This window comes from Prosopis cineraria, unplaced genomic scaffold (assembly GCF_029017545.1).
Source record: "Prosopis cineraria cultivar Desert tree isolate PC_DT_omini unplaced genomic scaffold, ASM2901754v1 PC47, whole genome shotgun sequence".
Classification (NCBI taxonomy): domain Eukaryota; kingdom Viridiplantae; phylum Streptophyta; class Magnoliopsida; order Fabales; family Fabaceae; genus Prosopis; species Prosopis cineraria.
The window spans coordinates 24,394-96,482 of NW_026555377.1; the positions used below are offsets into that span (position 1 = coordinate 24,394).

Consider the following 72,089-nt stretch of genomic DNA (forward strand, 5'->3'; position numbering starts at 1 on the left):
CTTACTATTTTTCTCGCTAATTCTCTTATTTTAGAAAGGAATTGACAGTCCCTTGCTAATTTCCTCGCTAATTTTAAGTCAAGTTATGAAATTAACATTTCTCATTAATTTCTTGCTAACTCGGTATTTTAGAGAGGAATAGATGATCCCTTGCTAAATTTTTTCACTAATTTGCATTTTTTAGTAGTGTCTTGGCCCAATTATTGACACCTAATTAACCTAATTAATTGATTAAATCTCTAATTCATTAATCAAATCCTTAATTAAATTTTGGGATATTACAACAGTAGTCAAGCATGCGACATCTTGGTTATTTTAAAAGAGGGAAATTGTGGTACGAAAGTAAAATGGAAGCTTGGTCAAGTTGTCTTCCCTATTCAGTGAGTTTAGGTTAGTTTAGTCACAAAAACTTGGCCTCGTTGTTTTGTTAGCTCACGAGTTTAGTTATTTGTATTGAGGATGTTTGGATGGAATTGTGAATCATGCATGTTGTGACCTATGTTATATATATATATATATATATTATTGTATGCCATGATCATGTGTTATATTTTGTGCTCCCACTTTGCATAATCATTTATGTCTTGGCTAGCTAGTAGGTTGACATATTGCATTATTTGCATACTCCCTCCATTAAAAAATATAAGACATTTTTTGAGGGGTTGAATGTTAGAAAATGTAAGGTATTTTTAATAATTCAAGGTGTAATCATTTTTAGTCTTATTGATCTAATCATTGTCTTGAACTGATTTCAGTAGCTTACTCCTTGAGGATAAAATGACTTAGATGTTCACACTAATACACCTTAGTTTCTTTTAAAAGCTTGAGATGATTAGGGCTTTTCATAAGTAGTGTATTTTATTTGGTTACTGAGACTTTGTCTCATTTTGTGGTTACAATTTTAAATGTGACAAAGTTGGTACGAGCAAGGGAGAAGCTAGTCAAGGCAAAGAGTAGACAAGCCTTGCTTCTTTTTAATTGCCCTTAAACCTTTGGCTAATTATATTGTGTAATTGAATATATGTATATATTACCAACTAGGAAACATATGATTATTTTGGTTGTACTTGCATGATTTATACAAACTAATATGATTATAATTTGGCTTGAGTTGTGTATCTCATGATGAGGTTGTGTTGTGTGGCTAAATTACTCTTGCAAGTGTATGATTATTGTTATTAAACAAAAAAAAACATGAGATATTGTCATTTGAATGTTTTGGATGACCAACCATGTCCTAGCTTCATTAACGATCTGCTCGATTTTTTTCTTTGCCTCTTTAACTCAATCAAGAACATCTCCTATTTTGGATTGCAAATTCTATTTTTCTATTTTAAGTTTTTTGACTTTCTTGTTAAAGTAAAAAGAATAAGAAGCTTCAAGTATTATCACATTATAACATCTTAAAATTTTAATTAAGAGTATTAAACAAAGATGGAATTAATTAGGAGTAATGTGAAGCAAGATTTAGGGTTTAAATGAAAATTTTAAGGAAAAATTAGGTCACTGTCTATAACCATCTATGATTGTAATCCAACAAGTGGTTACCACTCGTGGACGAGCATCCTTGGAAGAGAAGTGTGCTATCTGTTCTCCATGGTTGAGCTTTTTAGTGGAGACAACCATCCACGGTTATGGACAGAGGAGTAAATTTGGATTAGTGACTTCAACGGCAACTGGACATGATTACAATATGCACAATCATCTGCGGTCAAAACATCAGATATGTGTTATAAAATGCCAAAAATAGAAAGATAGAGAGAATAGGAGAAAGGGCATTGGGAGAAGGGGAAAACTTTGCTAGGGCAAGAGTTTTCTAGCAATTTGAAAAGTTTTAGAGCTAGGAATCACAAGAGGTAAGTTCTTATTCCCTTCCTCCCTCATTCTAGCAAGATTTTGAGTTTTTATGAAGATTTTGATTGAATCTTAGTATTTTTTATCATTGGGAGGTTGTGGCTGAAATTGATGGATAAAATGAAGTTGTTGGAAGTTTCTCTTTATTTCTAAAATAGAGAGTGCTGATTATTTGAGCATTAGAACTGATTTTGAATGATTTTGCCTAAACTCTAATTTCAAAATGCTTAAATATGAGATTTGAATGTAGGGGAATAAGAATCTCAAAATTTTAGTTAATCTCATTATATGCTAGCATCATCATTATCATCACCTCCTTTCATCTCTTTCAACCCTACTCAATTCGAGTCTCATTATATGCCACCCTCACTACCATCCCTTTTCAACTCACCCACTCCTACTCAATTTGGATCGTTCATATCTTTACTTGATGATCTTGCACTATTTTTGGCTGAATACAACATTTATATTTTTAAACATGGTGGACTATTAAATAAAGTAAATGCTACCCTCCGACAATTGATTTCTTTATTTGAATTACCTTAATTTGATTTAAATATGTCAACTACATAGATGGATGAAACACTTGAATCTCAAGAAGAGGGGAACATACAATAACAACTACACCCACCACAATGTATGAGAAGGAGAACAAAATGTGGTATTAAAAGTTATTATTTGTAAGGTAAATTAATTTTCACTTTTCATTCATATAACTTAATCATTTGTTATTAATTTTTATAAACCTAATATCTATTTATTATTAATAATTTTTAATTTAATACAACCTTATAATAATTCCTTAATCATATTAGTAACTTTATGTAATTATTAACACTTTTCTCTCCAATTATTTACTCATCATTTTTTATTCAAATGATTATTAAATCATTAGACAAATCATTAATTTCATTTATTAGGGGTAGATGATGGGCTAGAGTTGAAGTTTAGAAATCGTTTGGTGTCATTAATTTTGTAAATTGTTTAATGCAAGGAGGATTTTATGTGTGTATTTTGGGAAATAATTCCCACGGTATAGCATTTTGGTGTTTTTTTATTGTTGTTATCTTTGTTTTTAAAAAAACCCAATATTGTTTATATTACATGGAATTTGGAGAATATAGCTTTTAGCTTGCTATGAATTTTATAATATATATTGATGATAATTTTTATACAGTTATAATATTTAAAAGATTGGAAAACATAGCTATTAGTCTATATAATTTTATCATACTTTGGCATAGGTCTCTATAATTTTTTTCATTATTCCAGGTTCTTCTAGTTTACTTCGTCTATAACATTAGTCCCTTTATTTTTCAGGATACCTAAAAAGGCCAAGAAATGTCACTAGCAATGTTAAATATATTAACATATAACTAATGCCATTAATTTGTGCTGAGGTAAAATTATAATTTAGCATATCAACAACATTGTCTGTCCCATCCTATTTCATGTTTCAATAACTCAATTTGTTGAATCATAAATCCATCTCAATACAAAGTTTAACTGCATTAATTACATGTTAGTATATTTAACATTGCCAGTGTCTCCTCATAATTCTTTTAGACATATTCAAAAATAAAGGATAAATATTGTAGACAAGATAAGTTAAAGGGACATGAAACAATGAAAAAAAAAAATTACAAGAACCTACGCAAAAACATGTTAAAACTACATATATTAATATTTATACTTTCCCTTAAAATTCCATATGATACTTTTAGGAAAAAATATAATCGACAAAATAAGTTTGAGATACATTAATAATAATTCAAGTCTTGGTCTCCTTCATTTAACGATTCTTTTAAAACGTGACACGGCGGCACGGCTGTGCCTGTACTCAGTTGTTAGGTGCTGTGGGATCACATCATTTATAGTCTCTTCAATGAAAATGTTTCAACTCAAATAAACACGATACTTGTACATGAATTAAATGAGAAAAATAGGAAATGGAAAAAAGTGACTGTAGATAATATATCCTCCCTCTAAGTCCTTATGGCATACATTTTCTAAAAAGATTTTTTTTATCCATAATAGTAGATAGATAGTTATTTATTATCATTTTTTAATTTTATTGTCGTTCTAAATTTAATTTTAGGACCTGTGTATCTCTCTTCCTGTTTTTAATAAGGATAAGGTTAGAATTTTTTTTTCATTTTAAAATATACTTAATGAGTTAATTGTCATTCATTGTTTTTAATAGAGTAATTAAAAGTAACTTATAATAAAGATCATGTATAACTCTGTTAACTTTGTTTTAAAAAAAAAAGAAAAAAAAGAGGCAACAGAAACTTCTAAAGTATATAATGTGTGCCATTGCCAATGATATTTTGCAATTATCAATAGGAAGAGGGGAAAACATACGATATGATGCCATGATGTTTGCCTTGAATTGATGGAAGAACGTGATTGCTTAAATGGAGTAAATTTTGATTGGAAATAATAAAATAAGATGATGGGTGCTGGCCATCTCATAGTTTTCTCAAGTCAATTATTTTCATGAAATTGTGTCAAGTAAAGTAAACTCATGATATATAGTATGGATTATTTGCTTGAATTTTAACAATGCAAGCAGTTTCGTAGCTATTTTCTACTCTATAAAATTATTTATTCATGAAGCCAAGGGCTTATTGTAGGCGATGATGACGATTGAACTCCTGTCTCTAGCGTTGCTATGCATTCGAGAATCAATCATCTAATCATCTTACAATGATTGGTGCAAGCTTTAACAAAAAAAAAAAAATATATGGAGAATTTAATTCTAGGATCATAATAGACACATATTTTCCAATCGCACCCAAATATTTTTGAAATAGCATTGAAGGTTTTGAGGAGCCACATGAAATTAAGTTTCATAGTGAAATAACATTATTATCCCTAATATTTAAATAAAAGTAAATAACATTTAAGAGAAGTCATATTTGCAGGTAACATTATGGATTTAACAAGCAACATTAGACAATTTACAAGTAATATTATGTTGTACAAAGGATGTTGGTTGCACAAATAATATTTAAGAATAACAAGTTAAATTATAGTTTTTACAAATAATATTAGTAAAATGATAAGGCAAGTTGCGATTTTTATAAGTAATGTTGTTATAATAATAAGTCAAGTTATGATTTTTATAAGTAATATTATTAGAATAACAAGTCAAGTTATAATTTTTATAGATAATATTACGAGAATAATAAGAAGTTATGTTTCTTTTATTAATGTTGTTTACCACCCATAACTTAACTTGTTATTATGCTAATATTACTTTTAAATTATAAGTTGACTTGTGATCTCAATAATGTTAATTATAATTAAAAGGTATTTTAATCATTTAATTAAAAATATTTATTTCATTTCAATGCTCCAGGCCTATAATAAAATTTCATGATTTTTTAAAATTTAATTGAAATTACATCACATTCAAGGACTTTTAATAAATTCTTCCACAAAGATAAAACCAATTCATGAAGTATAGCTGTGAGCTTTGCGACACGAAGCCCATGGAACCCGTCCAAAGAACCTTTTTTAAGAAGAATGAAATCGTGCAATAAGTCAAGGAATATAGCTAAGATAATGGTAGAGAACAAAACGCTACATAAAGTAATCACTTCTTTTATAAATCACAAATTCTCTCAACCACTTGAAGAAGAGCATGCCAGCTTCACAATATGATGAAAAGTAAATTTCATTCAACTCTCTATTTTCAAAGTACAAAAGTGCTTAAATGGTAGACAACTGGAAGACTAAAATAAAACCATAAACTTAATTCCTATCATAAGTGGTGCCATTTTATATTAAAGAGGCCATTAAATGTTGATCACAAGTCAAAGACATTGACCATCATACGGTCTTATTTAATGATAATTAAAAGACCAAAATATCTCTAAATCACATTATAAAGTTGTTTTATAAGGTCATATGATATGCGCATGATTTTTACTGAGTTCTTCAAATTGAACTTCATTTGACCCATAATCCTTTTCTAATGCTAAGGCCCCATTCACTCCTTCCATGTGGATATTGAAATGCACTTCAGTTAGCCACTCTTAAATTCAAAAATATTTGGGAAAGTCATTGTTGAATCTCATACAGAAGATTTAATTACTCGAAGGTCCCTCGAAATAAATAAATAATTCTTAAGTCCTAAGGATTTTGGTGTAAATAATTTTTATTGTCTAATTATCAGATTGTCCATTTCTTTGGGTGGGGAGCTTGACCGAGCTTCGTCGAGAAGCCAGGTGGGAGTGAGCGACGGGACTAGCAGCGAGCGTGGATACAGAACACTGATTTCATCGATGGAGATGGCAGCAAGAGGCTCACAATTGAAGTAGACAAGGAAGGCATCAGAGATTGATGACCTGAGGTGATTGATCGCTGAATGAGGTGAGTGATTGATGGGTTTAAGTGGAGATCATGGGTTTAGAAGAAATGTCTAGATTATTAAAGTTCAATTTTAAAGTCTCATTTTGATAGAGGAGGATAATGTTGAGGCAAATCTCTCCAAACAATGAAGACATGCTTTAAAATTGATGAGCTTCAAATTGCTTTAAAAGAAAAATAAAAATCAAAACTCTAACCTGCAACTTTAATTTTGCTGGAGGCAAATCGAAGATGCTTCATATGCTGCTTTGACGTTGATTTTTAGTTTTGTGCCTCTTGCTTGTGCCAAAAATTTTGATTTTGCTATTCATTTTTTATGTTTTATTGTTCTGGGTTAACTGAATTTGTGATGCGCCGGGAAGAAGAAGACGGGGAGGATGGTGAATTCCCCCCCCCCTCCTGTGCAGACCAGAGGCGGTTTCTCTTTTTAAATAGGCTTCTTTTTTTTTTCCCCAATTCACAAGAAATCTTATTTGCAGTTAATTCACTACAAACAAAAAATATCCGTTAAAAATAAAAAATAATTTATATAATTCATTTTTAACAGCTACATTTGTCATCATTAAAAGTATATTTATAAAAAATAATTTATATAATTTACTTTTGGCAGCAATATTTGTAAAATTATAATTTAATTTTTTTTAAAAATTATGAATTGTTTTAAAAATTTGAAATTAAGTAAAATTATTCAAAATATATTTATGAAATTAAATTTCTTATTTTATGTATAGAATTAGAAATAAATTATATATAGGATCATGAAACAAAAAAATAATAGTCAAGATGTGCTAAGTTTAGTTATTAAATTATTTCTAATTTTATATTATTCATAATCATTTTTTAGACATATATGGCTCATATTTTTTTTAAGAATTATATTATTAAACTAGTATTTTAATATGATAAATTAAAATCTTGATGGGTTATTACTTTTAATTATAATTGGTTAAGTTATACATAAATTATTACTTATAATCAAATACATAAATAGCATTAGAATGTTAAAGTTGTACAAATATTGTGAGATACAAATGATATTGTAGACTACTTAGCATATTGCATACTTGATGCTTAGCTTGATAGACATATGATGTTTACTTATTCTATTGAGCTCTAATGGCTTTTGGACAAGAATTCTATGTATTTCCTCCTAGTATATTTAGGTTTCATTGATATAAAGAAGAATTTAGCAATAACATTTTTTATAACTAATTATTACTAAACATAATATGAATAACTATTCAAATCCACCTTGCTATGAGGTTGAGAATAATTAGATGTAAACTAGATTGATCACATAGGAGATTCTTGTAATTATCATATATTGTAAAAGTTATTAGTATTCATTTTCAAAATTATTCAAAATGACTATTAACAAAATTTATGGGTTAAAATTAATTTGTTATTAAAATAATTTTTTAAGATATTGAAAAATTATCATAAAATATTTTTTATAAAAGAGGGAGAAACATTTAGCTATTTGAGAGAAGAGAAAAATTTAATCATTTACCTTATCAATTTTTGACAAAAATGAAGAAGAAAAAAGTAAATGATATTTAACATAAAATAATATAATACATATTCATAAATAAATTATGTACTTAATAATTTTCATTCAAAAAATAAAAATATAATTTAAAAATTGATTACAATGTATATAAGAATATTATTTAATATTTAATTTTCTTATTTTAAGTTCATTTTCCTAACAAAAATAATATTTACTAGTGAAAAATAATATTTTATTAAAATTATAATTTAAATATTCATATAAATCATTTTGTAATTTTAATAATTAAAAATAAAATAAAATATATGTATATCTTTTTAATAATATATTATTTGATATATGTGTTTGCAGTTATATAATATATATTTAATTTTATATATAATAACTCTAGGTGTATTTCAGTTCAACTGATAAAGAAGGGAGGTTGAAGGCTTGAAGGTGGGAAAGATCAAGGGTTCAAACCTTAGTTTTGTCATATTTTGCAACAAATATTTGATGTGGCATGTGGTGGTGACGTGGCGTATGAGGTAGCTTGAGAAGGCACATACGTGGCAAGTGAAGTGGCATAAGATGGTGGCGTATCACATGAGGTAGCTTGAGGAAGTGCACACATGGCATGACATGGCTAGGTGATGTGGCATCATCTGTCTAATACGTAGCCTATGATGTGACATAAGATGGCAAGTGATGTAGTATCATCTATCGCATATATAGTAGGTGACATGGTGCACACATGGTAGAGTGATGTAACAGAAAATAAATTATTATTTTTTTAAAAAAAGTTTTGGCAGCGACATTTGTTATAGCAATGACCTTTTAGCAATAAAAAACTGCAGGTAAAAACTTTTAACGATGACTTTTAAATTTTTGGTGATGACTTTATTTTTTTGTAAGTTCCTAAGCACGTCACAATTATTGATACAATTGGTGACATTTTGGAGTTTATAGAATGGCTAGGGGTATTCTACTGTGAATTTCCCAACTTTCTCTTGCCATAGGGCCATCTTGCCCTAGATCAACCCCTTAAATTTTGTTGTTTAAAATCTTCCATTGAGTTAATGACTTTGTGGTCTAATGGCATGTAAGCTTTTTTATAAGTTGATTTCTATATCAATCAATACAACTTATCAATATACGCAAACGTATTAAACTGGCACTTAGATCTTTTTTCTTTGTTGAAAAAACAAAGGATGGTATCTCCAAATTTTATTAATGAACCCTGATTATTACATGCCAAAAACTAGAACCAAAACAACAAAAGAAAAACACAGAAACTGATTAGTGTTTTTAGAGTTATTTTTCTAAACAAAATAAAAGTAAAATCTGTTTGGTTATATTAATTTAAAAATAATTTTAAAATTAAAAAAATAGACTGATAGTGATAGTTGTAAGAGATTAATGGTAGTGATTTATAATAAAAATTGATCAAACTTACTATATTTTTTAATAATGAAATGTGATGTGTTTTGAAAACAAGAAAAATAAAATAAAAATAACTTTAAATTTTTTCCATTTTTTGTTTTTAAAAGAAAAAAATGAAAACAATGTTGAAATTAACTAAATTCAACATATTTATTCAAATGAGTTTTTTTTATTTTTTATTTTTAAAAATAGAAAACAGCTTTTAAATATAAAAACCAAAGAGGTCCTAAGCGTCTTTACGCTCACCTCTAATAATTTTGATGTGAATCTTGAAATGGGATTAGAGAAGTGCCAGGGAAAAAAAAAAGTCCAACTCAAATCAGACGACTAGGAATATTGGAAAGGTGATTAAAATAAGAAAGTAAAGAGAGAAAGAAAATTTGCAAATAGAAATAGGAAAGTCTTATCGGTTAACACCCAAGTTTAAAGATTTAGAAAATTATTGTGACATGCAATAGAAACTCTTCAAAATTATAAAATTTGCAACAAGATTAGGAAATTTATGGAAAGAGGAAACTCTTTATAAATAGGAAAGTAGTAATTAATTACTTGCAACAAGATTCCTTTTTTTTTTAATTATAGAATTGCATGTTGCCATGTAAAAGCTGAATTATAAGCCGAAGCCTTAGCTTTAAGGTATGCTGTAATCACTCGATATTTTATTAACAATCATGAATTAAATGCCCAATGATATGTTTTTAATATTTAATATTAACTTGATTACTTGATGATAAAAGTTGCATGTTGTTGGAAAGAAAAGATAAATAAATTGAACTATATGATATAGTCATAGAGATCTTCTATTTGTCCTTGTTTGTATTTCTTATTTATATTTTTTATTAAAAATAATCTTATTTAATATATAATTAAATGTTAAATGTGAGGACTTCTCAATGTCACCCGGCATATATATAATTATAAACACCAAAATAGTATTTCTAGTTTTTTAGAAAAACTTGCAAATTTCCATTATATAGAAAGACAATCTGGAACAATGACTACGTCGAAGCACATAGGATCGGATCGGATATGATTTCACGCGTAGTATATAATACACAACTAGCTAAGAGACCCACCAATCACGCAATCACACTGTTGACTGGGCCATAAATGAATCAAACAGTGATAGCAACAGCGAAAACAAAAGCAAGAGTAATCCAGAAGGGTGATGATATATATATATATATATATATATATAATTGCCTATTTGATCAGTAAGACCCGTCAGAGAACGAAACAGAACTCTAATCATGGAGAAAAAAACCAATTTAGCGCTCCACATCATTCAATATCTGTTGAATAAAATTATGCCAATGTAACACTAATTTAATTAAATAAAAATTTATGTGATTTTGTTTTTAAAAGCTTTATTTTTGGATTTTTTTGTCTTTTCTCTTTCCATCCTCATCAAAAGAAATTTATATTTATAACCATCTCACATGCTATGTTTTTATTAGATCATGAATGATGTGGCATATGGTGAATTTTTTTTTTCCTAAGCATGCATAATATTAAGGAATTGGCTTTCTATTGAGGAAAGCCCTCAAATCTATCCAGATTTAGCATTTTTTTATATTAAATTCATTAAAATAAAAAATTTATATAAATTATATAAAAATTTAATAAATATATTTACCAACCTATATAGTTCAAATTTAATATAAATAATCTTGCAAATTTTTATTTTAATAAATTTAAAATAAAAATAAAAAAAATATTAAATTTAGATTATCTCCATTAAATCTGAACACTCCAAATCTCCTCGCTCCTAACATTAAGAGCAACTAATTAAATAGACAGAGTGAGAAACTGAAGCTAAGTTCCAAATTTACAAGTTGAAAGGCGAAATTGGAGTTTTTCTTTTCACCGAACAAATATTAATATTATTTAAGATAGAAATCAGGCAAAGGAATTAGAAAATGCTCAGACCTTGATGTAAAGTCTGCTCTATTCATTCATATCTATATATGGTGCAAAAAGGCTAAAAGAAATATTTATAAATGGAGGTGGGGGTATATGAGGAATCTTAGGATGTGCTTTGGTACAGCTGCTTTTACATCCTAAATGTAGTTTTTAGCTTTTGAAATGTGTAATGTTATTTAAAATGTTTTTTTTCAAATGGGATGTACTTTCAAAAAGCACTTCCAAATGGTTTTGAAACAGGAAAAATCAAAAGCTCCTCAGCGTTTGAAACATGATTTGTGGCATGGCTGGTACCTAATATTTAAATTGACCATGATACCCTCATATTTTTTATTTCTTCTTGTGCAACCGAGGCCGACTCTCTTCTGTCATTCTGTGGCTCCTTTCATCTTGCTCGTCCGTTGCTCCTCCATCGCTCGTCTATCGCTTCTCCATTGGTCAGCCGTCTCTTCTCCTTTTCTTCTCCAACTTGTCCTTCCTTCCTTCTCAAGCTCACTTCTATACCCTAACACACGCCATTATGGAAGTTCACGTTGATACTAATACCACCGTCACAGTCACCAAGGTCTCATCAGTGGATGATGGCATCGTCTTCTTCGTTGTAGATGACGTTTTTGCGTGGTTGTTGTTGGGCGATGATGGGTCCAATGGTGAGCTGCTGAATCTATTGGAGGACGTGAAAGATATGGTGGTGGAACCGACGAGTACAATGGGCAGAGTGAGGTTCATTGACAACCCATATTCTTTGAGTACAATGGGTAGAGTGAGATTCATTGACGACCCATACTCTTTGCTTTTGGTTTTTCAATCCTCCTTGTCGTACATCACCATAAACGGCAACAAGGAGAGTTGCGGGTCATCGTTCTCTAATTCGGGCACGTTTATGATGGCCAGCGTTGACACCAACGAGTTGAGGAGGAAGCTTGTGGGTTCGGTGGAAGAGCTGGGCAGGGAGAGAAGCGAGCTTATTTCACTTTTTTCTATATTATTTTCACTTTTTTCCGGTCCATGCATGTGAAATATTGAATATATTTTTTATTTTTATTATTTAACATTTTAAATTTTATGTTATTTTAAATTTGTTTCACATTTTTTAAACATTTTTAATATATATTTGTATAATAAAAATTATAAATTATCATAAATTAATGTCCTTTTTAATTATTGTATATTAAAAAGTACATTTCAAAAGCACACATTTTTATTAATTTAAACAACTTTCAATTTACCAAACTGATTTTTGAAAAAATGTATCCAAACATAAATTTCATTACAACAATTGACTTTTATCAAACTGATTTTTGCTAAATGAACTTTCATCAAACTGACTTTTGACAAATTGATAACCAAACACATGCTCAACTCACTTCAATGTACATAAAATTAAATTGCCAACATCACCTCCGCCTCTAGCCTTGGGAATGTTAAAACATTGGAAATCAACAATGAAATGCGACAACAGTTTGTCTGATCATGTGTTGGTTAGACGTCCTTCTTTCTCCTATAAACCGGGAAAGTGCTTGTTGTTGTTGTCACGTTCGCAACATTCCATGACTTGCCATGTTTTCCCATTCAGCAGACAAGAAAACGAAACGATTTTACCAGTTGTCACCTTCAAAGCATTGCATAAAGGCTAGAGGCTATGAATGGTGAAAATAGATGGGAGGCCAGTCTTGGTTGCAGGGAAAGAAATAGAGAAATCTTTATCAACTTTGCTCTTTCTTGATGAAGCTATTGAGCGATGATGATGATGAGAACGACCACGGAAAGAGTCTGCTAGAAAGATGTGTGCGTGTCCTTCAGCTTTCCTCTTCTGTGCTATTTGTTATTTATTGAACGTCATTTGAATATACACTCTAGACTTCACAGTTATATGTCAACTTCAATATACATTACTATAGCTGACTTGATTACCCATTGCTGTACTGTATTTTGTCTGAAATAGAACACCTGACCTTATTTTGCTGTTCTTGGCTGCTCGCTCTTGCTTAATTAAGCTTGAAGCAGTGTATTTATGCATGTGAGCTTGCGTATTCTAAAACCACGTGAATTATCACATGGGATGATATTAAATATCGGTATTTGGATGTGTTTGGATTAAAATTTTTTTAACTAAAGTTAGAATGAACTAAAGTTAGGATAGATGTTTGTGATTGTAATATGATTTATGTTTGAATATATTTTTTTAAGTGAGTTGGACAAGCTGAAATTTATATGCATAATATAATTCAAAAGCCAATTTAAATGTGTAATGACAATAAAAATATATATGAATTTTATGATAGATATTTTTGTGAATAATTTAATATGTTTTCAAAATATTAAACTTTAAATTACAATTTTATTTTTAAAAGGTAGAATTAAAAAGTATAAAATAAATTGATAAATTAAGAAATATTAAATTTATAAATGTGTTGCACTGATTTTATAAAATAAATTACACTGCTAATAAGTTATAAAAATCATGATTTATGATTAGTTTTTTTTACTATGCATTAATATTATTACATTCATTTTATTCGGGAAATAATAAAAACAAGTGATTTAAGTTTGGTCCCTACGAGACCCTAGGGTTAATAATTGGCCCAAAAAAAAAATTAAAAGTTAGGATTAGATTAATTTATGATATCCCATTTAATTTCTAATATTTCCTTATCCACTGGTTGGGTTACATTAGAAGAACTCTGAAGTTTGGACTCATAAATTTTACTCACATCTCACTACATTTTTATTAGATGAGTTAGTCTCTAGTGTTATTGATTTGTTGTCCAACATTTTTCTACTATTCCAAAAATTTCTCCTATTATCTTTTTTTGCATGTCATACTTTATTACATTAACTTATATTGGGGGTAATATTTAGTATATTTTTAGAAATTAGGCACGATATGAAATGTAAAGAGTAAAGCATGTTATGGTTTATTATTATTAGTAATATATTTTGCACATTTTTTATAATTGAATATTTTGTAATTTCTCATTTCATTCTACTGTTTAAAAGTTACGATTTTTAAATTTATCAATTTATTTTTTTATTTTTAACTCTGACTTTTTAATATAAAAATGTAATTTGATGTTTAATATTTTTCCTAAAAATATCAAATTAACCATACAAATATATAACACAAAATTCATGTCTTTTTTATCATTATACATTTAAATTAGCTTTTGAATTGCATCATTTAAATAAATTTTAGTTTTTTCAACTAATTTTTTTAAATATTTAAATATAAATTATGTTACGATCATATATTTATATTTTAAATTTAATTTGCAAACCTTAACCCTTGTTAATTTAATGGTCTTATGATGATATGATCCATCACTTAAGATATAAAAAATGGTTACCTGAGATTTGATAATGGAGACAGGAAGAGAACCGATAGACAATAATTTTTTACCTTATTGTAACGGTTGTGGACTATTGCCATTAAAAAGATAATGTAGTGTCACTTTTTTTACTTGAAGTTTAAAAACACACGTATTTCCAAATTCCAGCATGTTTTTTTAGTGCGCTTCTGTGCCTTGTCATTAATGAGAGTGACATTGAAATTTAAAAGGGAAAATTGGGACGAAAGACCGTGAGGCAAATTGCTAAGAAAGGCCTGAGGTCCTTCAAGGACATTAAAATTATAACTTCAGTTCACTTGATCTTAACTCATTTAAAGGATCTTGAAACTTTTCTCTAGATAAATTTAGGATTAATGAGCAAACAAGACCTCAAATTATTGCTTGAAAATCGCTCTGAATCCTGAACTCTTAAAATATATAAAATAAATTCTAAACTTTTAAATTTCTAGCAGAATAAACCTTGACCGTTAACTTTATAACACTATTACTGTTTACGTGAGTATTGTAACAATCAGGGTTAAACTACAGTACCTTCATAAATAGTAACGATGTTAAAAAATGTTAACGGTCAGGGTTTATTTTGTTAGAAATTTAAAAATTTAAAGTTTATTTTATATATTTTAAAAGTTCATGATTTAGGATAATTTTTGAGTAATAGATTGAAGTCTTATTTACTCAGTAATCCTAAATTTATTTGCTAGTCCTTCTGACCAATTTCCTCAATCTAAAAAGATTTTTTTTAATTAAAAGTCAAATAGTTTAGGAACAAAAAAGAAAACAAAAAATAGCAACGTAAAAAGCAACGCCAAATATAAAAGCATATCCTTCGATAGGCATGTGTCTACTTGCCATTGGTAGTCTAAGAAAGTAATTTTGTGAATTGTCTGAAAGTTGCTCAGCAGCGCATTAATGTCCTCCTCAGAATAGAGACCACATCCTTCGAAAATAAGGATTGGATTAAAAATTTCGGCCAACAAGCCAGAATGATAGAACCACCTTGTAAATGCTCCCCCTTGAGCTGGGTTGATTTCATCCAGAAGAGAGTAGAGCGGTGGCAATAAAGTTCATCTTGCATCGTTTGATCCCAAATCTTATTTGTCTCTCATTAAATGTCCTTTTAAGTCTAACCAAGCAGGGGAGCCAGAATTTAAACATAAGGAAGCCAAAATTAAAAAATATATATTGCAATGTTTTTATAAATTTTAGGAGGACCAAAAATATATAACACTTATATAATATAAAAAAAATTCTTAAAAATTGGAGGGCCTCAGCCCCTACTGATCCCCCTCTTTGCCATTGTAACTAAGGTTGGGTCTTTCAATTAAAAGCATTGATTGTGTGTTAGGAGTTAATAACAAAAGTCATTACAAGTTGGTATTAGATTCTTGAATTCCAAGAACTGGAGCTTGTGTGCATATTTTTTATTGTTGCATGAGTATTGATGTTGGCAAAATATATTCATTACACATGTTTTTATTTTCTTTTCTTTTAATTAACTAACCTAACTATGAATTAATGATGGAGGTCACTACAATGATAGAGTACTTATCCTTCATCCACCATAGCTTCTTGACAGCATGGTAGGGATTGTTCAGAGAAAGTCAGCATCAATTTCACGTCTTTTCCTAACTAAACAGTCAGCAATACCATTAAAAAAAAAAAATAGACACAACTAATAGAAGCATTACATCTATGGAATAAAAATCTCCGAGCCCTTTGAATGATATCCAAAAAAGGTGGCCCAAGATTTGATATCTAGTCAGGAGGTCGATAGCATAGGAACAGTCAGTATAAAATAAACCTCAAACATCTCTAATGCCATGACTCCAATAGATTTCTAAACCATTGGTGATTCCACATTTTCCAGCAATTACAGCAAGATGGCTAGGCAATTTTTACAATAACCGAAAATCCACTAGCCTTCTTCACCTCTAATTACTTTTCCATAGCCTCTCTGCCTCTCAGTGGTTGCAATATTTGCAAAGACAATTGCTGAAAAAAAAATGATATGACAAATAAGTTGTAGAATTTAATCACAAGTTCAGTAGAAGTGTATAAATCCATCAATAACATTTGATGGACAAAATATAAAGTTAAATTGAAACTATGATCCCGTTTGGCAACCCAATTTTTCACATGTAGGAAGTAGAGCTAATAATTTCAACAAAGCCAATAGGTTAGCTCAAATAAGTTTGAGAAAATTCAAGGCAAGCTTAAAAACAAAATTCAAGCCCAATATCTGAATATATTTGACTTGCTTGAATTACTTGCTCTATTTGGAAGTCACTTTGCACTTTGTAGACACCTAAAATTATTTGTGTAACAATTGACAACCCAAAATGACTTTATTAAAAGCACATTCAAATGAGGCCAAAAGTGAATTTGGCCAACTTTGGTATAAAGAGCTTTTGAGATGTATGTGCGTGTTTGGTTTTTCATTAGCTAAAAGTTAATTTGTCAAAAGCTTATCTGATAAGAGTCAATTTAATAAAAATTAATAGTTGTAATGAAAATTATATTTAAGTATATTTTTTCAAAAGTCAGATTAATAAATTAAAAATTGTTTAAATTATGACAATGAAATGTACTTTTGAATGTATAATTATCAAATAGAATATTGATTTATGATGATTTATAATTTTTATTATACAAAATTACAAATATAATATATTTGAGATGTTTAAAAGTGTGAATGAGACTTAAAGCTTACACCTTTCATGTAATCTCAAGAAAAATTATGATCTTATCCAATCATCCATATATAAATTAATATTGTTTTGTATTTTAACAGTTAACCCAAAGTTTATAATAACGAATACTATTTATTAATGTTAATTATTAGTTATAAACCATTCATTTTAAAATTATGTAAAATAAATGAATCAAATTTTTATAATTATAAAGTGCCTTTGAACTTGAATAAAATATCAAATATTAAATTTTATATTATTTAAAATTTTTTATAACATATATTTTTCAAACATTTTTAATAAGAAACATTTTTATAACAAAAATTACAAATCATAAAAATTAATGTCTTTTTTAATAATTGTATATTTAAAATCACATTTTGTTATATATAATTTAAACAATTTTTAATTTATCAAACTGATTTTTAAAAAATATATCTAAATATAAATTTTATTACAATAAATGAATTTTACTAACTTAATTTTTGCCAAATGATCTTACACTAAACTGTATTTTGGTAATTTTTAAAAATTTTTGAGGCCATTTTCTTTTATTTTCTAGTGAACTAATGGTCAAAATTAATTTTTATTAATAATAAGGATAAAATTACACTGTTTTCAAAAGTTGAAGGGGAATATTCCACCAAAAATAAGTATAGGATCCTAAACATTTTTGAACTTATAGTTGAGAGATCAATTTGCTCTTTTATTTTAAGATTAGATCTGGTAATTCGAGCCAAGTTTGACAGGCAACCCAAATAAATTTGAAAAAATTTAGGGATAAACTTAATAAAATGATGGTTCTTAATGTTCAAGCATATTCAGGCCAACCAAAATAGGTCCTAAAAAATTTGGAAATAGTTGAATAAAAAATTATATTTTTTAAATATAATAAATATTAATTTATTTTTAATTTTTAGATCATTTTATACCAAAATACCATATATGGAGTATACTACTATAAATATTTTTCAAAAAAATAAAAACATTTATGTTATCATATTTTTATTATTTTTAATCCATAAAATATATTAAACTAAAAATTAAAGTATATTTTAATATTGATTTTGTATTTTAAGACTCACATATTTTTTTAAAAAAAAAATTTGAGTCCTATATACCATTTAAATATCAAAAAATATATTTTATATTTTTATAAAATAAAGATAATTAATTTTAAAATAAAAATTAAATTAAACTTAATTTTAAAAATAAAAATGAGGGTATTTGGGCTGCCCAAAGCCCGAATTTAGCCATTTAGAATTTTCAAGAAGTTCATGCCTTTTCGAGCTAGGCTCAGATAAGTTTTTTTGGTCGTGCAAAAGTTGTGACAACTCTTGCTTCAATGTACTTCATGAGAAAATTATTGCCAAAGTGGTGAGAGTTGTCATGGTGATGAGCTTATGAATTGATGAGAGTTGAGAAGTATTGGAACATATTTATAGGTAAGCTTTCTCAAACTCTCCACAGCATACACACATGTTAGGTTGTTTTAAGTTTCCCTTATATTTGTAGGAACAAGTTTATGGGCTATAATCATAATTGACAAATTCACTTCTCATACAAGTACATTTTTTGTTCATTTATGGTTAATTCTCTTTTAGAGTAAGTTTTAGAATTAGAAGGGAGGACTAGTATTATAGGTTTTAGAGGAACTTAATTATTTAATTCTTTGATATTATTGAAGATAAAACCTATACCATCACTTATACTAAGCCTAACAATGGAAAGCCTAATGATACTAGACCGCACTGATACTGCTCTAGTACCATAAAGAGGTATGGAGTGAGAATAGAAGGCACAATCACATTATATTCATTGATATTCAATTCGATGAAATTATAATGCATAGGAGGCAGCAATATATATAATGTGTAAAGTGTTATAGGCGTTGAAAGGAATGACATGTAATCCTAGGCATGCAACACTTTAGTATAATAGAAGGATAAACATTAAGAGCAATCAGCCTTTATATCAATGCGATATCAGTGAGATCCTTCTCAAATTTTCAACTTGAACTCACTGCCATCTAGCTTTTGAGAGTCATGGCATCGATCTTCAAACAGATCCAGACTTCAATGATCCTATTGTTGCTATTTCTAATTTTCCCTTTGGTGTAGGCTATATCGAAGTATTTCTTGCTAGGATTGAGAGTCGCTTTAATATCTTTAAGTGGATACTTTGCAATTCTTGGAGTGATATTTACTTGACTCAACCAATCCTTGTACATGGCCAACAGACCTACAGATCTTATAAAGCAAGAAACATTTAGAAGGTGGGAACATTTTATGTGTTTCTCCCATTCAGCTTTCCAAAAGGAAAACTATTTCCCACATCAATCCTGGGAGCGAGCATGTTAGGCCAGTCATTATTGGCGAGCTAGATTTTGAAACAAGCTGAAGTCACTCAAGATCAAGAGATTGGAAATCTGTTTGTATTTTTTGTTATCATTATCACTGAGCTGAGGCTAAAGGCCATGAATGGTGAACCTATTTAGGAGGGATTGGTTAGGGGTACCACAAATCTTCCTATCATTATCAAAAACTGATATAGGAAATTAATGGGCCAGTATATACTATTGAATGGTAAAAAGTATATTTGGGGGGTTTTGTGTTGGTACCGTCAGTCGTGCATGTAACATCCGAGAAAATTTAATCCTAGTTTATTAATCTAATGAGGGTGATTGGTGAGTTAATAAGATGTGTAGCTAAAGGAGCTTAACTTGGCATAATTGTTGTGATTTCAGCTCTAAAAGTGTGTCTAAATTAATGGCAGGCCACCCGGGCAAGGAAAGAAAAAGAAAAATTGAAGAATTGTCTTCTAGCCACATGCCGCGGTGCATGGTCATTCTACCATGGTGCATAGAGACAAATTTAAAAGTAACGGGCTCATCTGTGCCATGCACTGCGGTGGAGGGCAGCGTGTGTCGTAGTGTATAGCCAAAAATTAGATATATCTAGTTCGTATCTGCGTGAGGAAATAGAAGAAAGGAAAGGAAGAAAATGAAGAGCTCTACTTTTACTCTGTTAGGGCATGTTGTGGGATCACATTGAGGCTAGATTGAAGCTTTCAAACACCTAAGGTAAGTTTATCATGCCTTCTTCTCCCTTTCTCTCCCTCATTTATGATGAGTTATAGTAGAGTTTGAGTTGGAAGACGGATTATGGGTCCGATTTCATTGGCTAAATGAATATAATGGGAGTTGTTTAAGGAATTGGAACACCACATTGATTATTTAGAAGTAGTTGATCCATGGGAGCATTTAATATCTAAAAATTGATACAAATATTATAGTTAAGAGAGGTTTATGTGCAGTAATGATGATTTGAGGTGTTATTAGTGATAATATGCATTAATGAAACCTAATGAGTGTATTGGGTATGAATGGGTAATGACTATAGGTTGATAAAATAGAGTATATGGAGTTATGTGTTGATAAATTTCAAGATTGAGGCAATAATGATATTCTTGTGGTATGATTGTAGTGTGGTTCATTTTGTCACCATTCAAGTTTGTTGAAACTTTGAGAAGTTGGTATAGTGAGGGATAAATCTTTGACCTCTCAAAGGTTGGAGACAACCGGGACAAACTTAATCTTTATAGTTGAATGTTAATTGTGTTTATGAAATGTGATTTATGATTTAAATCAATGATGTATATTGGCAATGCGTTTGACTTGCGAAATAGTTTTGAAAAGATAACCTTAATTATGCCACCCTTTGTGTTTTAAAAAATTGATTGTGATTTGTTATTATGGGTGGAGAATTGTGATGTATTATGTGATGAGTTTGAGGAGTATTTGAGTTAATGTGAATTCATGTATTATGAATTGATGCTAAAATGCATATTATGTGAGAAATGTGTATAGCATGATCATTGGTGAGAATTCACCTAGGGAGAGGACTAGATTAATTTAAATCCACGTGGTATTGCATGGGCTCGTGAGAGTCCATTGAGTGTAGATAGATGGTTGGTGTGAGCTACTAGCACGAGTAGTTGAGTCAGGACACCTATTTGTGAAATTTTGTAAAAAAAGTGGTCAAAATGGGTTTTGATATCCAACTTCTTATGAAAAATGAGTTTGTGTGTGAAACCAATGCCACTAACTAGAACTAGAAGAAAGCTCCGTGTAGACACTGAAACCACCTTAATCGAACGTGGGATAGAGATTTGGGACATGTCAGAGTTCACTCCATGTGCTGTCAAATGACAGTACTAATGCTGTCAAATTTGTGCAATACGCTGTGCCTTACGTCGCAGCGCATGGCACAGAAAAGATGAGCCATGGCGCACGTGTCATTTTTTTGCACAAAATTTATTTTTGAGTTTTAAAACTCATTATTTTAAATCCCAATTGATTTTCAAGCTTTCACTTTACTTTCAAAACTCTAATTTGAGATTATTAAATAATGTTTGAAATTTGACATGTTGAATTTGGCTTTCTTTTTAAAAAGGATTGGAGAAATTCTCTTTTTATAAAATTTTATAATTTGGTAATCCTTTGATCCCTTGATTGTCATGATTTGAAGTTAAATAGTAGATTAGTAAAGAAGCCCTTACAGTTTGGTCTCTTGGTTATTACGGTTTGGTTGGACATTATAGTGCAAGAGTTCGGTGCACTTCATAGAAAAATCATTGCCAAAAGTAATGAGATTTGCTATAGTGATGAGCTTATGAATTGGTGAGAGCTAACAAATGTTGGAACATATTTATAGGAGAGCTTTCTCAAACACTCACAGCACACACGTGTTAGGTTGTTTTAAGTCTCCTTTAGCTTTATATGAACAAGTTTACGAACTATAATCATAATTGACAAATTCATTTCTCATATGGATATGGTTTCTGTTCAATTAGGGTTAATTCTCTTTTACAGTAAGTTTTAGATTCAGTTTTAGATTCAAAAGGTGGGAATAGTTTTTACAAGTTTAAAAGGGACTTAATTAATTAAACTCTTGATATTATTAAAGAAAAAGCCCAGACCATTGCTTATTGTAAGCCCAATGATACTACTAGAATTCACGGATACCATTAAGAGTTATAGAGTTAGAATAGAAGGCACAATCATATGTTATTCATTGATATTCAATATAATTAGATGAAATTATAGTGCACAAGAGGCAACAATATATATAACGTGTAAAGTACTACAGGTGCTGAAAGGAAGGACACATAACCCTAAGTATACAACATTCTAGAATATCAGTGAGGTATAGTATCATTGGGCTTTTCAACTTAGAATAAGTATTAGTCTGGGCTTTATCTTCAATAGATATGTGGTATATATTAAGGCAATAGAAATTCAAATTTTCGCTTTAAACAAAATAGAAAGATGATAAATTGAAACAAACTTGTTTCTTTTTCCAATAATAATTACTTTGATCACTTCCGTCTCTTAGAAAATAATTATTAGTGAGTTAGTGAAAATAAAAACCACCATCCAAATTAATAAAACAAAAATAAGCGGGTTACTTAATCATATAATTGTCAATTTGCCGACAAAACCAACACACACACAAGTGTAAGTTTGTTTTAAGTCTTCATTAGCTCTATATTTCATGCAATCAGACTGTATAGACTTTTAACCTTTGCATCAAGACTTAATGGTAGCAAGCAATAATATTGTGTTTGAAAGCAACAAGACTGATCATGAATTATTAGCTAAGAAAAATAATGCAAAACACAATCTATGAAAGGATAAAGTTAAAAATATTTAATACCTAACTTAAAATATTGATGAATGTGATTGCCTTTAATAATAAAAAATATTTTCTTTGAACCACAATATACAACATCTTCTAGAGCTATGATTGGTCTAAAATATAAAATATTAGATCATTTTTATAGTTTTTTCACTTATTACTCTTTTTTTAAAAATAATGTATATTAAAATTTTAATTTTCATTATTAAGCGCTTATATAATATACATATATATATAAGGATATTGGATAAGAGTATAATTAAAAAATATAAATTTTTAAAAAAATTAAAATAATTCATTGATTAACTGATTAAATTCAATTATTATTTCTTCATCAGGCTTGCCTCTATTCATGGTGTGATGGAATTTGAGTGTACATTAGTCATCTTCTTCTTGATAATTTTTTGCTTGGCCACATTTCCATTAGTTGATTCACATCTTTTTTTCTTTTATAATTGAAATGTAAGATAAAGATACTCCTCTGTTTAAAAATGTAAGGCATTTTAAGGGTTGGATGTTAAAAAATGTAAGGTATTTTTAATCTTTTGATGTGCAGTCATTACTTTTTTTTAAAAATGCCCCTATTAATAATGACTTTATATTTATTGCAGGGTATTTAATAAGGGTAAATATGAAAAGATAGGGTTAGTTAAAAAGTAGGTAACTACTTTATTAGAGGGTGAAATTTGGTTAAAAATGCCTTATATTTTTAACGAAGAGAATACAAGTTAAAATTTTTGTCAAGAAAATATAAATTACTCCATTTGTTTCAAAAATATAATGCATTTTTAATCAAATCTTACCCCAATAAAGTAGTTATTTATTTTCAAACTAAACCCTATTTTTTCATATTATCCCTATAGACACACCTAAAATAAATATATAAGTAATCAATATATATATAAAAGTAGGGTTTTAAGGCTACGAGAAAATGCCACGTGTTCATTTTTAGGTTTGCTATAATTCTACGCTTGGGGATGCCTTTCGTGTGATTATGTGCTCCGGAGTCAGGCTTACGATTATGTTCGAGATGTTTTATTGTTTTTTTTAAAAAATATAAAATATATTATTTAGGTTTGGAGTTAAGTGTGGGATGAATTATTAATTTTTATATGTATATAAAAATCTATTTTTATCTATTTAAAAATTCAAATATGGGCATGTTTAAGTTTAAATTAATATCTATCTATTTAATAACTCTATCCAATCTAAATATATGGCGAAAATCTAGGTTCAATATTTTTTTGATATATAACTTAGTAAATTAATATCTATCTATTAATATTAAATATTAATATTTTTTTTGATGCATGATTTAGAAGGGAATCCTTTGGATTTGACATGAGAATTAAAAATAATACAATTTCCTTTGTTTTACTTAGTATTCTTTAAATTTTCTTTAAACTATTAATTAATATTTATCTATTTAATAACTCTATCTAACTTAAATATATGGTGAAAATATAGATTCATAATTTTTGAGTATATATATACGCTATATATAAGATCCAAATTTAAATTAATATACATATATTTAAAATATTTAGAAAAAGAATATGTTTTTTACTATTTAAATCTATCCTCATGAATTTTAAAAATATAAATATGATAAAGTATAGATATTAATATATTAATTATTTGGGTCTCATTATGTTAAATTCATATAATAATTTTTTTCATATTTATATAATTTAAATTTTGCAACCAGTTGTTTGAATTGTTGATTTCATATATCAATAATTAGAGTCTCATTATATTAAATTCATATATTAAGTTTGGTAGAATTAAAATTCCTTTAATATCTACGCTCAAAAAAAATAAATATTTAATATATATCATTTTGATTTTTTTAATTAAATCACCCCTTAATTTCCCCTCCTAAATGAGCCTCATTCAATGTTGAATTAGTTTTCAAGAATGTTGGAGTAAGTGTTTATGTCTTTGTATTTTTTTTTTTTTTAAATTTGAATTACATTAATTACATCCAATATATAATACTTATTCTATCTATAGGACAATATTGCTATAGGGTGATCGGATCTCTGCAATTATTTAAAAGCCTTTTGTGTGATATTTTAAAGATATGTTGCATCCCTTTAAAATATATAAAATTTCAAATTTAAGGTCTCTTAGTGTTTCTGATCACATAAGACAACATATTATCTTACAAGATTAGCTTTCATATTCTCTATTAACTTTAAGTTGCATCCTCTCAAACAGGTTTTGTCTATTATTTTGGGTTTAATTTTGTTAATATTCTAGAACTTACAAATAGAGAGACAACAAATGATAATTATTTAGTTGGTATGTATTTAAATTTGTTGAATTTATTTTTAAAATAATAAAGTGTTTATTTTATATGTACGACTCGCCTATCAAATAAAATAAATAGGTCTAAAGAATAATTTATTCTTTTGGACCTATTTATTTGATAGGTTTAGAGTATAAATTAGGTTCAAAATAATTTACCATTTTTATATATTTTTATTTTATTTAACCAGATTTAAATTCTTATTGAACAATTTAAAATGGAGTAAGCAGATTATTTTATATTTTCATATAATAATAAAATTAAATTTTGATTATATTTTGATTGGTCCAAATTGAAAAATAAACAAATAAAATATATATAATTTATCGATTTGAAATTCAATTATTATTTCATCATGAGATAATTATATAATATCTTAAGATTTATAATATTTTCTCTCATTTAATTAGTTATTTACCATATACAATCAATAAATTATGGATTTTTAATAAAATAAAAAAAGATATTATATAATTGTAATAAGTATAAATATAAATGTTAAAATTATTTTTTCAATCTAAGTTTTAATTCTAATCAACTAAGATTTTTTAAGCAACTTTTAATTATGTTCTTTTAGATATTATAATATAGTATTTTAAATTTTATTTTTCATCATAAATTTTATAAATATAATTTAATTATTTTTCAATCGTGCTTTTCCAATGTATTTTTAATTTAGTTTTTTATTTTATTTTAAAATTGATTTTTATTTTAAAATTAAATTTTTATTTTTTTAAATTATTTTATTGTGATATTTTTAATAATGAAATTATTTATATTTATTGGATATATCGATCATTTTTATTTAATATTTTTATTTTAAGGATGCAATAATATATGATTTTTAAACCTAGAAAAGAGACCAAGAACAGTTTTTGGATGCAATTTTATCATTCATATAAAAATAAAAAAGAATTTCAGTAAAATTTTGAATATATATTAATTACAATTAATCAATTTTAAATCATAGTAAAACTTTAGTCAAAAAAAATTTCTATCAAAATATTTTAACATTATATTTACATTTTCAACGATAGAAAATTTGGACTTGCATAGTTTATATTATATTCTAGGGTTTCTATTATTTTGATTATACATCAAAGGTATTATTATCTTTTAGATATTTAATTAAGGTACTTTATAATCTATACATGTTTTAGTATAATTAAAATTTTTAATTTTTTTAAAAAACTATCTGAGCTTTCAAGCTTAGCCCTAAATTTTATCAATAAAAGTTAGAGTTAAGAAAAATACTTATTTATAAAAAAAATTAAATTTATGAACTTGAATCTTTAAAGGCTAGGCTTATAAAAATCAGACCAACTCTTATTAATAACTTTATGTGTATCTTATATGTGATTTGATGCTTGAAGAGTTAGATTTTGTTGTTAGTTTATAAATAAGTTTGGACAAAATTTTTAAATATTTATAAATAAACTAAAATAGTGGTCATTTTTGTTTGTGTGTGTGTTAAAATATATATTTATATAGTTAAATTTACTTTACAATCTAATTTTAAATATATATTTGATGAATTAGTATCTTATTTTAAGTAATCAAAGATATATTGACTTGAGTTTTAAAGATGAATTCTATTTCAAATTTAAAATTTAAATTACTCATAATAATTATTTATACTAAATATAATTCAAATTTTATATTGTTATTTTAATTATTTATACTGATATCATATATAAAATTTTAGTGAGAGGTTATGAGAAAATTATTAAACTGACCAGGCAATGAATATTTTAATATGTATATAAGTAAATGTCACATGTCATTTTGTGCATGCTTCTTAAATTGTGTCTATCCCTATTTTAAATCAAATAATAAATACTCTATAAAAAAAATTATAAATGGTCGGTTAGAAAAATATTTTGAGTTTAAAATGAATATTCTTTTTAATATTTATTCAAGTTAAAAAAGTATATGGTTGACAATATTTAATATAATTTTGTAGATCTTAAAATAGTTTACTTCAATTTTAAAAATTTAGCCAATATAGTTCTAAAGATCTATAATTTAAATAAGATTGTCAAAATCAAATCAAATTTTTTTTCATTTAGATATTATACCAATTATAAATAAGTGATGTGTTTACTATTTTTTTTTTTTTACACTTACATATTTGATTAAGGGTTAAAGGATAATGTTGCTCCAAATGTTAATAAAAATTAACTTTAAACATTAATTGAATGAAAAATTATGAAAAAAGACTCAAAAATATAGACAAAGAGCAAAAAATACACATAATGATCAAGGGCTTATTTTGGTCTCTTTTTTGTAATTTTATGGTCCTTTTTAGTATTTTTGGGCCAACTAATGATATAAGTTATCATTTGTTAACTATATGGGTGATATTACATTGTTTTCAAAAATTAGAGGAAAACATATACAAAAAATGAGTTTATAGGAAAAATTTATCATTTAACACTTTAATTAATTTGTAACATCCCGGAGTCTAATTTGCATGACTAATTTATACAAAAGTAAGATTTTGTTTAGTATTCTTTAGTAATTCTATATTTTAGAAGTTAAGTTTGATTATTAGTTTGTAGATATGTCGAACTCAATTTTTAAATATTATATATACAAAAAAAAAAAATAGTTACAGTATTATTCTAAAAATATAAATTATTTTTATCCATATCGTCATCTATATTTAAATCTTTAAAACTAAATTACCATGAAATATTGAAATCTGATGAAATTTCATAAAATCAATATTGTCAAAAAGGGAAGAGATTGATTATTTAGGTGTGAAGTTTCAAATTAAAAAATACTCATAGTTGCCAAGGAAATAATTTTAGGGTATATTTATTAGAAAAAATAGTATTAATTAATTCAAAGATATTTTTACTTAACCAATCATTTTATTTAATTAATAAATATTGAAATTTAAAAACTAAACTATGTAATCTAAATAAGTTAAAAGTGTAAAAAATATTGACCAACTAAATATACAAAAAATTATCTTAAAACATACCTTGGGTAAAATGATTCCACCAAATTAATCTTAACGTGGGAGAAGTACTTAAAATATTAGTAAGGCCATAATGGAAGTAGGATAAATAATAATATTGGTCAATAGATTAAGCTATTTTGTACTACTAATATAATGGAGTTAAGAAGAAAAAAGACTCGAAGTTCTTAATATAAAAGACTTTAAGGTCAATTTTGAAATTTAAACTAGATAAATAAAATTTTAAAAGGATGTGTGAATTTTAATTTGAATTTTCATCCACGAGATAGGAGAAGAATGAAAAGAGGAAAATAAAGTGGCGGCGTTTAGAATAGATTGGAAGAAATAGACATCGGTTTTAGGGTTTTAAACATACACAAACCGTGACGAAATTAATAGTGGGTAAAACACAAACCGCATTTCGAGGTTAAAAGGGTCATTTCCAGCTCACTAACTAGTAGTTGATTGTTAAGTCAAGATATTAAATAAAATATCCTTTATTTATATATATCTATATCTAATTATGTAACAATCAATTCAATATATCTAAAAATTTTAATGCACATATATTTCTTAACATTTTATTCATATTTTAAACTTTTCAGTTTTGCAAACTTATGTATTTAATAATTTTTTAAAATGTAAATGCACAAGTTATCTAAAATAATATTTTAAACACTCATATACAAGAAACTTAATGAAATAGGAAAGTAATATATAATGAGAATAAATTAGTTAGTATAATTTATGCCTATTTTTATTTAAATTTTATTAATCTGATCATAAATTTTCTAAATTAATTATTTTAAAATTTTACATTTAATTATTTAAAGTTCTTTAAATTGAAGGAGGGAGAGCATAGACAAATACATTATAAGGAAAAATTAATGCTTAGGTTTTTTAATATAATTAAAATTAAAAAAATTAAAGTATTTTAAAATATTTACTTGAATATTCCTATCAGGACTAAAAATTAGACTGAAGTGTGGATTTTAAAAATAAAAGGGAGGTCCATGTAATTTTAGCAAATGGAAGGGAGATGATCAGATGATTGTATTTTACTCTAATTAAAATAAATATTATTAGCTACTCTATATATTTCACTCTAGCTATATATTATACTAATTAAATAAGGAAGATTATTCTAATTAGATGTTGGAATAAAGTGAACAAGATTAGAAGAGAAAGGAATGGATAATTAAACAACTAAAAGTTTAAAATCATTATAAGCAAGTTAGCTTATGGGTTGACAAGTTGAGTTAAATGGTGCTAGCCAAAACTAGCCAACATCTAATTGAGCTCTAAACTATACAACCTAACGCGTGTCTTTGGCAGGGTTAGACCCATTGGCTCAACTTATATTACCAACTCTAATTAAAATTGAGAAAATACTACAATCTAATTAAAAAATCTTAAAGATTACGAGTTTATATTTTTACCTAACATGTCACGTTTGAATGCAAGTGAAATAAATTAATAAGAAGTAAACTAAATTATGATAGGGTTGTATTATATATGATGAAGTGATAAGGTTGCATCAAAGCCTAACTTTTTAAAAAGAAGAAGATTTATGATAAAATTATTAATGCCATTGAATTTGAAAAAGGAAATGTTTTTGTTCCTTATATGGATATGGTGGTATTAGGAAATGTATGTTTGGTAGACATTTTATGCTTCATTAAGATCTAGAGATAAAATAGTTTTCAATATAACATCAAACAAGATAGCTTCTCTAATACACCCAGGAAGATAAACAACTCACTCAAATGTTTTATTTATCTTTCTATGATTGAAGACACTATATGTAACATGAAACAGGGGAGTAACTTGACTAAATTATTAGTTCATAAGTTATTGATTAGCTGAGATGAGGCTCCAATGACACACAAGTTTTGTCTTGAAATTCTTGACAAATGCTTGAAGGATATTCTAAAGTTAAGTAACCATTAGCTGGTGATCCTCTTTTTGAAGGAAAAGTTGCTATGTTTAATGAAGACTTAAAGCAAATCTACCCTTCCTATTATTCTAAGTGGGTTAAGAGAAGACATTATTTTTGCAACCATTAACTCTTTGTTTTGGGATAATTGTCAACTTCTTACAATAACGATAAAGATAAGACTACTAGCAATAAATAATGGAACATCTATTAGTGCTTTTATGGATTTTACTGATTGGGTTATCTCATTTGATAATGGAACTGTTGTTGGAGCTAATGAAAGATTTATGGATATTAAGATCCTAACTGATTTGTTATTAATTGATTTAGATAATTCAATAAAGTCTATTGTTGATTTGACTTTTTTGGATTTCTTTATCAATATCTATAATTTTTTATATTTTAAAGGTAAGGCTATATTAGCTCCTACGTTGGCTGTTGTTGAAAAAGTAAACAACTACATGTTGATCCTACTCCTCGAAAAGAGAGTTGTATATTTAAACTTTGATAGTATTATTAAAGATGATGGGGATAATTAATGATTTACACTATACAGATTTTCTAAATTAAATTACAATGTCAAGCATTTTGAATTATGAAATAAAGCTTAAAGTGAGTGGTCCAATTATTTTAATGCAAATCAAAACAGTGATAAGTTTATAGAGTTCTTTAATGGTACATGTTTTATAGTTACATGAGTTAGAAAACATGTTATTGAAGCTTGAGAAATATATGGATCAATTACAAGGATGAAAGTATGTATATCATGTATTGCTATGTATCTATTTGATTTAAGATTGTCAACTTTTCATTTACTATAAAAAGGAAGAAGTTTCTCATTATGTTAGCTTTTGCAATACTTATTAATAAAAATAAGATTAGATCTCATGTCATATTGGTTTGTGCAAATCTCATCATGTTTTCACCAACAATTAATTATATGTTGTTGTTTCTCGTGTTCAAAGCATGGAGACTCTAAAAATATTAATTCTTGACGAGAATAGTTATTCTAGAGATATAACTTTTAATATCATTTATAGAAATGTCTTCAATAATTTGATATAAATAATTATAAATTTTTATTAATATATTTTCCATTGCATCCATTTACACGATATGTATTTAGTTTTTACCATTTGCTTTACTTTGATATATATATATATATATATATATTTAATATTAATTATTATAATTACACAATCTCATTATATATTAGATGATATATATAGATAAAATATATACAAATTATTCTTTTGAACCTATTCATGAAAATTATATTATAAAACCCGTGCATCGCACGAGTTCTTTACTAGTTTATTTAATAGGGGTACTTTAAAAAAATGATTACTACTTTTTTTTTACCAACAAAATAATAATATCTCAAAAGACTAAAAATATCTTACATTTTTTAACAGAAAATGTATATGATTAAGAAACCTATTATTTCTTTATTATTATCATTTAAATAATTATTTCATAAATGACAGAAGTTATCAAAGCAATTATTATTAGAAAAAAGAAAAAATTGTTTTAAATTCATCAGCTTTATATTTTGTGCCTTTTTTTGTATGTAAAAAGGAGAATATATTTTGTGCGTTTTTAAAATCATTAGATAGACCGCCCTAACCATAACCGTTCATTTTTTTTTATCATTTTTAACACTAAATTAATTTTAGAAAATTTTTTATAATAATTTTTTAATTTATATATGCATCTATTAGTTTACATAATTCATTTATTTATTTACTATAAAAAAAATTTAAGAGGAGATTCTTAAAATAAACAAAATAAGAAATTAATTGTTAAGTATCTTCTAATTTATAACATTTTTTAACTACACAAAGGCAGGTAATGTTGGATAAAAAAGTTTATAAATGTAGCTAATGGAATTAAAATTTCAAATATTTGCAAGCTATAAATTTAGAGTTTACAAATTATCTATTCATTGTACTTATGATATAAAAAAAAAAAGTCTAAAAATACATTCCCTTCTTGTAAGCTCTCACCAAAATGCTTGAGAAATGACTTTTAAAAAATTATAAAAAAATTTGATTACCAACATAGAAGGTGTATAATTATAAGATAATAACATTTTAGATCACTTTAAATAAGATAATAAGGTGTATATATGATGATATATTGATATTTAATGGTAAAAATTTTTTTACCTTTTTTGAAATTGAGATTAACTAAATACTCAATATTGAATTAATATATAGATTAACTAAATTTGTCATGCCATGCAACTCTTAGTCTAGTCTAAAACTTAAATAACCATGTACACAAAGCTAAGTTATGATAATTTGCTATCTTGCAGATATTAAAATTTTAAACATGTTTTGCTACAAAGTTTATTACCATATACACCACGTTTAATTTTAAATTATTGAAGTAGTAATAAATAATTTTAAAACTACATGAATAAAAATGTTTTAATTTATAAGTTGTTAATCCTATGTTTATTAAAAACTTAAATAATGCAATGAAAAACATAAATAACATACCTTATTTTATAATTTATTCTCCCAGTTCTATGTTTCTTAGAAGTTATTTAAAAATTTAAAACTAATTTTGGAAGTACATTATACAAATAAGTGAATTTTTATAATTTATTTTTATTATAGAATCTCTCATATTTATACATATTTAAAATATGAACGATGTGTTGTATTCCATCGTCTTCCTGCTACAATTGAAGCAGTGTGTGTGCCATGGCCTCTATTGTCTCTGGCTGACTCATCTACGTGGAATCGTGCTCCTATGATTTTGTTGTTGCATTTGAAGTTTTTGCATCCCGCGCAAGTTCCTGGACAGTGGACACACAGAATAAAAACGTACAAAACAATAATTTAGGTTTTAATTAATAAATTTTTTAATTGAGACATCCTATATTAAATAAGGTAAAGATAGAAAGAATACATAATTTTAAATAAAGATAATTGACTAACTCATTAGGAGTATAATTTAATTAAAAATACCTTGTAATGTTAAACTGATAGAGTATATATGTGTGTGTATAAAATTTATATTTGCCCAAGTAAAATTTTCCAAATTGCCCAAGTCAAACTTTGAAGTCGCAAATCCATCTTATTTAAAGCTAATGCATTTACTTTGAATAAATGCATGCACCAATCAATTCTTCACTCGTTAAATGTATTAGACGTCATTTTTGGGATATGAAACAGAAGCAAAATCAATTTTTTTTTAAGTAGAAATAAATAAAAGTCACAAGTGTTGTAAAAATATAGTTATAAATAGTTCTTCATGTTATAATGATATACACGATTGGCGGTAATATTACAACAATGCCTAAGCATCATCGTTCTGATGTTTTCTTTTGTTTGTCTCTCACTCTTGCTTCCATAGCAATGCCCTTGATGTGCCAAGCTAGTGGCACTAATGATGATGAAAGAAAAACATATAGCATCTACATGGGATCACTTCCCGGTGAATCATCGTACTCTCGGACCTCTGATCATCTCAGCATTCTTCAACAAGTGATCAATGAAATGGATGCAGCAAGTTCATTGGTTCGAAGCTATGAGAGAAGTTTCAATGGGTTCGCTGCAAAACTGACAGAAGAACAAAGAGGAAAGATTGGTGAGATGAAAGGACTGGTATCGATTTTTCCATGAACAACACTTGACACGCACAAAAGAAGATCATGGGATTTCATGGATGTGGTTGAGTCAATCACACGAAACATGTCGGGTGAAAGTGATGTTATAGTCGGACACATTGACACTGGAATTTGGCCTGAATCTGAGAGTTTTAGAGCTTTTCGGTCCTCCTCCTAAAACTATGGAAAGGTATTCTCTTCCAAAACTATGAAAATATAATATAACATGATTAGTTTAGTTTGGATTCTTTTGTTAAGATTTCATTAGTATGATATTGGATATTGAATATTGAATCATGTTGTCATAACAAATAATTTTTTATTTTATTATTTCAAAAGTGAATAATTCATGAAATCAAAATAAATAAAAGTAGATGTTACACTACTACAAAATAAGCTTACAGAAGCGCTTTTTTTTTTTTACCTTAAGGAGCGCTTTTGAAGCATTCCCGTATCGAGCACTCCAAAATGTAAAAGAGCGCTTAAAAAAAGTGCTCTTGTATGTACGCTATACGTATCGAGCACTCCAAAATGTACAAAAACGCTTAAAAAAAAGTGCTCTTATATGTACGCTATACAGGAGCGCTTTTATAAAAGCGCTCCTGTAAGAGCGCTCCGGTTTCTAAGAGCACACGTCATGTACTGGAGCGCTCTATATAAGAGCACTTCTGTATGATACATACCAAAGCGCTCTCTATAGGAGCGCTCCCATATGCTAACACCTTACCGGAGCGCTCTTTAAAAGAGCTCTCCTGTATGACCCCATACAGGAACGCTGTTTATAGGAGCGCTCCCGTATGTTGACAACTTATCGGAGCGCTCTTTTAAAGAGCGCTCCCGTAAGTTACTTTACAGCAGCGCTCTTTAAATGAGCGCTCCCGTATATTATATTTATTTTTTTAAAATTAAATTTTTTAAATATCTTTAACAATGGCAAATCATAATATCAAAAACTAATTTAAAAATAATATCAACATAAAAATTTATATACAAGAAAAAAATTTAAAACTGATACAACAATTTTAATTTTTTAACTAACCTAGTTTAATTTCTAACAAGCCTAACAAATGAAACTATTGTTATTTTTTTAACATTAAAATCTAACTTCCTATCACAAACAGCCAATAATATATTCTGACCATTCTTCAACTAAATCTTCTATTTGCTCCATAGTAAAATGCGAATATATTGCTCCAACAAAATACTACATAAGATATGAAAGCAATATATAAGTAATTAACATTATATTAACTTAATTTCAAAGCTTTTGACTTACATTTTCAGGAATGATCAACTCTTGTTGTGTGATTACTTTTCTCATAAACTTCATAACATAGTATCCACACTCCCAACCTTGTAATTATGTAGGTACCTATAAAACAATAAAAGATGTCATTTATATGGTAGAAATAAATTCTAACTTAATTTAAAATACTTCAGTGATGAAGTTATATATATGATACAAGTATTTGCTGTCGAAAATCCGGCAGAGTCTGCCCTATAACTTGGAAGTTCCAGAATTTTCCAAAAATTTTACATCAATTCCAGAACAACATATTCAGAATAACAAACATAAAATATCAATCAAACAATCATTTATATATGTACCAACTTATTTTATTAAGAAAATAATACAAACCTTTATTCTTTTCCATGAATAAAACTCAACAGGATCAGGTCTTTTGATGTTTGGAGGGAGACCTTCACCTCCTCGATAACGTGCTACAGCCCTATTATATAATGATTAAGCATACCAAGTAAAAATTAATTGTTATAATAAACATATATAAAGAATATAGAACTAAAAACTTACTGATTAAATAATATCTTCATAGATTTGTAGTTCTTAAAGTCACTATCTCTTAATGAATTAAGATAATAAATCACAGGGACGAATAGATTGATACAAACAAGCACCCAATGTTGCCTGAAAAAATAAAATATTTCATTAACTAAAATATCAACTAAAGTTAAAAATAAACAATAATAACAATTTACCTTGGATTGTGAGGAACTAAAAATAACATGTTTCTTTCGCCTTTGGCTTTAAATGCATCAGTAATCTTTTGAGAATGGTACTTAACACTGTAGGTACTAGTGTTGTGCGGGCTAATAAATGAAAATTTTATTATCAATGAGCCCGGCACCACAAAAGTATGATATAAGTACCTAAAATGAAAACAAATAGAATCATTCACAACTAAAATGAAATAAATACCACAATAAGTAATAAAATTGAGAAAGTACCTGATGTATAAACTAATTTGTGTGGTTTGTAACCAATCCTTGGTCAGAATCTCGTTAATATTTTCAACTACTAATTTTTCGCTAATTATTTCACCATAAATCTCCTTTTCAAATTCTACTTCACGGATCTCATTTTTAAATATTGTCCGCATAATCACTTCAAGTGCATTTTGATGAGGATATTTCAACTGAGTAGATTCTGTGCTGGTCTTCCCTACTTTAGTCACAGAGGTAGATCCTTTCAATGGCTTTCCTTTCGCTTTGATTGGCTTCTTTACAACTTCTTTAAATTTTGAGGACTACAAGATGTAAAATGGATTGGTAAGGCTATAAGAAAACATGAATGATTTTAAAGAACCATCAATTATTATACCTGTAACTTAATGAGTTTTGAAGGCCAAGCCACATAAGTTCTAACGGCATCAAAAATCGTGAATATATCCTCATCTTCTATTTGCACTGGCAACTCAGCATCATTTTCTATTGGAATAGTTATAGTCACCTTTAAGTGATCAGCCAGCAACGGTCTAAAGTGTATAGTAACACTATTGTCATTATACACAGATCTGATTGCCACAACACGACAATGTGGTGATTCTAACTATAATTGACATTGAGACTCGCGCTAAAAATTAAAAATTAATATTTAAAAAAAATGTGAAACATAATTTGTGAATAAAGAGACGATAATAGAAAGAAAAATTATAATCTTAGGAAAGTCTTTTTTAGTATGGAAGGAGCAACTATCTTTATCACTGGGGTTACCTTGTGGCACATTTATAACTCCAATCATTTGCTCAAATATCTTTTCCATTTGAGCTTGAAATTTTTTTCCATTCTCGCCTCCATTTCTGCCATCTTTGCATTAAAATCATCTTCAATAAAAATTTTGGACTGACGTCCAAAGTAGGTACCCTCAAAAATGCCAAATCTGACTCCTCTCAACAATACACCCCTCGGGCCGATTTCAATTTTTTACATATCCTTTTAATACTTTCAAGTAACGCTCTACTGGGTACATCCATCTCAAATAAGCGAGGCCACACAACTTTATCTCTCTAACTAAGTGAAATGATAAATGAACCATGATGTCGAAGAACGAAGGCGGAAAATACATTTCCAGCTCGCTTAAAATCTTAGCTATTTCATGTTCTAGCTTTGGCAATTTTTTTGGGTCAATCACCTTGCTACAAATTGCCTTAAAGAAGAAACAAAATCTAGCAATCGTGGCTCGCACCTTCTTCGGCAAAATGGATCGTATACCAACTGGTAATAAATTTTCCATGATGACATGACAATCATGAGTCTTGAGACCTACTAGTTTGAGGTCTTTCATGGATACGAGGCTACTTACATTTGAAGAATATCCTTCTGGCACTTTAACTTCATGCAAGAATTCACAGAAAGCTAATTTTTCCTTTCTAGACAAGGTGTGAGCTGCTGGAGGTAAAAAAGTGTGTTTTCCCTTCCTCTCTGGTGCCAACTCTTCTCTTAACCCAATGCTAATCAAATCCATCCTTGCATTAATTCCATCTTTACTCTTTCCTGAAATGTGGAGTAATGTGCCAACAAGACTATCGCAGACATTCTTTTCGATGTGCATTGCATCCAAGAAATGCCTAATATCTAGGGTCTTCCAGTGTGGTAGCTCAAAGAATATGGACTTCTTTTTCCAACCATTCTTAACAATCTTACTTGCAAATGGTTTTTCAAATTCAATATTTAAATCTTTGACCTTTTCAAAGAGCTGCTCACCAGTTAATGGCATGGGAACTCTACCCTTCTCCGAGTGGCCATTAAAGGCCTTCTTCAGTCGTCGGTAATGATGTGTTTGCAGTAAAAATTATCGATGACCAATGAAGACATTCTTCCTACAATGTTCCAACCGCACTGAACAAGTGTGCTCCTCACATACTGGACATGCATCTCGTCCTTTAATACTTTATCTTGATAAATTGCCATAGACAGGAAAGTCATTTATGGTGCCAAACAACATTGTTCGCAGGATGAAATGTTCTTCTCTATACCCATCATAAACTTCCATACCTGTCTCCCATAAAATCTTCAGATCTTTAATCAAAGGAACTAAGTACACATCTATATCATTTCCTGGTTGTCGAGGCCCAAAAATCAATAATGATAGCATCATAAATTTGAGCTTCATGCACATTGTTGGAGCGAGGTTGTAGATCATCAAAATAACCGGCCATGTACTATGAGTACTACTTTGCATGCCATGTGGGTTTATTCCGTCAGTGGCTAGTGCAAGGCGTAAGTTTCTATCTTCAACCCCAAACTCAGGGTATATAAGATCAAACTTTTTCCATTGAGGAGAATCTGAAAGGTGCCATAGCTTGCCATCCTTAATTCTCTCATCAGCATGCCATGTCAAGTGTTTAGCATCTTCTGCAATGTTGTATAGGCATCTAAATCTTGGTATGATTGGAAAATACTACAATGCCTTCGCTGGGCTACATCCATTTCTTTTGTACCGTGATGCATCACATTTTGGACACTTATCTAAGGTTGAATACTCCTTCTAAAAGAGGACACAATCATTTGGACATGCATGTATCTTCTCATAGCTCATCCCAATAAAACAGAACACTTTTTTAGCTTCGTAAGTATTAGGTGGAAGCTCGTTGTACTCAGGTAACATTTCATATAAGAGTTCAAGCAAATCCATGAAATTCTTATCGCTCCATCCATTCGCTGCTTTTAGGTTGTATAGTTTCAAAATAATTGATAGTTTTGTGAATTTTTTACAACCGGGGTATAATGGTTTATCAGCATCACTCTTCAATCTCTTAAACATCTCAGGACAGTCCCTAAGATCCTCTTCAATCACATCAATCATTTCATCAAGACGGTCAACATCATATATCCCACTATCACGATCAAGTGTTGAGTAGCTCGCACTATCCCTCCAATCACTTGCATTATTCCTTGTCTCCCCATGCATGGTCCAACAAGTATAAGTTGGATCAATCCCATTACATATTAAATGATCTTTCAATTCTATTGGCTTTACTCTTCTTCCATAGCAACATTTCAAACAAGGACATATGACTTCACGGGGGTCTTAATCACTACAAAATGCAAATTCAATGAATTCACCCACACCATCCCAATATTTTCTAGATAGTTGATTAGCCGACATCCACTTACGATCCATATCACTAATATGATTACCAAAATTCAATAAACAAAAGACTTAAATTTCTATAAAAAAAAAAATTTTAACAACATCTTCTTTGAAAGAACAATCTCTCAAATAATCAAACAATTGAATTCCACAACACAATACATTTAAACTAAAAAAATCAATTCATCCAAATAAAAATTTAGTAGCATAATGTATCTAAATTCTGTCAATCAATTGTAATTTAATTAATAACAATAATCTCCCTTAAAAGTATATTTCATAAATAAAAAAAAATGTTCAAGTAGTTTACTCAACTTTAATCTAAATTATCAACTACAAATACTCCATAATTTTAATATAAATAACTTCAATTCATATATTATCTATAATATTGATTATTAAAAAAATATTTAAAATTTATTCTCAAATATATATAAATTAATTATTAAAAAAATACCTTCAAAGTGTAGTCTTCATGGTAGCAGCAACGTCGATTCCTTCGCTGTACAGCAACGACACACAACGGCAACGGAGGTCTTCACGGCGTCCCTTCCTCCGGTGTACAGCAGCAGCATAGATCTACAACAGCAATACAGATCTAGAACAGAGATGCAGATCTGGAACAGCAAACAGCAGAACAGATGGACGATGATCTGCAACAGCAATACAGATCTGGAATAGCAAATAGTAGAACAGATGGACGGCACGTCGACAGCGACGCAGAGACCGGACAGCGATGGCGGCGTCGCAAGAGACGGATGGCGACTGCGACGCAGAGGCGGACGGTGATGTAGCACAAAAACAGAGAGAGATGCGCAACACAGAGAAGGAACGAGTGGCAACAAAAGAGAGAAAGGTTTGAAAGAAACTAAATGGAGAAAAGAAAACTGACGGACGGATAATAAGTACATGTGGAAAGACTCTTCCGAAGTGCTCCGAAAGACTTATTCTGGAGCTCTCTACCGGAAGAGCGAGCTATCTTTCGGAGAGCTCATCGAAGAGCACTCCGGAAGGGTAATCTTTTAGAGCGCTTGTTCACGAGCGCTTTAGAAGAGCTAGCTCTTTCGAAGCGCTTAAGTACGAGAGCTCCCGAAGGTATTTTTTAAATTTTTTACAATATTTTATATATATTAATTAGGAGCGTTATCTTATTGAGAAGCCTGACATACAAGAGCGCTTATTTAGAAAAGCGCTCCGGTAAATTCTGCATTCACATTTTAGAGCACTTATTTAAAAAGAGCTCCTAAATACCCGCTCCTAAAGATATATTCTGTAGTAATGTTGAAATTATTCTTTTTCTTTTATTTTTTTTGGACCAAAAGTGTAGTTATTATTTGATTGACTTAATAAAAAAAATAAAAACAGATGGGAAAGTTTTGGACAAATTTTAATTGTTTGTATTGTGTCCAGGAACTTGTGCAGGTGGGAAAAACTTCAAATGCAACAACAAAATCATAGGAGCACGATACTACATTGAAGCACCCACGCTGCTTCAATTATAAGTAGAGTTGAGAATAAAGACCAAGCATGAGAGTCAAGTTTGAAAGCCTAATTTATATAAGAGGTAAGGTTTGAAAAATTGATGGTTTTTTTTTTAAAAACTGAGCTTTTAGGCCCGGCCCTAATAGGCTCTAAAAAAAGGGCTCGGGCTCGGCGGCTCTCTAAGCCTTATTCTCTAAAATATCAATGTTGATTCTTTTGTCATTTATGTTAACAAGATATTGAGAGATCCTTTATTAATTTCCTAAACATGATTACTTTTTAAAGTCTATTTCTTAATTTTAATTAATGTTGCACTTTATGATACACAAGTTTTTATATTTATTAGATTTGATAAGATTAATTTGGATTGAAAATTTTTATAGTCACTTTAAAAGTTGATTAAAATTCCAATTATGTATTTGTATTTATTTATTTTATTAAATTTTTTATTTTTTTATTTTTTTTTTTAAAACGAGCTCAAGGCCAAGCTTCAAAAATATACCATTTTTTTAGAAAACGGGCTTAAGGGCCTGAACTCTTAAGAGTCGGGCCGGCCCATTTTCTCACCCCTTACTGTAGCAGGAAACTGTATTCATGGCGAGAGCTTGTACGGAATCACAGAAGGCACTGCAAGAGAAGGGGTCCCATCTGCAAGAATCGCTGTATACAAAGCTTGCAACAGTCATACATATATGAATACATGAAGTTTTGTTAAAAAAAAAATTGGGTAAAGAGTTGGTGTATCTCACATGAGTTAACAAACATGGTACATATATGTACTAGGTTACGATGTTGCCAAAATCTTGGCTGCTTTTGATGATGCCATTGCAGATGGAGTTGATACCATTTCAGTTTCACTGGGTTTGGATGATCCACCTTATTCTTTCAATCAAGATGCTGTGGCAATATGTTCATTTCATGCAATGGTTAGAGGGATGCTCACAGTGCAATCTGCGGGAAATAATGGGCCTGTTCAAAGCTTGGCCGCCAGTTTAACGCCGTGGGTACTTTCAGTCGCAGCAAGCACCACAGATCGCCAGATATTCAACAAGCTTATTCTTGGGAATGTAACTATCTTGGTGGGAAGTGAAATAAATGTCCTTGAGTCAAAGGGCACAAAATTGCCTATCGCAAAATGCCAAAAATGTTTTGGATGTCTGTGGACATTGCTCAAAGGAAAGATTGTATCTTGCCCTGCTGATGAGACTGAGCGTGCTAATGCTTATGAAGCTGATGCTGTTGGTGTAATTGAAGATAGCATGGGTGATAAATGATAATTTTATATATTTTTATTCTTTTAATTTAGACTTTTAAATATTTATTTAAAGCTAATTGAGTTTAATTAGATATTATTTGATTTTATTAGCTAATATTCAGTTTTGGAATTTTAACTAACTAAATCTTTGATTTTAAAATATAAATAATATCTTTAATATTTTTGCACAGGTGCTATTTAATTTTACTTTATTTGTGCAGATTTCTTAGATTCAATTTGGAAGATATTGATAGAGAATATTTTGGATAAGAAGAATCTGGGCATGCTTGGAGATCAAATCAAGAATTAAATCTTTAAAATTTTGTTTAAATTTACTTTGGGTATTTTAGTGTAGTTTTTAATTAGGGTTATTTAGGATAATTTTATCATTTTAGTAAATTATTAGATTTTATTTTCTTTTGGAAGAGACGCAGCAGGAGAGGCGCATGACATTATATATATATATATATATATATATATATATGAAAGGGAGGAACGGAGGTGTCACGGAGGCATCACTGGACGAATTGAAAAAAAAGAAAGAACCAGAGGCATCACGGAAAAAAATCACAGGATAGCAGCGATTGCGGTTCACTTTTTCTTCGATTCCTCCAGCATGGCTTCTCAATTTCTTATCTTATGTTGTTTGATTTTTAGTTCTATGAAGAGCTAATTTCCTTGGTGTGATCAATCACAAACTATGATCCTAAATTTTAATCAGAGTCTTTAATATTCAGGGGAGATTTTATTCTAACTTTATTTCAATTTACTCTTCTCTCTACCTCTAAATTTTATGCCTTAATTGCTATTGCTGATTAGAGTAGCTCTACTGCATAATTTTTGGGTTATAAATTTTATCTGAGGTTTTAATTGCTATAATCGATTGATATAGCATTGTAAGAGTAATTTGGCTTGGCTTGGGTGATTATCCATGCTTTGTTTTTGGTGTGGCTATAAAACAATTGTTAGGTTGTGGGTTAAGGGAGATTTCAATTAATCTATAACTTAACTTCTTGTTTAATTCTTGAATGATAATTTGAGAAATATATAATGAAACCAGAATAATAAAGTTGAATAAAATTAATTTATTTTGTGGACGAGGAAGGTTAAATTTAGGTGATTGGGTTGTGATTGATTGCGCTGCTTATTCTCGGTAATTTTCTTAGTTGAATTTCCTCTATTTATTTATTTCTAATTTAGTTTTTAATTTCATCATAAAAAAAACCCCCCATTATTTACCTTTTCATAATCATAATTCAAATAGTTACTCTATTGACTCTTAGGGAGACGACCTAGGTTGCACTTTACTGTAAAATCTAGTTTTTATTAATTTTGGTGCTATTCGACAGTAGTGTCAAAATTTTGGCGCCGTTGCCGGGGAGTCAAAGGTATTAACTTTTTGAGTTTGGTTATTAGTTTTTTTTCTTTCTCATTATTTTTATTTTTTTTATTTTATTTTTTTTCTCTAGTATTTTTTATTTTTTTCAAGATTTATTATTATTTTTTTTCTTTACTTGTTTTAGGTGTTTTTCATTGTTTTTCCAGTTTATTAGTGCATGACAAGATCTTTGCAAGATAAATTAATTAATTTGAATTCTGAAATTGAGAGAACTTGTCGTAATAACCGTAAGAATCAAAAGCACCATAAAATTAGGGATAGTGTTATTTCTGAAATTTTGTCTGAATTAATTGATAGCGTTATTAGTGATTCTGAATCTGACTTAGACTCTACAGTTAAGTTGGAAAACATGGCTGAAAATAATAATGGTAATAGGACAATTAAAGAATTAGTTGCGCCTAATGCACACTATCAAAATTTGTGCATTCAATATCCTAATTTAGATGCAAATGCTAGTTTTGAATTGAAATCTGGTTTAGTACATTTGCTACCTAAATTTCATGGTCTTGCAGGAGAGGACCCGAATAGGCACTTGAAGGAATTTCATATTGTGTGCTCCACCATGAAGCCTCAAGGAGTTTCAGAAGAGCAAATCAAATTGAGGGCTTTTCCTTTTTTATTGGATGGAGTGGCAAAAGATTGGTTGTATTACTTGCAACCAGGTGCCATTACCTCTTGGGATCAAATGACACAGTTATTCTTGGAAAAATTCTTCCCTGCCTCTCGCACAGCAGCAATAAAAAAAGATATTTGTGGGATTCGTCAGATGACTGGGGAGACATTTCATGAATATTGGGAAAGATTTAAGAAATTATGTGCCAGCTGCCCTCACCATCAAATACCTAATCAGCAGCTGGTTCAACATTTTTATGAAGGTCTCTTACCAACAGATAGGTGGTTTGTTGATGCCGCAACTGGTGGTGCTTTGGTAGAACTTACTCCAACTGATGCCATGAATCTCATTTCTAAGATGGCACAAAATTCTCAACAATTTGGAACGCGAGCTAACCAAGCAGTCAAAGGGGTGAATGAGATTCAAACACCACAATATGATCCTAAATTTGAGAACAAGATAGAGGAGCTCTCTAGCATGGTTAGGCACATTGCCTTAACACAACAAAAATTAATGAATTCACCAGTAGTGCCAACTTTTCCACAAGCGTATCCCTCACAGACGTGTGCACAACCTCAATTTTATAATCCTCAGCAAGCTACCACATCTTCTGCTTTAGTTGGGCCTCTATGTGGCATCTGTTTTTTGGCCACACACACTACTGATCAATGCCTACAGTTGGATGATAGAGTTGAGAATTGTGCTGGGATTTTTCCAACTAGACCTATGCAACAGGGCCAAAAATATGATCCTTTCTCTAACACTTATAATCCAGGGTGGAGAGATCAACCTAATTTCAGATATGGAGGAAGCCAACAACAACAATATAATGCTACAGGTCAAAATTCACAGCCTATGCAACCAATGAGGCAATCTACTCTTATTCAAGAGTCTAAAAATGATGGACCAAGTCTAGAAGAGTTAATGAAGCAAATGGCAACTAATAACATTCAATTTCAACAACGCACTGAGACAGTAATCCAAAAATTGGAGAATCAAATTGGGCAGTTGTCCACCTCCATTAATGAATTGAAGAGTCAAGGTTTTGGAAAGTTGCCTTCTCAAACAGTTGTAAATCCTAATTACAGTAATGTTAGTGCCATCACTCTTAGAAGTGGAAAAGAACTTCCAGAGCCCTCCACAATATCTATCAAGAATAAGTCAGCTACAGCAACACAAGTCACACTTGAGGAGTCTAATGAAGAAAAGGAACCAAGGAAGATCCTTCCATTTCCAAATAGGGAGACTCAAAGCAAGAAGTTAAAGGAAGCTGAATTGGAGAAAGAAGTGCTTGATGTTTTCAAGAAGGTTGAAGTCAATATTCCCCTTTTGGAGGCAGTAAAGCAAATTCCTAAATATGCAAAGTTCTTGAAAGACCTATGCACGAACAAGAGAAGATTTAAAGCTAATGAGAAGGTCAATCTAGGAAGAAGTGTATCAGCTTTATTCCATAGAGGAATGTAGTGCCAACCCCCTATGCCTTTAAAATGCAAAGATCCGGGGAGTTTCACTATACCCTGTACTATAGGAAATTTAGAATTTTCTAATGCTTTGATTGATCTTGGTGCAGCAATAAATGTTATGCCTAAGTCCTATTTTCTTCTTTACAGGGTTGTGAGATGAAGCCAGCTAGGATTATTGTGCAACTAGCAGACAGGAGACTTGCCTATCCTAATGGTATGCTTGAAGACATTCTAGTAAAGGTAAAGGATTTAGTCTTCCCTGCTGATTTTTATATTTTGGATATGGGTAAAGATGATAGTCATGGGCCGCCGCCACTGATTTTAGGTAGGCCATTTCTTAAAACAGCTAATACTATCATCAATGTTAAAGATAGTACTCTCTCTATGGAATTTGCAGGACGTGCTGTTCAATTCAATCTGTTAGAGGATATGAAATATTCTATAGAGGATCATTTTGTTATTAATGTGAGCATGCTTAATATGTTAGTTGATAATACATGTGATGAGCCTTGGGATAATTTGACTGCTGAGTTGCCTAATGTGATGAATTATGAAAACATTATGCATTGTACACCTGATTACTTTCATAACTGTATTGGAATAGATAAATTCATAAACTCTAATGATTCTTTGGATCCTCTTATTTACATTAACTCTATTGAGCGTGATGATCTACTTGACTGTATTGATTCTACTGAGGCTATTAGCCCATTTATTTGTGTTAAGTCTCCTAATTATAATGATATTTGTGAGACCATGCAGTCAATTGGTTGTTTTAATAGCATTGATTTTGTGATCCCTATGAGCTTTTGTGATGGCATTGATAATATCAAGAGTCATGGGATTATTAATTATGTTATGCATTCTGACTCTAATGGTCCTTGTGTGGAGGATTTTGTTGTTTCTGTTGAGTTTCATGATCAGGTACCTGTGATTAAGAAAATTATTTCTACTACAATGAGGCCATCTTCAATGGAGATATTGTCATGCAACCTTCAACCAGATAAAGGAAAACCATTGCCTAAAGGAGCTTTTGATAAACTTGAAGAGAAAACTATTTTAAACAAGCATTTATTCTCCATCAGAGATGAGAATTTTAACTTTAAGAGCTTACAGAGATTTAAATTATCTGGTGAACTCTTCTCCTTTCACTTTTACCTTGCATCTTATATTTTATTTTTAGATTAACTGGATTATTCTAAATTGAATTGCATTGAGGACAATGCAAGATTTAAGTGTGGGGGAAGGGATTTGTCTTTATTTTGAAATTTTTTTTAAAAAACATTTTTAGGTGTTTTCTTGCATTTTTTTTAAATACTTTTAGTTTTTTTTTGTGTGAAGTTGTGGGTTTAAGATAATTTTAGTTTGAATGCATTTGAGCATGATAAGTAATTGATCTTATGTTTAGAATTTAAGTTAAGTGGCAATGAATTTGGTTTCAATGAATTAATGTGATAGTCTTTAGCTTGTAAGGATTTGAGCCTAATATTATTCTCTTTTTGTGTGTATTCTACTATCACTACTCCCACTCTAGAACTTGTCTTGATTCTTAGTTGAGACTATAATTGCATATGCTTTGCATGAATATGATTTAGGCATTCTTTTTTTAGCCTACTTAGCCAAATAGCCATCCCATGCAATTTATCCCTTATTAGCCCCTTTGAGCCTAAACCTTTTCTTTAAATTTTTAGCCAATTGAAAACATAACCTATAAAAATATTTTCCTTTCATTCTTCTCACCCCACTTTAGGTGATGAAAAGTGTATTATAATATTTGTTGGAATGAAAGAATATGCTTGAAGAGAGATTTGGGTTATTTTGAAAAAAAAACGAGCGAAAAAAAAAAAGCAAAGAAAGAAAGGAAGAAAAGAAAAGAAAAGGAAAGAAAGAGCATAAAAGTCATAACGCAACAAAAATAAATAAATAGAAAGGTGCATGAAGCAAAGGAAAGGAAAACAAAATAAAGAGAGAAAAATAAACCCAAATCAATTTATTTTGTTTCTTTCATTCTATATATTTCGTTTCAAATATACTTTTCATTATCCTAAAGTTTATTAACCTTCATTTTCCTATATCATACCTTTACCTAAGCCTCATTACAACCTAAACTAAAGTCCTATTGATTCTTACATTGCATATGACATAAATAGTGGAGACCTAGATGATAAACAAGCCTATGGTAGTGAGATTTTAATAGGGAAACTTGAGTGAAACACTTACCTATATACATTTGAGAGTTGAGAGTTAAACACTTGACCTTTGTGAGGGGCTATTGCTTAATTTATTCTTACCAAATGAAATTGCCATGATACTTGTTATTCTCAATATAAGAGATATTAATTAGAGTGTTAAAATGTTGAAGAGCTATAATTATTTCTTATTCTTTGTTGCTTCCACATTTCTTTTCTTGAATTTTGAGATTTAAGTTTTGCCCAGGAGTGCAAAAGTCTAAGTGTGGGGGAATCGATAAATGATAATTTTATATATTTTTATTCTTTTAATTTAGACTTTTAAATATTTATTTAAGGCTAATTGAGTTTAATTAGATATTATTTGATTTTATTAGCTAATATTTAGTTTTGGAATTTTAACTAACTAAATCTTTGATTTTAAAATATAAATAATATCTTTAATATTTTTGCACAGGTGCTATTTAATTTTACTTTATTTGTGCAGATTTCTTAGATTCAATTTGGAAGATATTGATAGAGAATATTTTGGATAAGAAGAATCTGGGCATGCTTGGAGATCAAATCAAGAATTAAATCTTTAAAATTTTGTTTAAATTTACTTTGGGTATTTTAGTGTAGTTTTTAATTAGGGTTATTTAGGATAATTTTATCATTTTAGTAAATTATTAGATTTTATTTTCTTTTGGAAGAGACGCAGCAGGAGAGGCGCATGACATTATATATATTATATATATATATATATATGAAAGGGAGGAACGGAGGTGTCACGGAGGCATCACTGGACGAATTGAAAAAAAAGAAAGAACCAGAGGCATCACGGAAAAAAATCACAGGATAGCAGCGATTGCGGTTCACTTTTTCTTCGATTCCTCCAGCATGGCTTCTCAATTTCTTATCTTATGTTGTTTGATTTTTAGTTCTATGAAGAGCTAATTTTCTTGGTGTGATCAATCACAAACTATGATCCTAAATTTTAATCAGAGTCTTTAATATTCAGGGGAGATTTTATTCTAACTTTATTTCAATTTACTCTTCTTTTCTCTACCTCTAAATTTTATGCCTTAATTGCTATTGCTGATTAGAGTAGCTCTACTGCATAATTTTTGGGTTATAAATTTTATCTGAGGTTTTAATTGCTATAATCGATTAATATAGCATTGTAAGAGTAATTTGGCTTGGCTTGGGTGATTATCCATGCTTTGTTTTTGGTGTGGCTATAAAACAATTGTTAGGTTGTGGGTTAAGGGAGATTTCAATTAATCTATAACTTAACTTCTTGTTTAATTCTTGAATGATAATTTGAGAAATATATAATGAAACCAGAATAATAAAGTTGAATAAAATTAATTTATTTTGTGGACGAGGAAGGTTAAATTTAGGTGATTGGGTTGTGATTGATTGCGCTACTTATTCTCAGTAATTTTCTTAGTTGAATTTCCTCTATTTATTTATTTCTAATTTAGTTTTTAATTTCATCATAAAAAAACCCCCCATTATTTACCTTTTCATAATCATAATTCAAATAGTTACTCTATTGACTCTTAGGGAGACGACCTAAGTTGCACTTTACTGCCAAATCTAGTTTTTATTAATTTTGATGTTATTCGACAGTAGTGTCAATGAGCCTTTGAAATTTGTGACTATACTTCCATCAATTATTTTGTCTACTGAACAAGTCACTAATCTTGTTAAGTCTTACACAATATCAGAACACCCAGAAGTTGAGATAACCAAGAGTGAGAGTATTATGGATAGCACTGCACCAAGAGTAGCTAAATTCTCTTCACGTGGGCCCAACAAGATTGTTCCAGAAATCCTAAAACTAGATATAACTGCCCCTGGAGTTGATATTTTAGCAGCATTTTCAGCCGTGGTTTCTCCATCAGGTAACACTTAAGAAAAATGATCTATAAAAGTACAAAATACATTATAACTGATCATGCATATATATATATATATATATATATATACCACCTTTAGTTTCATTTTACTATCATACCACTCCATTTTGAAAAATAAGAAAAATTATCTTATGTTTCTTTGTTTTTCATTATAAGCAAAACTACCAATTTTAAGAAGCATTACTCATATTTTTCCTAAATTGTCCCTCATAAATAGAGAATGTTATCAAATTAGAGGGAAAAAGTAAACATTAATTATAAGAACATTTTAGTCTAAACTTTTCAATTTCAAACATAATTATTATGGTTAACTAATTTTCTTAAATTATATGAGTTGGTTGAAATTCTTCTATATTTCTATATCCAAAAATGGAGTATGATTATTAGATTGTGGAGGAAGATAGTTAAACACACGTATACATTATTGACTTTTACTTTTACAACTTCATTCTTCACTCTATACACTAAAAGAGAATTATAATTTCTTCTCCAGGCTCTGATACCATAGTCACAAGAAGGTTCAATTACAGTTTTCTCAAAGGATCTTCTATGGCATGTCCACACGTGTCTGGAGCAGCTGCCTATGCGAAAAGTTTCCATCCACATTGGTCTCCAGCAGCCTTCAAATCTGCAATTATGACTACAGCTAAACCTATGACTGGCAAAGTTGATAATCACATTGGTGAGTTTGCTTATGGATCAGGACATGTTAATCCTGTGCAAGCTATTGATCCTGGTTCCTGGATTAGTTTATGACCTTTCCAAGGAAGATTACTTGCTAATTCTTTGCAATTTGGGTTATGATACTCAAATGATTCAACAGATCGCTGGAGCTCCAGACATTATATGTCCTAAGTTTCCGGATAGATCCATGATAATAAACGCAAACTATCCCTCAATAGGGATAGAGGTTATACAAACTTTCATTGTCAAGGTCAATCGAGTAGTCACAAATGCTGGATTTGCCAGCTCAAATTACACAGCAACTATTCTCCCAACATCAGGACTCAACATTGCAGTGGAACCTCAGATCCTTTCTTTCAAGTCTTTGAATGAGAAACAGACTTTTTTTGTCACAATCGTCGGAAAGAAATTGCCAAAAATAGCGATGTCCACATCACTTGCATGGTCAGATGGAACTCACAATGTTAGGAGTCCCATTATTGTAAATGTCCTCAAACTCAATTAAACGTTTTTTTGTGCCAAGCAGTGGACCTTAATTTAATAGCCAGCACTTTTGACTTGAATTATAAGATTTATTATAATTATGAATTGATATGATTTGTATCATTCGAAATAATTTTTCTAACATGATGGTTAACGTAAACTATATGAATTAATAAATTAACCTTTCCTTAATAATAACTATTTAAGATCAAATCTCAATTCAAGTCTCTTTCCCCTGAGGATCAAACTGACTAGATACGTTAACAAATTGACTGCTGCTTTGCTTGTTTTCCTACAAACTTTTCCCCACATGGGATTTGATTAATCAACGGCGTTTCTTACCTCTCTTCTTATCTCCGTTTTTTCCTTTGCCTCCACCGGATCTGGGCACATGGTTTTCAGTAGCTTGATCTTTAGATTGGGTTGGATTTAACAAATGCTTCACATTAAGGACGCCATTTTTGAAACGACCTTCACTTGACTTCAGACCCCTCTCCTCAGGTCTTCGCTTCCCCACTGATCTTTTACTGCTACCACCAAGCTTTCCCCCAAATTGTCCAAGAATCAAGCGCTACAAGCCAGAGAGTGGAGAAAATTGGTAAAACATAGTCAGCAGGAGTCTCACACACGAGTAAGATCATTAATACCATCAGAAATGTTCTAGCGATTTTTAGGCAGCTGTTTGTTGCTACCACAATTCAAGTCAAAGGAGATTCAAACACATGCTAAGGATTAATTTAAGCTATTCACCATAGCTGTTTCCTTTAAAAAGCTTGTGCCATTGGATTGAGACCATTCTCGACAATGATGGTCAAACCTTGTCCATTAAATTAATTGTGAGCAGTTATTCTAGTGAAATGCAACAGCTTTTACCTCTTGGAGCATTTGCTGCTCTCTCTCCTTCTGTTTCTTCATCCTTAGTCGTGCCACGCTTAAAGGTAATCTCTGCTGCTTAGGGGCCTGCATAAGGAACAAAGACAACAATATTAGATTTGTTTGCCAGGTCCCCAAGTCTATATATTGTTCCGTAGCACATGATGCAGCAAAGATACCTTCCCGCCTAGAGAAACAACCTTCCTATCTTCAATCTTCTTACGTTCTTTCCATGACATATGTGAGTAGCCTGAAAAAAATAGCATTAGTTGGCACCATCAAGAACAGCATCAAATCATTAATATGAAATTCAATGGACAGGGTTAACTGGGAATCACAAACTACAGAAGGAACTGTTTTAAAACCATAAATTTCTAGACCCAGACACGCCTTCACTTACCATCAAGCAAATATCCAATAAGCCAAATCACGATGAAAAATGCACAAGCAAAATACCATATTTAGTGCAATTTTTTAATCCCGCATATTCTTCCAATAATGTCTAGTGCTCTTGCTTTATTTTAAAATGCCGACTCGAAATTGAAATCTGATCAGGTATGTACTTTATTAGTATTTGACTTTTGACTAGCTGTTATGTAGCGTTTGACTCTATGGAATTTTGACCAGTTACCATGTATGAGTTGACATTATGGATTATTAACCTTGGATTGCAATGTAAAACCTGGTATGACATACAATGAAGCTCAGAATTCACTATATTTTATAGATAAACTTCATGAAATTTAAGTTCAGAGAAATTTATTGATAGTTCGAGAAATAATTCAAGGGTTTACACACACAAGGTGAAAGCACAATCTTACACATTATTCATAATTGAACAGCTTCAAATCTATAACCAAGACTAAAGCAGTTTAACATGCCACCTTTCTTCTCCATTAAAAACAAAGGTTAAAATAAATATAAGCCCCCCAAACTTTGAGTCATATGCACAGGACACCTCTAACGTCTTATAGTTGTAATAAACTCTCCTCAACGTTTATTTATAAGCAAAGAACTTCCTTCAGAGAATCCGTTAAGTCATTAAAGAAAATTGCTATGTTATATATAAGGGTATTATTTGACACCTGACTTGGACTCAGGTATTTTAGTTATTTCCTCCTCCCACAAACGCACAACATCCTTTGTTCTTCATTAAAAAGCTGAGAGTATAGTTCTCCTAGTAGATATATTCTCATCCCCGTTAACATCTGATTCATAACTCTTTAATAGAAGTTTGAGTTTAGATGCAGGAAATGTTTGTTCTAAGGAACTTTGCCATCAATGCCATCTAGTAGCCCAAACCAATTTCCTTTGCTATTGGTAATTGTGCCATCAAAGCATTCAAAAGGGGCATTATTATAGCAGCACATATTACTATCAACGAGAACTATTAAATGTGTTATGTCTTGCAGGCGATTTCATTAAAGCAAGCAAAGAGAGCTAAAAAAAATTGAACAAAATAATCTGAAGAAAAACTCATAGACTGAGTTTCCTTAAACATGAGATCCATTATAATTTTCTCCTTTAACATTGTTTAAAAGACCAACAATGTTTATTTTAACAAAGGACTCCAAAAACTAGAATACGTACAAAGAGAAAATCTACATGTTGAACCACCAGCAATTCTGCAGAAATCCAAAACAAAACCCAAAAAAAAAAAAAAAAGTGCAGCTTTCTAGGTACATGAGGGGAATGAAGAAATCCAACAAGACAGAGTATTGTAAGTTTGCAAGATTATCATGAAAAACCCTGGTGCAACATCTTCCTCCAGCCACAACTTTGCTATAGGTGCAAAAGGGGGCATTCAAAATCCGAAGCATGAAGGATAGAGGAGGAAGATGGAATTTGGGGCTTGAGCAACTTTGATACAGGTGCACAATGGAGATGGAAATGGGATATCCCAGTGATGGAGACGGAAGAAGATGAAATCTGGAAACTAGGGAAGGAAAAAATAATGGGTTTTTCTTGACTTTCTAAGGGAGTAGAAAACAAAATGTGCTTTTTGATTGGGGAGAGAAATTAATAAATGACCCAGGATGTAAGATGCAATGTGGCTCCATTAACTCTAACATGGCAGTTTCCATCAATGATTTAACAGTTTCACCAACAATAAGGGTTTCTCTACATAATACATATAAATAAAAGTTAAGGAAAGTTCATTGTCAAGCTAAAAAGATTGTTCTTCACGCAAGTTTATGGAGGTTACGAGTACTTTAGAAGAAAAGGGGGGAAAAAAAGGAACAAATACATATCAAGAATGGAAAAAAAATAGTATCTTAAATCTTAAATTCACTAAACCAAAAAGTATTTTAAAGAATATCACGTATATTAGTTACCAAACATGTATAGTTTGAGCTGCAACAGAACAAACCAAAGAAATCAAGACCCAAATATTCAAATTGCTTAACCAAGAATACAATCATCCACAATTTTGTGTAGTCTGAACTCCAGTTTGAATTCTCCATAAGAGAACCAAAGCATAACAAAATAAGCCAAAAGCATATCATAGGAAACGAAAAGACTAATACAATAGGGGATAAAAATTAAAAAAGGTAAAAGAAGGTGGTGCAAAAGACAATGGAAGAAAAGTACCAAAATTTTCGACATCTTTCATAATCTTCCTTATGTCCATTTCTTGATCCTGTGCAACCATATGACCATGTAAGGGTCCATGCTTATCAACTTGTTTCTTCTTCTTGTACATTTTTTCCAAGAACTACCTGAAAGTCAAAAGAGAGGATATCAAGAAATAAACTATAGTAAATGACGAAACTCTGGGAAGCAATTCAAATTTCAGAAGGATGCAAATTGATGCCTTCATCAACCAAAACATTTGAGCCTGTTCATGGGAGTTCTATATTCTATAACAAAATTATAACAATCCTTATCAAGCAGGCCAGAAAAGAAAGAAAACTAATACTGCATAAGATAATTGCAACTTGCAGACAATGAATTATAAAATCAGGCATTATAAATTCCTTGCATTCTCTTATCAATAACATCATTCAAGAAGAATAAGTAAGATGCTTTTCCCCCATCATTCACTGGTGTCAAAGGAAAACCAGGGTTGGATAGTGATTATTGACCTTCTCCCAGGTCTCCAAGACTTACCTCGCAAATTAAAATTTTCTATTGGTATGGATATCCTCCAGAAACTCTTCCATCAGGTAAAAAACTGGATAAACTCATATATCTCAAAATGCAAAATACCAAAATAAAGCCACTTGGGCATGGTTGCAGTGTAGGTTACTTTGACCATTCCCACATATCTCTATTGATTAAGCAGAGCGTTTTCTATAGCTTATTTTTCCAATCTTTAAATTTTTATTAGATGGATAATCTAAAGCTTTTGGACGTGAGCCTTTCCAAACACCTCCAATGAAACTCCAAATCTTGCAATATGCCGAAAACTAGAAAGATTAGTTCTTGAGGGATGCAAGCAACTTGTAAAAATTGATCCTTCTCTTGGCCAGCTGAAAAGCCTTGTTGAAATAAAATTTAAAGATTGCATAAATCATGAAATCCTTCCAATATAATTGGAAATGGCATCTCTGAAAGCGTTTGTTCTTTGTAGCTCCATTAAAGTAAAAAAAAAATTACAAAATTTGGGGAATGTATGAAAACTCTCCTACTACTCGACGTTAAGAAGGCAAGTATAGCCGAACTCCCCGAGTCACTTGGATCCCTAATTAATCTGGAAACTTTGGATTTAAGGGGATGCCCAAATCGTCGTGCCCTCCCCCTGAACATTCACAAATTGAAGCGCCTGAAAGTTCTGGATATTTATGGATGCTCGCCATTTTCTAAACGACCAGCAGTTTATGCAGAAAAGCAAACAAGAGTTGGCTGAGTTCGGAAAGGAGGTTAGTTCCGGTACGTACCCGACAGCGATATCTGATGGCGAAAGAAAGGAATGGCGATGCCGGCTAGCAACAAAGGCTGCGCTGACGGCTGCAGAACGAAGTCGCTTGAAAGGTAACGGAGGATGCAAAGAATGGTGATGGCAACGAGCTAACGAGGGATTGACAAAGGGTAGTTTTGTAATTAAAAAAAATAACTGTCAACATTTTGGTCCTTCCAAAAATCTGCTCCTCAGTCCTCAGTCCTCATGTGAAACGCAGGGTTGTTTTGTGTTTTGGGCTGGGCTTCTTTAACGTTTTGGTCTAACATAACATATGGACAGAGGATTGGCCTCATTAGACAAAAATTTAATGAAAAAAAGAAAGAGAGATAGTATCCTCATACAAGATTTAAAAATTAAAAAAAAAAAAAAAAACCCTAACAAGCTTCCATTAGCAACTTGCAAGTGATTTTTTGTGTTTTCAGAGTAGGCTTCCATTAGCATCTACAAATCATTTTTTTGTTCTGTACCACAGAATCTGAGTACAAAAGGAAGGTATGATTCTGACGGGGAAAAAAAGCTGGGTAACTAAAGCTTGAATTGCATGATAACAAAGCATGATGTGCATAACTGATAAATAGTGGATATTTCACATGTTTCACCATTTATAATGACAGTTATCAAATTACTTGAGTTATGTAACCAAGAAAGATGAGTATTTTCAGAAAGCAATTAAAGGATTTTTTTTATTCAATTTTTAAAACTCTATGTTATTTTACTTTTAAGGAAACATGGTAAAAAAAAATATTTTGAATTCTAAAATTTTTTTTAAATTGAACAAAATAAAAAAAAAGCAACAAAAAGCATTAAAAAACGATAGGAGAATGAAATTAAAGTCCTAAAACAATAAATTTATAACAATTAAATCCCCAATAAATTTTGTAAAACATCAATTGTAATTATTAATTTAGACAATTTTAAATTCAGAAGTTCTAATTACAAATAACAAATTTAAATTTTAAATATAAATCTCAGTTTGTAATTAGAATTCCTATTCATAACCATTTGAATCAATATTTGTTAATTAAAAAAAATATTGAGAACCTAATTGTCATAAAGTTTTTGTTATAGGACTTTATTGTCATTCTCCAAAAAAATAAAGATTAGGCAATAATTAACCATGATCTCTAATAAATCACCATAAGGACAGAGAATATAATACTGCATTATATATTTAGTGTACAGCAATGCAACCTCATCGAATCAAATTAACCCCCATGATTAATTTGATGGCTCAGCATTCCCAATAAATAATAACAATAATAAGAAAAATCTTTAAAATAAACCAAAGCAATATGTAAACTGTAATTTTTTTAAAAAAATAATAGTAATAAAGTAAATTCCCATAACAAACTAAAACCAAGAAAGCAAAGCCAAGCAAAACAACAATCCCACACAACTTGTCATGAAGTTCTGCAGAATCAATACTGAAACAGAACCAGAATTGGCCTTCACATCATCATCATCATCATCATCATCTTTATCACTTGTTGCTGATCCCTTAGGGTTTGTAAAATTTCCATTAACGATCGTGTCTGGTGCCACGTCATCAGATCCAGAAACTGGGCTTGAAGCAGGAGAAGGAGAAGAATCGACATAACTAGGGTTATCTCTCAAGCTTTTTGGCAACCCTTGTCCATACGTCACATTTATTTGAAAACGTTGACCATTTTGACATTGCTCGCCGTCGTAGTCACTTGAGAAGAAGTATGTCATCCCTTCCTTCACCAGCGGCACAGCCACCGTCACCGGTCGGACCTCAGTGTTCGACGGATCTGAAGCTGACCACTCGGTTGTGTCTTTGTCTTGTGCATCGTCATAGTCACATTGTTTGTACGTAGTGTGGTTGTATGTTTGTATAACTGAGTGATTGGTATCTGTGTTGAAAACTACACAAAAGCAATCGATGATATAACAAAGTTAGGTCAAGCTTTCAAGTTGTGAAATGAATATGCAAACTAGAAAATTCAACTTATGTGTCAATCCTAATTCATTATGTGTTTAACAGTATACTGTTCATGTACTTGCTATAGGATTTATAAATAAGTTATTTTTAATTATCTTATCAAGGTAATTAAACTATTGATATTATTTGGAAAAGATAAAAATTTCCCAATTTATTATCATATTTTAAAATATTTTCTCTCTTACATATAAGATTTTAATCTATTCATAAAAAGCTATAAAAAATAAAATTTAAAAAATAATTAATGATTTATCTTTTTGTGTGAAGTGACTTATCACCGTCCATTTATTCTAAAAAATAATTTATAGATAAAAGCGGACGAAGTGCATAATTTTACTTTTACTGTGCCAAACTTTGATCTGATGATAATAATATATTTAAATGTTTTTTCACCAAAGGTATTTATTTATATGTATATTTATCCTGGTGCAACTTAGAGCCGGAAATTCAAGCAGGCCGAACCCGAACAGGCCCGACTCCTCGAAAAGCCTGAATAGTCAAACCCGGCCCGAATTCCTTCGGGCTTCAGGCTTCGGGCGGCCCGAATATCCGAATTTAATTTTTAAAACTATTTTTAATTATTTTTTTACTTTGAAATTAATTATTTTATTTTATAAAAAATATAAAATATATTTTTTAATACTTAAATGATGTCTAGGACTCAAATATATGGTATTTTAGTATAAAATGATCTAAAACTTAAAGAATTAATTAATATTTATTATATTTTATATATTTTTTAGAAATATAATTTTTTTATTCGAGTATTTGGGCCAAGCCCGAACCCGATCGGGCTTGGCCCGAATTTTTTCGAGCCTATTTCGAGCCGGCCCGAATAGGCCCGAACATAAAAAAACACCTTTTTTTAAGCCTGGCCCTAAAATTTTTTGGACCAATTCGGACTAGCTCGTCGGGCTTGGCCTGAATTACCGGCTGTAGTGCAACTCATGGTACCATATATTATTATATTAATCAATATAATATCGAACAATGTAGACAAATTTCAAAATAAGATAAAATTTTACTGTCTGAAATATGCTTGATCTGAAGAGAATGCAAGAAAATTCATAGGAAATAATTTGGACATTTTTTTATTTATTTAATTTAACTTCAATATTTTAATTTCTTGAAATATATTTTAAAAAATATAAAAGAGCAATATTTATTTAAATTTAAAAAAAAAAATTCTCCTACCTTTTATCATTTTTTTCATCCCCAAATCCCCTCAACTCAGTATTCAAACTGATATAACTAAAGGGGATCACAGTTCTCTGTATTACACTATTACTGCAATCTGGTTCTGTCCAGAAACCAGATCAGTGTCCAATATTTAAACCCAAGGAAGAAATAGATCAAGACAATTTGGAAGAATCAGATGAAACAACTGAAATCATGTAATTATACAGTAGAAATAAAGAAAGAAAAGGGTCGAGGAGAAGTATATATAAAGTCTGAGTCAATAATAAAGATTAAAAGAAAGTTATGAGCAGAGCACATCAAGAGAAGCTCATCAACAGAAGAAGATGATACATACTGAGAAAATCTCCGAGAAAGAAGTGTTTGTCAGAAGCCCAATTCTGGTAATCAACATCAGGTTTCTCGAGATTGTCGAACCAACCCAGAGAATCTCCGACTGTGTAGTTCTTGTAAGCTCTGGCAGATCCTGAGAAAGAGAGCACAAGAACAAGAAGAAGAAGAAGAGAACAGAGATTGGTGAATAGAAATGCAGAGGAGGAGGATCCTGTTCTGGGTTCCATTTCTGCCTTTGCCCCTTGGGATCAGTGGTTGAATGCGCAGAGGTTCTGACTTCCAAAGAAAACAAGAAATGAATGAGAATGTGAGATGGTGGTTTTGTCTGATATGGCGGTAATCTTTTATTTATAATATTAATATTAACCCTGGCAGAAGTAACATGCAGTAATGTGTACAAGTCACCTTATTTTTTTAAAAAATAGAAATCCAAATAAACAATTATAAATTCAGGATTCTTTTTTGTTATCTCATGTATTATCTCATGGGAAGAGATCATATTTGAAAGATTATTGAACACTAAATGTAAATATTTTTTTTAATAAAAATTTAAATCTTAATTTATTATATTGTGAGAAAATAGCTTCTTCTACTATACTTGACCCTTGTTTGTAAACTCAAAAATTTTAATTATAAATAAAATATTTAAATTCTAAATGTAACTCTTAATGTTATGCTTGGCAAAAGAGAAAAGTGAAAGGGAGAAAAAAATGAGAGGAAAAAGCGAAAAAAAAATCATTTTTTCTTACTTCGTTATGGAGAGAAAAGTGAGAGAAAAATAACATATGAATAATTTTGAAGAGAAAATTTTATTTTTAAATTTATCTACTAATTTTTGTTGTTGCTACTTCTTGCTTCCCTCTATTTTTATCATAATATTTTTAGTATAATTACATTTTGATCATAAAATTTTATTAAATAAACAATATATTTAATTTTTAGATTAATTAGATAAATGCTAATTCTAAATTTTTAGGTTAATTTTCAATTAAATACCTTATATTTGATTCCGTCTAACTCATAGATTATCTCCCTTATAGTATTGAAGGCAAGTAAGAAACTACTTTTAATTAAATTACTACATATTTTTTCTCGTCTTTATTATAAGATACTTTTAACTGTTTCACGCATTTTAAAAAAATTAATTTTTCTTGATGAAATAAAAAATGAGATGTACTTTCATTTTTATTATTGACTTTAAATAATAATACAATTACATCAAATGGCTTCATGCTAATTAAGAAGGGGTAAAATTTAAAAAAAATAGTTTAATCATTATAATATGTCATATATTTTAAATTAAAAATTACTTTTAAAATGTGTTTCATAAATAGGACAAAGGGAGTGTAAAAAAGCTATAATTTAAACTTTCAACTACTTGTTTAAATGATAAAAACCCCTACCTTTCAAGTCAATTTTAATTGGGTGCAATTGAAATTTTTACACATAATTTTTTGAATCAATATTAATAACTCATTTTTAAAAAAATTGTCAGACCTAATTATCATTAATTTTATCGTGGGACTTTTTTACCATTCCCCTGCAAATCACCTTTGTTGTAGCACAACTTCGTAGGGGTCCTTTTTTTTTTTTTTTTTTTTTAGATTTGTGCTTTTAAATAAAAATAAATTTAAAAAAATTATTGCTAACGCCATGCCATCCCAGGTGCCACTCCCTCGAGTTACTAAACTCCTGATTCATGTTACTCTCAATAATTGATGTTCCTGTTGTTCCTTTTATTTTTCTTGCTTTTTCTATAGCTCCACTGCTCCATAGCATTTATTCATTTGATTATAATTTATCATTAACTAACATTTTATCATCATCATCACCGCTATAAAATTTTATCGTAAAAATTGTTTTAAAAATTCTAAAATATTTTGTAATTTTTACATGTACCGTATTAGCTTACGTACAAATATTTCAAGCTTAATGCCGATAATATATATATATATATATATATATGTTTAAAGAATTTTTCCCTGTTTAGGATTTGACTAAGCTCAAATTTTCATATTAAGTAGGAAATGAACTGATTTTTTTATAAAATGAATTGAATTATTAAACAAGTTGTGAATAATTCTGCTCATTACACTTTTTTGATTTTTTTTGTTTGTCTTGTATATATAAATAATTTATTTAATTTTTTATTACGAATAATTTATTTACTTCTTATCAAATTTTCTATAAATACATTGACACATTTTATTATCGTATAACTATTTTATTCAATGACTAGTATCAAGAAAGACAATAAAATTAGAAAAAAAAAACACTTTTTATCTGTGTGTTGGTTATATTGATAAGGACAAACATAAATTAATATACTGGGAATAAAAAGTTCAACTCTGTTCACAATTATTTTCATAACCAAAACAAATGAATGCTCCAACTTAATTTTTGACTAACAATTATTTGCCAGTGAGTATGGTTGGTGTAGAAAGTGATGCCTAAACAACTATATATGTTTGGTATATATGCATGTATTTTTCTGGGTCATTTTTTTTTCTAACATATATCATTCACACTAAATTATACTCTCTCAATCCTAAATTATAAAGCACTTTTAAAAGAATTTTTCTGTCTCAAAATATAAGACATTTTGGATATATTAAGATTTGATTAAACGCACCAATTTTAATATTATCCTTTATCTTTCTATAATTAATTTTTATCCCTTCTTTTTTCCATGTGTTAAATGATGAGTATTTTTAAAATTTTATATTTTTGTTTTGAAAAGATAAGGTTGTTAAGTATATTTACTGAGGTTTATTGGTATATGAGATTTTATCTAAAAGTATCTTATAATTTAGAATGAAGGGAGTAATATATCTTTTGCATCAAATTAAAGTCCACCTCTTATTTTGTCTGTTTATATTAAAATATTTTCACATTTCATAAGTTACTGGTAATATATAATTGATGCTAATCATATAATTAAATAAACATGTCTATTAATAATGGTATCAATCTAAGACAATAATTTAGATTGGCCAGAATAACTTAATTAAATGAATAATTTGACTTAATACATATTTTGCATAAGGTGATTTAATAAAGGCTACAACATCAATACCGTTTTATAAAATATTTTTTAAGGTAATTTGGTGTCTCAAAATATAAAGTATTAAAAAATATTTTATTAATGATGATTATCCAATATTATCTTTCATTATTTTACTCTTTAAATAAATTTCCTTCCCTCTTTCTTATTAACGAAGGTTATTTTTGAAAATTTAGAGAAAAATTAATATTAAAAACTGTATTTAATAAATTTTATTGTGATGTAGGAGTATAATTTTGTTAAAAAAAATATGTTATAAATTGAGATAGGGGGAGAGAGAATGGAAATTTCTAACTCTTTTTTAGCCAACTATTACCAATTCTTTCTAACCCACACATCAGAGTAAGTTCTTTCTGGAAGGATTAATCGTTAATTCTGTGCTCATGCAATGCATGGGATGAGTCTTAATTACAAGAGCGTAAAAATTAAATTTTTTGACTACATGATGTATTAATTTGAACAAATTTAATGAAAACAATAAATAAAAAAATATTTTCTTCCATTAAAATATAAAATTTACCACAAATTATAAATATTAAAAACTAACAAAGTCGATTACCTAAAAGAATAAAAACTAACAAAATAATTCTTATGGGAAAAAGCGATAATTAAAACCCATGTTTGGGATGAGGGGGGAGCAGGGACGCACGCGAGAGTAGTTGGATGACAACTTTTACAAGCTTTGTTCATGTGACTGTTATGTGTCCCCTATTTAAAGCCCACAAGCCTCCCATTTTTACTTAGCTTCCTATTTCCTTTTTTTTTTTTAATTTCTCTTTGTTTTCAGAATAAAAAAAGAGGCAAAAGCCTGTAAAAAGGGTCTTAAATTAAAGGTCAGATAATCAGATCCTGAAAGCAGCCAAGTCATGCCCCACAAGGAGTATATTCATATGTTTGATTTAATTGATAAGAAAGTTGTATAAGCTTAACAAAAAATTTAAATTTAAGGTTAAAGAATATGACGGTGTTAATAGTAGAACTCTTCACTAAAAACGATTCAGTCTTAACTCGATTTGAATTAATTGTGGTCCTTATTAAAGTTCATTTACTCTTATATGAGGGAAGTTTAAAATATTGGATACTCTAAAAAAATATGAATATACTAAGTTCATGAGTGTGAGTTTTTTTATGTACATAAGCAAGAGGAGGGATGGTTCATGTCCCAGATATTATGGAAATAAGAAAGCTGATAATTCTATTTTCTCCTCCCAAATTCTTCTTATTTCATCCAACTTTTCTCTTTTTAACTTTCCTTTGGCATTATTTCCCTTTTTTTTTTATCTTGAATGACTATTTATCACTATTGTAATTTGAGCCTTTTTGTCTACCCTTCTTTACCCATTTTTTGATATGTAATTTGTTAGGTAAGTTTGGATCAAATTATGAGCCTTTTTAGTGCTTGTATTAGTGAAGTTTATGTACTTAAAAAATCTTAAAATATTTGTAATACTTCAAACTATTTTTCATCTGTTTTAAAAATAGATGGACAACCAAAAACATTGAAATGAAATAGAATGTTCTTATTAGAGGTATTTCTAAAGAAACATTTATTGACTTATATCTTGTTTAGAGTTCCGGATTCCTCTTTTAATTTTATTGCTAAGTTTTTTTTTTTTCATGTGCAAAAATGGATAGGGTCTACCAAAAGTATTGAAATGAAATAGCTTAGAGGTATTTCAAAAGAAACATTTATTGACTAATATCAAGTTTAGAGTTCAAGATTCCTATTCTGTTAGGTATTCGTATATCTAGTTTTGAATTTCGGAGTGAAGTAATCTGACTGCAATATTATTCCTTCTCTAACCTCGATCAAACCCAAAACAGAGGGCTCCTCTTTTTTTTAAAAAAAAAAAAACTCCAAATCTTACATTACTGCATGTTGCATAAGAATTGCACAATGGAAAAGGCATTCACCAAAAAAAGAAAGAAAGAAAAAGGCATTCGCATCTTTCTTCTTTTAGATTTTTTCCCCCATTTGGTTAGTAGTTTTTTTTCTTTCGGGGATAAAATTGCAATCCATTTGATTTTTGCTGGTTCAATTATCCAGAAATTATGTTTAATAAGATACATATAATTTTCGCTATTTGCTTGGATGCTACGTTTGAATTTAACTTTTCAGATTCGATACGGGAGTTAATGTGGCTTTTGTGAGAAAAAGGAATAAAAAAATATAACTTTAAATTTCTGTATTTTACTTGCATTTTGTTATTAATTTCTGTAAAATCTCTAAGTTAAACATCCTTACTAATCATCTCTAATTTCCATACATCAATGTAACCTTCAAATTTGTCAAATTACACAAATAAAATTCCAAATTTTCATCATTTAAAACACCTCAAAAAATATTTACAAATTACAAATCAGAGTTGGTAGATATGCAAAAGTATGGGATCACCAAAAAAACAAAATCAAGGCATTTGTGTAAAATTGAAAAATAGTTATTCAATGCAAAAAAAAAGGCATGTGCCCGGGCTCAAGCACCATACACTGTAGCACATTGCATGATTTTGGCAATAAATTTTACTGTCATTTGATAGTAACTAGACCCAATTTCTTCGTCCAATGTTCTGTTGATGAGATCTAAGTATTTATAAAGAATTTTTTCTTAACTCTAGCTAATGATTTTAATTTTATAACTAAATTATCTTTCAATCAAAAATTGAACGCTCTTTTTAAAACTTACTTATTTTTACCATTTACACAATACTTAAGTCTCCAAAATTTTTACCAAAAGTCAAGAGCCACAAATACTACCCAGATCACACTCAATGAACTAAAGCAAATCTGTGCAACATATCACATTATCACAATACACATAAAACACATTTTCATTACTTAATCCCTTAATCACAAAAATAAAAGGAGGATCTCTAATCACCATTTTATCAATTAATCATCATAATCCAAGTATCATACAAAACTCTTACTTGTATTAGTATTTTAGCTTGCTTTAGGTCTCACAATCAATACACATACACTCTAGGGCCTAAAATGCAATATATAATTTAACAAAACACATAATGCAAGTAAGTCACAACATGGATTATCTCTAGTTAGAAATATCATGCAAGAATGCACACATTAATACTCAAAAAGAAAAGGAAGCCTACTAATAGGATATTAATCATATGCCTTAGGCTGTTTCCCTCTATTATGTCTCTTTAAGCTAGTTTCTATAATATTGAAGATAGTAGAGTGAGTACAACAATGCAGTAACCAAGGTCCATCTACTTCATATTAATGCATGTCAATGAATTTAAATGCAAGTGGCAAGATATTAGTCTCAATTCATTTAGCATGATCAAGAACACAACTCACAATTCTCATATATTAGCATGTATTCATAAGATAATGACTTATTATCACATTTTCACATAGATATAAAACTAATCTCATGATTTTCATCATTAGAGTCACAATACAGATATGTGTCATTTTAACACTATATATATGATCACACCTTTATTATATCTTCCTTATTCCCCTGACACAAAATTGTGGGCTATAATACATTGAGATTGTCTATAAACTGAGACTACCCTTGCCAAACACCTGTGAGAGGTTATTTGGCCAAAGTTTTCCAATTCACTTGTGAGTCACGATTTTTTCCCATTTCTCACACTATGGGGTTTCATTCTTTTTAGACTAACTTCTTCATTGAACAAGTAGATAGCTAACTAGGATTGAGTTTCTCATTGAACTAGTGAGATAGTCCTTCATTGAACAAGTGGGACTATATAAACAATAAATCCAAGCTAATCATCGAGCTTTGATGAAAGCCTTACCATGTAAATTTTAATTCTCTACTCCTCTTTGTAGTCGAACTCCCACTTCTTGTGATCATGCAATATATAAATATGCAATAACTTATAGCATGCAAGTGTTCACTACCCAAACATACTCAATTATCTCATTGTACTATTATTACACATATTCATCACATAATTACATTTCATACACATCATCAGACTCCACAACACATTATGTCATTAAACTCATTTATCACATAGCCGTTGAACTCCACTAAACATATAATTATTGAACTCCATCAACAAATCACATCATTGAAGTTTAAATAAAACAGGCTATAGAACTATATTAACATTATTTCATAGAACTTCACATTTTCACTATCATAGTACTCCACCTATTCACAATCATTGAACTTCACAAATTATGTCATTGAACTCTGTAAAACTTTAATATAAATTTTTAAACATTTCAAGCCACACTTGCATTAAGAAATTTCACACATTTCATTTGTAAAGCACAAATCAATAAATCAATTAACACACAAGAGCACAGAAGAGAATTTCCTTGTTACCTCAAATATTTGAAAGGTTAAAAGTTTTACCCCTCAATTATACATCCCTAAAGCTTCCACAAAGCTTGAATGGTGCCAATTATATTCACTATATAATTAATCACAATATAATTCATCAAAACCCCTTTTTAAATAATTATTACTATTAATTCACGCGCCGCGGCACATGGCACAGAAAAGTTTTGCCTAGGCACATTAGCACACATGCGCCGCGGTGGATAAGCCACATGCCATGGCGTGTGGCACAAAACTTCCTCCTTTAGATTTTCTTCCTTTCACATCCAAGCTACCCAACTTTACTTCAAACCCATATTTAAGGCTAAAATTACAACCAAACACACCCGTTAGACCTTTCTAGCCACACATCTCACTAATAAAATTAATTACTCTAATTAGACTTAGTTAATCAAGTTTAAATTTTGATGATGTTATAGTTCATGTATTTTTTTTTTATTTTTTAGGTTTCTACACTTTTATTTTTTGGTGTTTTAGGTTTTTTCAAAGTCCCCATGCTTTGTTCATGAAGGGATCTAGAACACTAAAAAAATAAAAGTGTATAGATTTAAAATATTAAAAAAAGTATAGAGACAAATAGTAAAACTCAAGCAAAATGAAAAAAAACTTAAAGTTATGTTTTTCTAAAAAGAATTTATGACTTCTGAGGAAATATTTTTTTTTTTTTAACTTCACGGAAAAATCCATGCAAAAACCAACATAATCAAGTCATGTAAGAGTTTAATAAATTTTTCATCCTAAAGGTGGATAATTGAAAATCTTTATTTTAAAATATTATGGGATGCTCCGTGAACAAGCTAATCTGCATACTCCCTTCGTTTTTTAATATAAGAGAAACTATGTTTCTTATTTTTTTATTTATAAACAAAACTACAAATTTCAACTATTTATTTCAATTTTTTTTAAATTATCCCCCATAAAGTCAATAATTATTTTTACTAGATACATTTGTTTTATTAATTGTAGGGATAATTTAGTCCAATTTTTAAATTTTCAGACATAATTATAATACTTAATTAATTTTCCTAAACTATGTAAATTAATTATTTTCTCTTATATTTGAAAATGGAGAGTTATTTATTGACTTCCTTATGAACATGATTACAAGTAAACGTAATTGAAGCATGATTATCGCACAAATAGCAACCTTATGGCGCGGAGTACATGATGATGCGTTTTGGCTTTAGGGGCAACCATTTTCTTTTCTTTTTTAGTTTTTTTCCCTTCCCTTTTTTTTTTTCACACGCTGAGCTTTGATTCATAATGTGTATGACTAGGCCATTATTCATGGACTAAACTCTTTTTTTTTCTTTTTTTTTTTAGTGAAAAGGTGATTCATTCATAACGCAAGCTTAAAAGATTAAGATACATCTAATAGATAATTTTTCTCCCATTCCTCCTCTTCCTCGATAAACTGAAGAGAACGGTTAAAAAAATGGTCTTCCAGGTAAATGTTAGAACAAATTTAGCCAGGGCATCATGATTATTCATATACTTTCATTGTTCCCTACCTAGAATCATTCTAGCTTCCCATATGCTATCCCAGTATAGGTGGTTCTGTGGAGAGCCCCTAAGGATCATACTTATAGATCATTATTCATAGGCTAAACTCATTTCGACTATTAAATTTGGCAAATAATAACAACAGCATGTATTCATCATCAAATAAGAACTCAAACATGGACATGGAAACACAAGCAGGGGTACAACCCATCTGATTCTGAATAAAACACACCAATGGAAATACATGACTCAACCATCAAGTAATGCCCCGAAGTTCAATTTCATCTTATAATTAAAATTTTAATATATCTTCACTGTCAATGAAACAACAACTACCTGCAAATCTTTCTACCCTTTCTTCATTCCTGCAAAAGAGAGAGTCAAGAACTAAGTTAAATAGAACAAACAAATACAGTCGAGGAACAATGAAAGTTATTGATCATTTTAAATGATAACATTCTCAATAGCTTTTCTATTCATGAAAAATATGAACAAATAAAATTAGGAAATGGTTCAAGCTATTCCAAGAAAACTTTTCAGAAATTTCCAAGGGCGAGATTTTACAGGCAAGCTTGAATTCAGACAATAACGGCAAAACATTGACTAATCAATCTTCGGCATTGTTTTTTGATGTCAAAGAGAAAGAACAAGGTCAGACTTGTTTTTAAAACAATTTTTTTTTTTAAAAAAAGCAATTTTAAAACAATATATGCCAGTATTTACAAAAACTTTGCTTGACATGCCCTATACTTATGAAAATAAGATTGGCCCCCTAAGTATTGATCTAGGCATCAAGCAAAACTCAAAAGTTTTGCAACCATTAGGGCGCCCTGTATACAAGTTCATCCTGACAGCTCGTGATGATATCTATAATCCAAGATTTAAGCATGAGACTCAATTATCATATTGCGCCCCGACTTTAAATCCTATGTGCTCTCTAGGCAAAGGAAAGCCACGATTTAGTATATTGTGCAATATTCAAGACTTGTCATAATCTCAATTCCGAGGATTAGAGTATGAAATGAGACGAATTTACAGCTTCCATGTCACAAAAATTTAGCCAAAGAAATCAGCATAGACGAAAAAATTATATTGCTAACAATGGGGTCGCTTACAAGGAGCACATAGGTCAGTAAAGATTTGTCATTCTCGCCGACAAAAGGTTAAACTGGTTACACACACACACTTGAATATACATGCATGAGCTTGCACAAGAGAAAAATAAAACTTGGAGGCACATAACAGTAAAAACAGAGTAAAATATAATTAACGAACCTCATCATCATCATCGCCACCATCTTCTTTATTCTTCTGGAGACGGGTCGTGCCTCCTTCCTTGCTGATGGGCAGTTTCATCGCTCCAAAGGGAGTGTCAACATTAATATTTCCTTTGATGGAATAACCAGTGCCCCTTCCTCTAATCATGTCCCATAGTGCAGAACCAAAGTCCTTAGGCCTAAAGGTGAATGGAATATCAATGTAACTAATTCCGCTCTTCTGAATTTTAGCAGATTTGGTGAGTTCAGCACCTCCAATGCTGACATCAGCAAGCCAGATCTCGTAATCCAGTGCATTGAGGCCCAGATCAAAATCATTCTTGTTTTCCAATTTCAAATGAAGAACTGCGACAGTCTCTTCAAAAGAGAATGACTCAAAACGAATTTTCTCAAGATCAACATCAGGCTTATATGGTATGGGGATCTCTCCAGTTTTTTCCAGAGGTATAGTTATCCTTCGATGACCGGAACATCCACAATGAGATCAACCTTAACCCTGTAAGGTACGATGCTTCCAGGTTTAATATCATCATAAGTATTCTTTATGTCCTCATAAATCAAAGTAACAGGAATTTTGACAGTCTCTTCTCCATGTGCACGGATTGTCCCTGCATCTGGAATCAATCCCGAAACTAGCTTTCTCCCATTACTCTCAACCAGGTAGTTAATGTCAATTAGAGGAATCGGTACCGGATTCGGGTTCTTTATAAGCACATCCACGACAAGTTCAGCCTTCTCAAGATTAATAGCGGGAATGTGTATCCCAGTAACATCCGCCGTCGGCTTCCCAAATCCAATTGTCTCCTCGATCTTCTCACCGATATCGTGAATGAAATCCTTCACCTTCTCAAGGAACCCACCCTTCCCTTCTTCTTTATCCTTGTCCTTGTGCTCTTCATCCTTAACATCCCTTTCAACTACTTCCGGTTTATCAGACGAAGACATATCTAAATAGCAGACAGTAGATCAATCAGCTTGAGCAAGATCCAGCCAACACAAAAAAGTCAAAATGAACTTTCAACTAAGACTAGTAAAGTAAAGCAAATTACTGCAACTGTTCGGATCGCATTCATCAACAATCTATACAAACAGATCATTCGTAACGCATAATTCAAATTAGATAAATAAAAAGTCTTTAAAAAGTTCTGCAAAATTAAAACAACAGAAATGGCCGGAAGAGGGATACTGATCGTGATCGCAGTATGCAGATAAATGAAAGAAGAGAGAGATTAGATAGAGAATAGAGCCGCACCTGATCAGTGGTGATCGGAAAGTCAAGCAAGAGAGAAGATCGGCTAATTCTCACTCAAAACTCTACACTCCACAGTTCAAACAATGCCTAAACTGACGGATCAAGATTTTATGTTAAGGGTCGTGCCAAGGGGATCGATGGTACGAAGAGGGTAGCGATTTGAGGCCGTTGATGTAGATTGAATTCGGGAAGGCTCTTGTATTGTATTAATTAATTAATTCAATTAATTTAGAAAGCAAAAAAAAGGGAAACGAATTGATATTTGAGGTTGATGGAGCATTATACGGGCTGCACCACCATTCACGTTGCACCGCCGACACTGACGGGCCCTATCTATCTTTCAACACGGGCATCGACCACGCCTGCTATTTGGACACCTAAAGCTTGCGTGGATTATGACATGTTTTAACTTTTATTGAAAAAAAATAAAAAATAATAATAATAAAATTTTTTTAATTATATAAATAATAATTTAATCTCTTAAAATATTATAATTTTATTAAATTTTTAAAAAATTTTCTTTCATTAATAAATTTAAATAAATTATTAAATTATTTTTTATTAAAAATAAAATAATTCACAAATTTTATTTGAACAATCATAACTTTTCTGTAATAATGTAACAATAAATAATAATCTTGCATGTTAATTCTTATTTGCTACTACTTAATTGTCATTTGCATATTTTGATTTTTTTTTTTTGGTCATTCTCTCATAAAACTATTTGGTTCATTAGCCAGATTTTTTAATACCATGCTTTTTTTCCACATAAATTGATAATGCGTTGGCTCCCACAACTTGAACAATTAATTTATTCTTTTTTTTTTAAATAAAAATTACCCTTAACTGAGCTCTTTCCTATAGTGGAGGAGACGCGTGCCTACGCACGTGCACAAACATGTCTAACACCAGTTTCAAACCCAGGTTCAAGCTTGGGACGTCTTTCAAGAGGCAAGAGTGGCAGCAAGGAGGCTGCCAGTGGAATAACTAGCTGTTCACAAATAATTTATTCATACATCCAAAATCATACAGAATCTCAGCCCCTAGTAAAAAAATTCTCCCTTTGCCAGAAGTCACTAGTTCACCCCGGAAATGAAAACCTCATCGGCTTTAAAAGAAGAAATATGAAGGTACCAAAGTTTAAAACTCCAAAAGACAATTCCAGCATTAGTGATGAGAAAAATGATGGGATATATAAATGCAGAATACATTGACAGTGCATACATTAACATGTTATTTGGGACGGAGAAAGATCACATCCTGGCAATCCCGAGCAATTGCAGTTCAATTTCCAAAGCAGAAAACAAGCAGGATTCTTTCAACACTACCATATTTTCATAATGTCTATCAATTACTTTCCCAGTTTCAATGGTTATTTTGATTTGGTGTAGAAACGGATACCGACCGCCACGCCTAAGATGATCAGCGGAACTAGAAACTGAAGGGTCCTGATAATAAACTCTGCTGTCTTGTCCTGATTATAGTGAGGCTGTTTTGGAGGCTTGTACTTGAACTTGGTCGGGATGCTCGATGAATCCATGTCTCCGACGTAGAACTCATCCAACATTGCTTTCGCTGTGGTACTATGACCAATATCCTCAAAATCCTCAGTTGCATCTTTTCCTGCAGAGAAGTGGCAAATGAGTTACGTGCATTCAAAAAACAATGCTAGATAACCAATGAGCATTTAGCTCGGCTGGTTAGGGGCTGGCTTAATTAGGATTCTTGAGTTCGAGTTTGGAAAGCTTGCTGTGCTCATGGTCTGACCCGGCTCGATTTGGATCAGTTGGGGTCTGAAGGACCAGCGCTCGTGTACACCCAAGGAAAAAAAAAAAAATGGTTGATAGTTGATATCTATATACCT

General features: G+C 30.0%; 3 protein-coding genes, 1 non-coding gene and 1 pseudogene across 5 annotated transcripts in view; all 5 read right to left on the reverse strand.

The window, feature by feature from the left end:
* Window positions 1-43,917: 43,917 nt before the first annotated feature.
* LOC129295101 (small nucleolar RNA R71) lies at window positions 43,918-44,024 on the reverse strand. Its single transcript, XR_008589515.1, has one exon. It is a non-coding gene; the product is annotated as a small nucleolar RNA R71 (small nucleolar RNA).
* Window positions 44,025-50,689: 6,665 nt separating this feature from the next.
* Window positions 50,690-55,404, reverse strand: LOC129295099 (uncharacterized). Of its 2 annotated transcripts, XM_054933575.1 has the most exons (6): window positions 55,275-55,372; window positions 55,026-55,135; window positions 53,986-54,113; window positions 51,573-51,643; window positions 51,394-51,480; window positions 50,690-51,091 (listed from the first exon to the last, which is right to left on the reverse strand). In XM_054933575.1, the coding sequence occupies exons 3-6, from the start codon at window positions 54,095-54,097 to the stop codon at window positions 50,846-50,848; spliced, it is 516 nt and encodes a 171-aa protein (XP_054789550.1). In that variant the 5' UTR covers window positions 54,098-54,113; window positions 55,026-55,135; window positions 55,275-55,372; the 3' UTR covers window positions 50,690-50,845. The 2 variants fall into 2 exon arrangements, with proteins under 2 accessions (XP_054789550.1, XP_054789549.1); XM_054933574.1 differs by lacking the exon at window positions 55,026-55,135 and having other exon boundaries at window positions 55,275-55,404.
* A 1,093-nt stretch (window positions 55,405-56,497) lies between these two features.
* On the reverse strand, window positions 56,498-59,094 carry LOC129295100 (blue copper protein-like). Its single transcript, XM_054933576.1, has 2 exons — window positions 58,795-59,094; window positions 56,498-57,183 (listed from the first exon to the last, which is right to left on the reverse strand). Exons 1-2 carry the CDS (start codon window positions 59,015-59,017, stop codon window positions 56,648-56,650), a joined length of 759 nt encoding a protein of 252 aa, XP_054789551.1. The 5' UTR covers window positions 59,018-59,094; the 3' UTR covers window positions 56,498-56,647.
* An 8,726-nt stretch (window positions 59,095-67,820) lies between these two features.
* Window positions 67,821-70,435, reverse strand: LOC129295094 (uncharacterized; annotated as a pseudogene).
* Window positions 70,436-71,396: 961 nt separating this feature from the next.
* Window positions 71,397-72,089, reverse strand: part of LOC129295097 (cytochrome b5-like) — a gene marked incomplete at its 5' end in the record, with an annotated part of 776 nt that continues 83 nt past the window's right edge. Inside the window, 2 exons of the mRNA XM_054933571.1 lie at window positions 71,397-71,848; window positions 72,088-72,089. The exon at window positions 72,088-72,089 is cut by the window's right edge and continues 83 nt beyond it. Of these exons, the coding sequence (XP_054789546.1) occupies window positions 71,598-71,848; window positions 72,088-72,089 (253 nt within the window). The remainder of the gene's footprint in view (window positions 71,849-72,087) is intronic.

What these genes read in the sequence shown, in the direction of transcription:
- LOC129295100 (XM_054933576.1), bottom strand. Translation starts at nt 59,017, where the DNA reads ATGGAACCCAGAACAGGATCCTCCTCCTCTGCATTTCTATTCACCAAT. An exon ending in CTTTCTCGGAGATTTTCTCA is followed by an intron (nt 57,184 to 58,794) that starts GTATGTATCATC and finishes GCTTTTGTGTAG; the next exon opens with TTTTCAACACAGATACCAAT.
- LOC129295099 (XM_054933574.1), bottom strand. Translation starts at nt 54,097, where the DNA reads ATGTACAAGAAGAAGAAACAAGTTGATAAGCATGGACCCTTACATGGT. An exon ending in GAAAGATGTCGAAAATTTTG is followed by an intron (nt 51,644 to 53,985) that starts GTACTTTTCTTC and finishes TATTTTTTTCAG; the next exon opens with GCTACTCACATATGTCATGG. An exon ending in TTGTTTCTCTAGGCGGGAAG is followed by an intron (nt 51,481 to 51,572) that starts GTATCTTTGCTG and finishes TTCCTTATGCAG; the next exon opens with GCCCCTAAGCAGCAGAGATT.